This window comes from Pristiophorus japonicus, chromosome 6 (assembly GCF_044704955.1).
Source record: "Pristiophorus japonicus isolate sPriJap1 chromosome 6, sPriJap1.hap1, whole genome shotgun sequence".
In the NCBI taxonomy this organism is placed as follows: Eukaryota; Metazoa; Chordata; class Chondrichthyes; family Pristiophoridae; genus Pristiophorus; species Pristiophorus japonicus.
Window position 1 is genome coordinate 97,082,194 of NC_091982.1, and position 72,089 is coordinate 97,154,282.

Below are 72,089 nucleotides of genomic sequence, written 5' to 3' on the forward strand. Positions count from 1 at the left end.
GTTTACTATAATACCTCATATTAGCCAGTTTGACAATTATATAATCACTCCAGCACTGGATTTATTCCAGCTTGCCGTACGTTATTTTTCCACCATATACTCATAGCATTTGTAATTTGTATAACAAGTGCATTATGCTGCTGTGCTGGAGCCAATATCATAATCTTTGAATTGGCTGATTTTGATGCCATTCAGGAAACATAACGAATTGAAGAGGTTTTGTTGAAGCTATTTTCAGTAATTCTCATTGTCTGGGGTGCCGCTGCATCATGAGCGCTGATGCTAATGTGCCACAAAGTGCGCCAAAAAAAACTTCCAGATTCTCCGACTCCCTGTTGGTCCTCTGGCCCTCGGCGCGGTGCAGCACGAGCTGTAGGGGGCGGAGCCAGGTCCCGACGCTCAAAACCGTGCCGGGATCTCTGCATATGCGGGCGACAGTGGGCGCGCATGTGCAGTATCTCCAGGCGCCCAAAACTGTGTGGGAGGGGCCCGAAGCACGCAGCCCCGAGCACTGGCTGCGTGCAGAAGGCTGCCTCCCACGCCCAGCTCCTGCTTCCTCCCGACCCGACTCGACTCCCGCTTCCCCCCGCGCCCGGACGGGACCGGACCCGACCCGCGCTCTTTTTACCCCCCCCAACCCAAACCGAACCGACCTCCCTCCCACCACCCCGCCCCGACCAGCGCTCCCGACACCTGCCCCCGCCCCACCCCCCCCTCCAAACCCGGACCCGACCCAACCTGACCTCCCGCCCGACACGAACCGACCTCCCTCCCTCCGCCCCCTGACCCGACCCGTGCTGCCGACCGCCCCGCCCCCCCGGACCCGACCCGACCCGACCTGACCCAACGCCACCTACCTGTAAATCTGGTGCTGGGGACGGGCCCTGCCCGAAGTCTTGGGCCCGGCCCGTTCAACTTCTCCACCCCCGCCCCTTTCAACCTCCTCCCCCCCCAGCCCCCCTGTTCAGCCCCCCCTGTTCAGCCTCCCCCTCCCCCGCCGCCACCCGTTCAGCCTCCCCCCTTATCCTTTCCCCCCCCTTATCCTTTCCCCCCCCCTTATCCTTTCTCCCCCCCACCCCCCCTTCTTCTTTTCCGGTGGAGGAGGATTTCCTGGAGTGCATAAGGGATGGTTTTCTCGACCAATATGTCGAGAACCAACTAGGGGGGAGGCCATCTTAGACTGGGTGTTGTGTAATGAGAGGGGATTAATTTGCAATCTCGTTGTGCGAGGCCCCTTGGGGAAGAGTGACCATAATATGGTGGAATTCTGCATTAGGATGGAGAATGAAACAGTTAATTCAGAGACCATGGTCCAGAACTTAAAGAAGGGTAACTTTGAAGGTATGAGGTGTGAATTGGCTAGGATAGATTGGCAAATGATACTTAAGGGGTTGACTGTGGATGGGCAATGGCAGACATTTAGAGACCGCATGGATGAACTACAACAATTGTACATTCCTGTCTGGCGTAAAAATAAAAAAGGGAAGGTGGCTCAACCGTGGCTATCAAGGGAAATCAGGGATAGTATTAAAGCCAAGGAAGTGGCATACAAATTGGCCAGAAATAGCAGCGAACCCGGGGACTGGGAAAAATTTAGAACTCAGCAGAGGAGGACAAAGGGTTTGATTAGGGCAGGGAAAATGGAGTACGAGAAGAAGCTTGCAGGGAACATTAAGACGGGTTGCAAAAGTTTCTATAGGTATGTAAAGAGGAAAAGGTTAGTAAAGACAAACGTAGGTCCCCTGCAGTCAGAATCCGGGGAAGTCATAACGGGGAACAAAGAAATGGCAGACCAATTGAACAAGTACTTTGGTTCGGTATTCACGAAGGAGGACACAAACAACCTTCCGTATATAAAAGGGGTCAGAGGGTCTAGTAAGGAGGAGGAACTGAGAGAAATCCTTATTAGTCGGGAAATTGATGGGATTGAAGGCCGATAAATTCCCAGGGCCTGATGGACTGCATCCCAGAGTACTTAAGGAGGTGGCCTTGGAAATAGCGGATGCATTGACAGTCATTTTCCAACATTCCAGTGACTCTGGATCAGTTCCTATCGAGTGGAGAGTAGCCAATGTAACCCCACTTTTTTAAAAAAGGAGGGAGGGAGAAAACAGGGAATTATAGACCGGTCAGCCTGACATCGGTAGTGGGTAACATGATGGAATCAATTGTTAAAGATGTCATAGCAGTGCATTTGGAAAGAGGTGACATGATAGGTCCAAGTCAGCATGGATTTGTGAAAGGGAAATCATGCTTTACAAATCTTCTGGAATTTTTTGAGGATGTTTCCAGTGGAGTGGACAAGGGAGAACCAGTTGATGTGGTATATTTGGACTTTCAGAAGGCTTTTGACAAGGTCCCACACAAGAGATTAATGTGCAAAGTTAAAGCACATGGGATTGGGGGCAGTGTGCTGACATGGATTGAGAACTGGTTGTCAGACAGGAAGCAAAGAGTAGGAGTAAATGGGTACTTTTCAGAATGGCAGGCAGTGACTAGTGGGGCCCCAGCTGTTTACACTGTACATTCATGATTTAGACGAGGGGATTAAATGTAGTATCTCCAAATTTGCGGATGACACTAAGTTGGGTGGCAGTGTGAGCTGCGAGGAGGATGCTATGAGGCTGCAGAGCGACTTGGATAGGTTAGGTGAGTGGGCAAATGCATGGCAGATGAAGTATAATGTGGATAAATGTGAAGTTATCCACTTTGGTGGTAAAAACAGAGAGACAGACTATTATCTGAATGGTGACAGATTAGGAAAAGGGGAGGTGCAACGAGACCTGGGTGTCATGGTACATCAGTCATTGAAGGTCGGCATGCAGGTACAGCAGGCGGTTAAGAAGGCAAATGGCATGTTGGCCTTCATAGCGAGGGGATTTGAGTACAGGGGCAGGGAGGTGTTGCTACAGTTGTACAGGGCCTTGGTGAGGCCACACCTGGAGTATTGTGTACAGTTTTGGTCTCCTAACCTGAGGAAGGACATTCTTGCTATTGAGGGAGTGCAGCGAAGGTTCACCAGACTGATTCCCGGGATGGCGGGACTGACATATCAAGAAAGACTGGATCAACTGGGCTTGTATTCACTGGAGTTCAGAAGAATGAGAGGGGATCTCATAGAAACGTTTAAAATTCTGATGGGTTTAGACAGGTTAGATGCAGGAAGAATGTTCCCAATGTTGGGGAAGTCCAGAACCAGGGGTCACAGTCTAAGGATAAGGGGTAAGCCATTTAGGACCGAGATGAGGAGAAACTTCTTCACCCAGAGAGTGGTGAACCTATGGAATTCTCTACCACAGAAAGTAGTTGAGGCCAATTCACTAAATATATTTAAAAAGGAGTTAGATGAAGTCCTTACTGCTAGCGGAATCAAGGGGTATGGTGAGAAAGCAGGAATGGGGTACTGAAGTTGCATGTTCAGCCATGAACTCATTGAATGGCGGTGCAGGCTAGAAGGGCCGAATATCCTACTCCTACACCTATTTTCTATGTTCCCCCCCCCCTTCTCCTTCCCTTTCTCCTCTTCTCCCCCTTCTCCTTCCCTTTCTCCTCCTCTCCCCCTTCTCCTTCCCTTGTCCTCCTCCCCCCCCTTCCCTTTCTCCTCCTCCCCCCCCTTCCCTTTCTCCTCCTCTCCCCCCTTCCCTTTCTCCTCCTCCCCCCCTTCCCTTTCTCCTCCTCCCCCCCCTTCCCTTTCTCCTCCTCCCCCCCTTCCCTTTCTCCTCCTCCCCCCTTCCCTTTCTCCTCCTCCCCCCCCTTCCCTTTCTCCTCCTCCCCCCCCTTCCCTTTCTCCTCCTCCCCCCCTTCCCTTTCTCCTCCTCCCCCCCCTTCCCTTTCTCCTCCTCCCCCCCCTTCCCTTTCTCCTCCTCCCCCCCCTTCCCTTTCTCCTCCTCCCCCCCCTTCCCTTTCTCCTCCTCCCCCCCCTTCCCTTTCTCCTCCTCCCCCCCTTCCCCTTCCCCTCCTCCCCCCCTTCCCCTCCTCCCCTTCTCCTCCTCCCCTCCTCCTCCTCCTTCCCCCCTCCCCCTTCTCTCCCCCCTCCCCCTTCTCTCCCCCCTCCCCCTTCTCTCCCCCCCTCCCCCTCTCTTCTCCCCCCCCTCCCCCTCTCTTCCCCATCCCTCCCCCTCTCTGCCCCATCCCTCCCCCTCTCTGCCCCATCCCTCCCCCTCTCTTCCCCATCCCTCCCCCTCTCTTCCCCATCCCTCCCCCTCTCTTCCCCATCCCTCCCCCTCTCTTCCCCATCCCTCCCCCTCTCTGCCCCATCCCTCCCCCTCTCTTCCCCATCCCTCCCCCTCTTCCCCATCCCTCCCCCTCTCTTCCCCATCCCTCCCCCTCTCTTCCCCATCCCTCCCCCTCTCTTCCCCATCCCTCCCCCTCTCTTCCCCATCCCTCCCCCTCTCTTCCCCATCCCTCCCCCTCTCTTCCCCATCCCTCCCCCTCTCTTCCCCATCCCTCCCCCTCTCTTCCCCATCCCTCCCCCTCTCTTCCCCATCCCTCCCCCTCTCTTCCCCATCCCTCCCCCTCTCTTCCCCATCCCTCCCCCTCTCTTCCCCATCCCTCCCCCTCTCTTCCCCATCCCTCCCCCTCTCTTCCCCATCCCTCCCCCTCTCTTCCCCATCCCTCCCCCTCTCTTCCCCATCCCTCCCCCTCTCTTCCCCATCCCTCCCCCTCTCTTCCCCATCCCTCCCCCTCTCTTCCCCATCCCTCCCCCTCTCTTCCCCATCCCTCCCCCTCTCTTCCCCATCCCTCCCCCTCTCTTCCCCATCCCTCCCCCTCTCTTCCCCATCCCTCCCCCTCTCTTCCCCATCCCTCCCCCTCTCTTCCCCATCCCTCCCCCTCTCTTCCCCATCCCTCCCCCTCTCTTCCCCATCCCTCCCCCTCTCTTCCCCATCCCTCCCCCTCTCTTCCCCATCCCTCCCCCTCTCTTCCCCATCCCTCCCCCTCTCTTCCCCATCCCTCCCCCTCTCTTCCCCATCCCTCTGCCTCCCTCCTCCCCCTCCCCTCACTGTCAGAAACACAGACACTGACAGACAGAGAGATAGAGACACACTGTGGGGGTGGGGGGGCAGGGGGGTGGGGGGGTGCGCATCCCAGCATGCTGTTGGAGGGCTTCCGGTGCTGCAGTCGGTAAGTAGAAAATGTTTTTTTTTTTTTGATTGATTTATTGATGTTTTTATCATTTATTATTGATGATGGCTCTTTATTTGTAAAACTGAAGTGTTTAATGTTTGTAAACTTCTCTTTAAACCCCCCCCCCCCCATTCCCTACGCCTGATTTGTAACCTACGCCTGATTTTCTAAAGTGTAGACAAGGTTTTTTCGAGCGCACAAAAATCTTCACTTACTCCATTCTAAGTTAGTTTGGAGTAAGTTTTCACTGCTGAAACTTTGAACACAGGCGTAAGTGGCCGGACAAGCCCCCTTTTTAAAAAAAAATTCTGTTCCAAAGTGAAACTGTTCTAACTGACTAGAACTGGAGCAAACTAAATGCCGAGAATTTGAATTTCTAAGATACTCCGTTCTACACCAGTTGCTCCAAAAAATCAGGAGCAACTGAAGCCGAAACTTGGACCCTTTGTTTCTACTCATTACAGTTCATCCATGTTTTGATTTCTGTCCATGCATTCATTTTAAGGATAAAATTATTTTATTACATTACTAGTCAATTTTCAATCAACCAATCCCCTTTTTGGATCTTTTCTTGATATGAAATGTCATTATGACTTAACTGACCAACTAATTTTTCTCTCACAGCAGTTAGAGGCATGTGTTTGTAGCCCCTTTCAAATGACGCAGTGAAATGAAGCTCACCTTTCAATTGAGGTATAAGAACATAAGAATCAGGAACAGGAGTAGGCCATCTAGCCCCTCGAGCCTGCTCCGCCATTCAACAAGATCATGGCTGATCTGCCCGTGGACTCAGCTCCACTTACCTGCCTGCTCCACATAACCCTTAATTCCCTTATTGGTTAAAAATCTATCTCTCTGTGATTTGAATACATTCAATGAGCTAGTCTCAACTGCTTCCTTGGGCAGAGAATTCCACAGATTCGCAACCCTCCTGGGAGAAGAAATTCCTTCTCAACTCGGTTTTAAATTGGCTCCCCCGTATTTTGAGGCTGTGCCCCCTAATTCTCGGCTCCCCAACCAGTGGAAACAACCTCTCTGCCTCTATCTTGTCTATCCCTTTCATTATTTTAAATGTTTCTATAAGATCACCCCTCATCCTTCTGAACTGCAACGAGTAAAGACCCAGTCTACTCAATCTATCATCATCAGGTAACCCCCTCATCTCAGAATCAGCCTAGTTAATTGTCTCTGTACCACCTCCAAAGCTGGTATATCTTTCCTTAAGTAAGGTGACCAAAACTGCACACAGTACTCCAGGTGCGGCCTCACCAATACCCTGTACAGTTGCAGCAGGACCTCCCTGCTTTTGTACTCCATCCCTCTCGCAATGAAGGCCAACATTCCATTCGCCTTCCTGATTACCAGCTGCACCTGCAAACTAACTTTTTGGGATTCATGCAGAAGGACCCCCAGGTCCCTCTGCACCGCAGCATGTTATAATTTCTCCCCATTCAAATAATATTCCCTTTTACTGTTTTTATTTCCAAGGTGGATGACCTCACATTTTCCGACATTGTATTCCATCTGCCAAACCTTAGCCCATTCGCTTAACCTATCTAACTCTCTTTGCAGCCTCTCCGTGTCCTCTACACAACCCGCTTTCCCACTAATCTTTGTGTCATCTGCACTCTGTCCCCTCTTCCAGGTCATCTGTGTATAGTGTTAACAGTTGTGGTCCCAGCACCGATCCCTAACCACCGATTGCCAACCTGAAAGGACCCATTTATCCGGACACTCTGCTATCTGTTCGCCAGCCAATTCTCTATCCATGCTATTACATTTCCTCTGACTCCGCGTACCTTTATCTTCTGCAGTAACCTTTTGTGTGGTGCCTTATCGAATGCCTTTTGGAAATCTAAATATACCACATCCATCGGTACACCTCTATCCACCATGCTCGTTATATCCTCAAAGAATTCCAGTAAATTAGTTAAGCATGATTTCCCCTTCATGAATCCATGTTGCGTCTGCTTGATCGCACTATTCCTATCTAGATGTCCCGCTATTTCTTCCTTATTGATAGCTTCAAGCATTTTCCCCACTACAGATTTTAAACTAACTGGCTTATAGTTACCTGCCTTTTGTCTGCCCCCTTTTTTAAACAGAGGCCTTACATTAGCTTCTTTCCAATCGGATGGTACCTCCCCAGAGTCCAGAGAATTTTGGTAGATTATAACGAATGCATCTGCTATAACTTGCGCCATCATTTTTAATACCCTGGGATGCATTTCATCAGGACCAGGGGACTTGTCTACCTTGAGTCCCATTAGCCTGTCCAGCACTACCTCTCTATAGTGACAGTGATTGTCTCAAGGTCCTCCCTTCCCACATTCCCGTGACCAGCAATTGTTGGCATGGTTTTTGCGTCTTCCACTGTGAAGATCGAAGCAAAATAATTGTTTAAGGTCTCAGCCATTTCCACATTTCCCATTATTAAATCCCCCTTCTCATCTTCTAAGGGACCAACATTTACTTTAGTCACTCTTTTCCATTTTATATATCGGTAGCGGCAATTACAAAATGTGTTAACTGTTTGGAATGAAATACATGAAAAGTGGTTAAGCCAAACCATTTACATCATGCATGATACCATCATTATGGGTGACAAGCTGCAAGTGATAATGGGAATCTGCTTTATTATTGATAGAGTCCGTTCTTGCACTTGTCATAGTATTTGGAGATAACAGCGTACTCTTGTGCAGGTTTCCTTTCATCATAGAAGTTTACAGTACGGAAGGAGGTAATTTCAACCCTTCGTGTCTGTGCCGGCCAACAAGAGGCTATCCAGCCAAATCCCACTTTCCAGCTCTAGCTCTGTAACCCTGCAGGTTACAGCACTTCAAGTGCACATCCAAGTACTTTTGAAATGTGCTGAGGGTTTTTGCCTCTAACACCCTTTTAGGCAGTGAGTTCCAGACTCTCTGCGTGAAGAAATTTCCCCTCACATCCCTTCTCAACCTTCTACCAATAACTTTAAATTTATGCCTCCTGATTGTTGACCCCTCTGCTAAGGGAAATAAGCCCTTTCTATCCACTATATCTAAGCCCCTCATAATTTTATACACCTCAATGAGGCCACCCCTCAGCCTCCTCTGTTTCAAGGAAAACAAACCCAGCCTATCCAAGCTGACCACATAGCTAAGATTCTCCACTGCCGGTAACATCCTCGTAAATCTCTCCAATGCAATCGTGTCGTTCCTGTAATGTAGTGACCAGAACTGCACGCAGTACTCCAGCTGTGGCCTAACCAGTGTTTTGTACAATTCAAGCATAAATCCCCTGCTCTTATATTCTATGCCTCGGCTAATAAAGGCAAGCATTCCGTATGCCACCTTAACCATCTTATCTACCTGGCCCGTTACCTTCAGCGATCTGTGGACATGCACTCCCAGGTCCCTTTGTTCCTCTACACTTCTCAGTGTCCTACCATTTAATGTGTTCCCTTTTCTTGTTAGCCCTCCCCAAATGCATTACCTCACACTTCTCTGGATTAAATTTCATTTGCCACCATTCTGCCCACCTGACCAGTTGATTGACAGCTTCCTGCAGTCCGCAGCTTTCTTCTTCTTCAACCACACAGCCTATTTTTGTAACATCTGCAAACTTCTTAATCATACCCCCATATTCAAATCTAGATCATTGATCTATACCACAAAAAGCAACGGACCGAGTACTGAGCCCTGCAGAACCCCACTGGAAGCATCCTTCCAGTCACAAAAACACCCATGAACCATTACCCTTCGCTTCCTGCCTCTGAGCTAATTTTGGATCCAACTTGCCACTTTACCCTGGATCCCATGGGCTTTTACTTTCGTGACCAGTCTGCCATGTGGGACCTTATCAAAAGCCTTGCTAAAATCCATATACACTACATCATGTGCACTGCCCTCATCGACCCTCCTCGTTACCTTCTCTCAAAATTCAATCGAGTTAGTCAGACACGACTTTCCCTTAACAAATCTGTGCTAACTGTCCCTTATTAATCCGTGTCTTTCTAAATGTAGATATATCGGGCCCAAGTTTCCACACGTGCCTAGAACGGCGCAGTCCCGACCTGGACGCCCGTTTTTCGCGCCACAAAGTGCGCCTAAAAAAATCCTCCGTATTCTCAACCTCCCTGCAGGTCCTCTGGCCCTCGGCGCGGCGCAGCACGAGCTGTAGGGGGGTGGAGCCAGGTCCCTGCGCTGAAAACAGTGCCGGGACCTCTGCACATGCGCGCTACAGTGGGCACGCAAGTGCAGTAGCTCCAGGCGCCGAACTGTGTGGGAGGGGCCCGAAGCACGCAGCCCCTAGCCCTGGCCGAATGGCCTCACTGGGGCTGCGTGAATAAGGCTCCTCCCACGGCCAGCTCCTGCTCCCCTTCCCCCCCCCCCCCCCCCCCACCCCCGATCAGATCCAACACCTGCTCCCCGCCCCCCCTGCCTCTAGACCAGATCCAACACCCGCTCCCCGCCCCCCCCTGCCTCCGGACCAGACCCAACACCCGCTCCCCCCTGCCTCCGGACTGGACCCGACCCGACCTGACCCGCGCTCCTGTTCCCGCTCCCCGACTGGACCCGACCCGACCCGCGCTCCTGTTCCCGCCCCCCGACTGGACCCGACCCGACCCGCGCTCCTGTTCCCGCTCCCCGACTGGACCCGACCCGACCCGCGCTCCTGTTCCCGCTCCCCGACTGGACCTGACCGACCCGCACTCCTGTTCCCGCTCCCCGCCCCCCGACTGGACCCGACCCGACCCGCGCTCCTGTTCCCGCTCCGCACCCCCCCTCCCCCCCGACTGGACCCAACCCGACCCGACCCGCGCTCCTGTTCCCGCTCCGCCCCCCACCCCCGACTGTACCCGACCCGACCCGCGCTCCTGTTCCCGCTCTGCCCCCCACCCTCGATTGTACCCGACCCGACCCGCGCTCCTGTTCCCGCTCCCCGCACCCCCGACTGGACCCGACCCGACCCGCGCTCCTGCTCCTGTTCCCGCTCCGCCCCCCACCCCCGACTGGACCCGACCCGACCAGCGCTCCTGTTCCCGCTCCCTGCCCCCCCCGACTGGACCCGACCCGACCAGCGCTCCTGTTCCCGCTCCCCGCACCCCCGACTGGACCCGACCCGACCCGCGCTCCTGTTCCCGCTCCCTGCCCCCCCCGACTGCACCCGACCCGACCCGCGCTCCTGTTCCCGCTCCCTGCCCCCCCCGACTGCACCCGACCCGACCCGCGCTCCTGTTCCCGCTCCCCGCCGACCCGACCCGACCCGCGCTCCTGTTCCCGCTCCCCGCTCCCCCCCCCCCGACTGGACCCGACCCGACCCGCGTTCCCGCCCCCCGACCCGACTCCCGCTCCCGGACTGGATCCGACCTGACCTCCCCACCCCCCCCCCCCCTCCCTCTCTCCCTCCCCCCCCCCTCCGAAAGGCCTGCATGAAGCACTTTCACACAGGTAGGAAGATGGTTTATTTAATCTTTTCCTTGCTTATAAATGTTTATTCAGGTTGGATTTATTTGTATAAGTATAAATAAGGATTTATTATAGAATTTAATGACTTCCCTTCCCCCCCCCCTCCCCCAACCTCGTTCTGGACGCCTAATTTGTAACCTGCGCCTGATTTTTTAATGTGTCGAACAGGTTTTTTCAGTTCTACAAAAATCTTCTTGCTCCATTCTACTTTAGTTTGGAGTATGTTTTCACTGTGGAAACTTTGAAATCAGGCGTCAGTGGCCGGACACGCCCCCTTTTGAAGAAAAAAATTCTGTTCCAAAGTAGAACTGTTCTACCTGACTAGAACTGCAGAAACAAAAATGTGGAGAATTGCGATTTCTAAGACAGTCCGTTCTCCACCAGTTGCTCCTAAAAATCAGGCGCAAATCATGTGGAAACTTGGGTCCATCCTGTCCTTCATGCTCACCATATGTTTTAATCTTTCAGTTCATGTGGAATGCAGAATGCAGAGTGCAATTGTAGAAATGAAAACAGTTTATTTTGAAGTTAAGATAAGATCATCTGGGTTGCAGAAAAAAATACTGTTTTTACCAAACATTTATGGCCCTCTACATTGGTATCATATTTGTGTGTCAGCATTATGTTGCCCTGTAAAGACAAAAAATTAACACTTGGGCCTGGAATTTCCTGCTTGATTGTGCTTTTTTGCGGCGTAATTCACAGATATTGGCGTAACTGGTGCAAAAGATTGTGACATTTTAACCGCAAATTGCGTTCAGCTCAACTCAAGTTTCCGTGATCTTTTGCGCGAGTTTTAAAAACATCGTGCCAGAAGCAAGCCCCGCCCACAACATTGGCCACAGTCCCAGGATGAATTAATCACCATTGGGAGTTTCCATTAATTGCACTCATTTGAAGGCGTTTGAGGAGGCTCCAAAAATTAAGCTGGATCTTTTGGATGCAAGAGCACTAATAGGTACATTTGGAAAGGTTCAGACTTTTTTGGTAAATTTATTGGGGAACTGACTTCTGTATGCACCTTAATCTAACTATAAAATAGTTTTGTATATTTTTAAAAAATCATAGTCAGTAATTTAAAATTGGGTTACTCAATGTGATGGATTGACACAGATTTTAAATGCTTTTTTTGCGATTAAACCCATTTTCAGCTGTATTAATCAAACTTTACCAAGTTATCATTCTTAAATATATCCAGGAATATTTTTGAAGCAAAATTTTTTTAATTGCATTTTAAAGCGCTGGCTGATTCGGCTCATTAATGGCTTTTTTGTGTTTGACGATATGCAAATCATAGAATAGAATTAATGGGCTCAATTTTGCCCAACCCCTTTTTTCAGTGCATTTATCTTAAGTGCGCCGACTTTGGCTGCTCTTCCGAGTCCCCCGGAGTCCCAGCATGGGCGTGCATTGTGAAGTGGGGGGCGGAGCAACAGGCCAGCGCCGAAAACAGTGCCAGCAGCTGCGCGCATGCGCACTGAAGTCTGCATGCATGCTCCTGCACTACCAGCATGTCCTGCGGACTGTGAGCAGGACCCGATGCTCGCAGCCCCTATCCCCGGCTGAAGAGACGCCCCGATTGCGCGCACCCTATCCCCAGCCGAGTGTTCTCCCGCGCCAGCCGGCCCGCTGAGTTCCCAGGCCGAGGTCGGACTTCAGTTTTATTTTTTATTCGTTGATGGTTGTGCTTGAGAGATTTGATTGAGGCGGGGTGGGGGGGTGGGGGGTGTGGGCAGGAGGAGGATTGCCGGGGGGGGAGAGAAAAAGAGTGTTTTGATTGCGGGGGGTGACTTTTTTAAAAAAAACTTGATTCTGGCATAAAGGTAGGACTTAGATTTTTTATTTGTTATTAATTGATTGATTGCTTATTACTTTTTGTGCTTTGTTTAGTGCTTTGTAAGTCTTGGTGTAGGTCCTCAGCTTCCTTCTATTTTTTATTATTGAATGCTTATTTTTGTGCTTTGTTTATTGCTTTGCAAGTCTTGATGCTTTAAATGTACGAACCTGCGCTGATTTCTTAACTGCCCGCAAAGTTTTTCAGAGCTGGCCACATACGCTGACCTCAGTCGATTTGGAGTAAGATTTGGCTGGCTAAAGTGGCATAAATGGCCAAAACTGGCTTAAGTGTCTGGGAACGCCCCCTTTTGGGGAAAAAAAACTGAACTAAAAAAAATCGTACCTAACTGACTTCGGAGCAAATTTTGTGGGGAAAATGGCACCTTTTAACTTAGGCCAGAAGAAACAACTTACTCCAAAAAAAATTGATGCAAAATTGGACCCATAGAATGGTTACAGCACAGGAGGAGGCCATTTGGCCCGTCGAGCCTGTGCCTGCTCTCCAAGAGTACTTCAACTAAACGCACTCCCCTGCCCTTCCCCCATAGCCCTGCAAATTTGTTTCCTTCAGGGACTTATCCAATTCCCTTTTGAAAGCCATGCTTCCACCACCCATTCAGGCAGCACATTCCAGATCCTAACCACTCGCTGCGTAAAAAAAAGTTTTCCACATGTTCCCTTTGGTTCTTTTCCAATCTGTGTCCTCTGGTTCTCGACCTACTGCCAATGGGAACAGTTTCTATCTATTCTATATAGACTCATGATTTTGAACACCTCCATCAAATCTCCTCTCAACCTTCTATACTCCAAGGAGAACAACCCCAGCTTCTTTAGTTTGTCCACGTAACTGAAGTTCCTCATCCCTGGAACCATTCTTGTAAATCTTTTCTGCACCCTCTCAAAGGCCTTCACATCCTTCCAAAAGTGCGGTGCTCAGATTTGGACACACTACTCCAGTCGTGATCGAAACAATGTTTTATAAAGTTTCATTATAACTTCCTTGCTTTTCTACTCAATGCCTCTGTTTATAAAGCCCGTTATCCCGTATGCTTTTATAACTACTTTCTCAACCTGCCCTGCCGCCTTCAGCGATTTGTGCACCTCCGTTTCTCTGTTCATGCACACCTTTAGGATTGTACCCTTGAGTTTATATTGCCTCGCCGCCTTGTTCCCACCAACGTGCATCGCTTTGCAATTTTCTGCATTAAATTTCATCTGCCACGTGTCCGCCTATTCCACCAGCCAGTTTATGTCTTCTTGAAGTCTATCGCTATCCTCCTCACTGTTCAATATACTTCCAAGCTTTGTGTCAACTGCAAATTTTGAAATTGTCCCCTGTACACCCAAGTCCAAGTCATTCATATATTTCAAAATGGGCGCAAGTTGTGCCAGAATCACTGATTGCACCCAAAGTAGAAACTCTACCACTTTTCACGCATTCCATTAAAATACAGCTTGAATATTTTGCAATAGGTGCTTGTCTTAATCTATACCCTGATGAGAAAGAAGCAATCTGTAGTTTGGTACAACCCTTCAAATATTAACAGTACTCTTTATAGTTTGAATTATATGATTGGCAATTATTTTGAATTTAAAACAAAGATAATGAAGGAAACACTACAGCATTTGAAAGGCTCATGTGCGTTACTAGGAGAGTGATACAGCTCAATTCTAACAAATGTATGAGTGTGCTTTTTATGGTGCATCTCACTGAATTGGGTGCAGCATAATATTTTGCTAATGTAGTAAGTGATACATTTTCTGGTCCATTCTAGTTGACAAGCTGCTGGTATAGGTGCAAAAATGTTGGGTCATCTATGTCTTGATTGGAATATGGCAGAGTAAAAACATTATGAGCAAGAAGCTATACTTATAGGTCAGACAATTCAATAACAAGTGTAATAAAGTTGTCAAATTTGACTCTTGTGTTTTGAGATTTCTGACCAAGACTCCATGGGAGGATCTTTGTGAAAATTACGTTAAAAGCGCTCCCAGAACGTAAAATGTAACTCTCAAGTGGGTAAATTCACTTAACAGCAGAGTTGGGAAATCTAGGTTAAAACTTGGATCAAGCATCAGAGCTATACCACTGTAGAGAATGAAAGTTCGTTTAGAGGTTTCAATGAACATCCACACCTTTTATAGCTTACATGACTCATGTCTCATTTTGTGTCCAGCAATGACTGTACCGAATATCCACTTTTGACTGATTTTCCAGCAGAGGCAATCAGGCTTTGTCTCCTTTTAGTTCTTCGGTTTGCTTACTGCAAGCAAGATGCTCTAACTACTGCATCTGAGACAATATTTAAGACACCTCTGATATTTGTACATCATTATCATCATCGGCTGTCCCTCGAAATCGTGGAAGACTTGCTTCCAATCTTAAAGTGAGTTCTTTGGTAGCTGAACAGTCCAACAAGAGAGCCACAGACCCTGTCACAGGTGGGACAGATATTTGTCGGGGGAAGGAGGAGTGGCACTGATTTACCACACACTCCTTCCGCTGCCTGCGTCTGACCGCTTCACGCTCGCAGCGTTGAGATTCGAAGAGCTCAGCGCCCTCCTGGATGCACTTTCTCCACCTAGGGCATTCTTCAGCCAGGGTCTCCCAGGCATCAATGGTGATGTCGCACTTCAGGGAGGTTTTGAGGGTGTCCTTGTAACGTTTCTGTTGCCCGCCTTTGGCTCGTTTGCCATGAAGGAGCTCCGCATATAGCAGTTGCTTAGGGAGTTTCGTGTCTAGCCTGCCCAGCGAAGCTGATCGAGTGTGGTTAGTGCTTCATTGCTGGGGATGTAAGCTTGGGTGAGGACACTGATGTTGGCGCGTCTGTCCTCCCAAGGGATTTGCAGGATCTTGCGGAGACACCATTGGTGATATATCTCCAGTGATTTGCCTCTGATCCATATAGGAGGCGGGAATTACCACAGCCTGTAGACCATGAGCTTGGTGGTAGGTTTGAGGGCCTGGTCTTCGAACACTCTTTTCCTCAGGCGGCCGAAGGCTGCACTGGCGCACTGGAGGCGATGTTGAATCTTCGCATCAATGTCTGCCTTTGTTGACAAGAGGCTCCCAAGGTATGGGAAGTGGTCCACATTGTCGAGAGCCGCGCCATGAATCTTGATGACTGGGGGGCAGGACTGTGCGGCGAGGACAGGCTAGTGCAGGACTTTTGTCTTCCGGATGTTAAGCGTAAGGCCCGTGTTTTCACATGCCTCAGTGACGACATCGACTATATCTTGGAATTCAGTCTCTGAATGTGCGCAGATGCAGAAGTCATCCGTGTACTGCAGTTCAACGACTGAGGTTGGGGTGGTCTTGGACCCGGTCTGGAGGCGGCGTAGGTTAAAAAGCTTCCAACTGGTTCTGGAGTTTAGTTCCATTCCAGCGGGGAGCTTGTTGACAGTGAGGTGGAGCATGGCAGCAAGGAAGATTGAGAAGAGGATTGGAGTGATGGCGCAGCCCTGTTTGACCCCAGTTCAGACGTGGAATGGGTCTGTAATGGATCTGCTGGTAAGGATCACAGCCTGCATTTTGTTGTGGAGCAGACGAAGGATGTTGACAAACTTTTTGGGGCACCCAAAACAGAGGAGGATGCTCCACTAGCCCTCACAGTCGACAGTGTCAAAGGCCTTTGTAAGATCGAAAAAGGCCATGTACAAGGGCTGGCGCTGCTCGCTGTCTTTTTCTTGCAGTTGTCGTGCTGTAAAGATCATGTCTGTTGTTCCCCTTCGGGGACGAAATCCGCACTGTGACTTTGGGAAGAGCTCCTCGGCCACAGGGAGAAGACAGTTGAGGAGGAATCAAGCGATAACCTTCCCAGTGGTTGTTAGCAGGGAGATGCCCCTGTCGTTGCCACAGTCTGATTTAGAAACACAGAAACATAGAAAATAGGTGCAGGAGCAGTCCATTCAGCCCTTCTAGCCTGCACCGCCATTCAATGAGTTCATGGCTGAACATGAAACTTCAGTACCCACTTCCTGCTTTCTCGCCATACCCCTTGATCCCCCGAGTAGTAAGGACTTCATCTAACTCCCTTTTGAATATATTTAGTGAATTGGCCTCAACTACTTTCTGTGGTAGAGAATTCCACAGGTTCACCACTCTCTGGGTGAAGAAGTTTCTCCTCATCTCGGTCCTAAATGGCTTACCCCTTATCCTTAGACTGTGACCCCTGGTTCTGGACTTCCCCAACATTGGGAACATTCTTCCTGCATCCAACCTGTCCAAACCCGTCAGAATTTTAAACGTTTCTATGAGGTCCCCTCTCACTCTTCTGAATTCCAGTGAATACAAGCCCAGTTGATCCAGCCTTTCTTGATAAGTCAGTCCCACCATCCCGGGAATCAGTCTGGTGAATCTTCGCTGCACTCCCTCAATAACAAGAATGTCCTTCCTCAAGTTAGGAGACCAAAACTGTACACAATACTCCAGGTGTGGCCTCACCAAGGCCCTGTACAACTGTAGCAACACCTCCCTGCCCCTGTACTCAAATCCCCTCGCTATGAAGGCCAACATGCCATTTGCTTCCTTAACCGCCTGCTGTACCTGCATGCCAACCTTCAGTGACTGATGTACCATGACACCCAGGTCTCGTTGCACCTCCCCTTTTCCTAATCTGTCACCATTCAGATAATAGTCTGTCTCTCTGTATTTACCACCAAAGTGGATAACCTCACATTTATCCACATTATACTTCATCTGCCACGCATTTGCCCACTCACCTAACCTATCCAAGTCACTGCAACCTCATAGCATCCTCCGCGCAGCTCACACTGCCACCCAACTTAGTGTCATCCGCAAATTTGGAGATACTACATTTAATCCCCTCGTCTAAATCATTAATGTACAATGTAAACAGCTGGGGCCCCAGCACAGCACCCTGCGGCACCCCACTAGTCACTGCCTGCCATTCTGAAAAGTACCCATTTACTCCTACTCTTTGCTTCCTGTCTGACAACCAGTTCTCAATCCACGTCAGCACACTACCCCAATCCCATGTGCTCTAACTTTGCACATTAATCTCTTGTGTGGGACCTTGTCGAAAGCCTTCTGAAAGTCCAAATATACCACATCAACTGGTTCTCCTTTGTCCACTTTACTGGAAACATCCTCAAAAAATTCCAGAAGATTTGTCAAGCATGATTTTCCTTTCACAAATCCATGCTGACTTGGACCTATCATGTCACCATTTTCCAAATGCGCTGCTATGACATCCTTAATAATTGATTCCATCATTTTACCCACTACTGAGGTCAGGCTGACCGGTCTATAATTACCTGCTTTCTCTCTCCCTCCTTTTTTAAAAAGTGGGGTTACATTGGCTACCCTCCACTCGATAGGAACTGATCCAGAGTCAATGGAATGTTGGAAAATGACTGTCAATGCATCCGCTATTTCCAAGGCCACCTCCTTAAGTACTCTGGGATGCAGTCCATCAGGCCCTGGGGATTTATCTGCCTTCAATCACATCAATTTCCCCAACACAATTTCCCGACTAATAAAGATTTCCCTCCGTTCCTCCTCCTTACTAGACCCTCTGACCCCTTTTATATCCGGAAGGTTGTTTGTGTCCTCCTCAATGAATACTGAACCAAAGTACTTGTTCAATTGGTCTGCCATTTCTTTGTTCCCCGTTATGACGTCCCCTGATTCTGACTGCAGGGGACCAACGTTTGTCTTTACTAATCTTTTTCTCTTTACATACCTATAGAAACTTTTGCAATCCGCCTTAATGTTCCCTGCAAGCTTCTTCTCGTACTCCATTTTCCCTGCCCTAATCAAACCCTTTGTCCTGCTCTGCTGAGTTCTAAATTTCTCCCAGTCCCCAGGTTCGCTGCTATTTCTGGCCAATTTGTATGCCACTTCCTTGGCTTTAATACTATCCCTGATTTCCCTAGATAACCACGGTTGAGCCACCTTCCTTTTTTTATTTTTACGCCAGACAGGAATGTACAATTGTTGTAATTCATCCATGCGGTCTCTAAATGTCTGCCATTGCCCATTCACAGTCAACCCCTTAAGTATCATTCGCCAATCTATCTTAGCCAATTCACGCCTTATACCTTCAAAGTTAGCCTTCTTTAAGTTCTGGACCATGGTCTCTGAATTAACTGTTTCATTCTCCATCCTAATGCAGAATTCCACCATATTATGGTCACTCTTCCCCAAGGTGCCTCGCACAATGAGATTGCTAATTAATCCTCTCTCATTACACAACACCCAGTCTAAGATGGCCTCCCCCCAGTTGGTTCCTCGACATATTGGTCTAGAAAACCATCCCTTATGCACTCCAGGAAATCCTCCTCCACCGTATTGCTTCCAGTTTGGCTAGCCCAATCTATGTGCATATTAAAGTCACCCATTATAACTGCTGCACCTTTATTGCATGCACTCCTAATTTCCTGTTTGATGCCCTCCCCAACATCACTACTACTGTTTGGAGGTCTGTACACAACGCCCACTCACGTTTTTTGCCCTTTGGTGTTCTGCAGCTCTACCCAGATAGATTCCACATCATCCAAGCTAATGTCTTTCCTAACTATTGCATTAATCTCCTCTTTAACCAGCAATGCTACCCCACCTCCTTTTCCTTTTATTCTATCCTTCCTGAATGTTGAATACCCCTGGATGTTGAGTTCCCAGCCCTGATCATCCTGGAGCCACGTCTCCGTAATCCCAACCACATCATATTTGTTAACATCTATTTGCACAGTTAATTCATCCACCTTATTACGGATACTCCTTGCATTAAGACACAAAGCCTTCAGGCTTGTTTTTTTAACACCTTGTCCTTTTAGAATTTTGCTGTACAGTGGCCCTTTTGTTCCCCTTTTTAAAAATGGACATGATCACTGCATCTCTGAGATCTCCCAGCATGCTCTCCTCCCTCCAAATGAGAGAGATGAGGTCATTTTTCGGCGCCAACAGCGCCTCTCCGCCATATTTTAGCGCCTCAGCAGGAATTCCATCCACATCCGTAGCCTTGTTATTCTTGAGCTGTTTTATGGCTTTGTCTACCTCTTGCAGAGTTGGAGTTTCATTGATGTGGTGGCGGATTGCATGCTGCGGGATGGAGTTGAGAACACTCGAGTCAAAGGCAGAGTCTCGATTGAGGAGATCTTTGAAGTGCTCCTTCCAGCGTGCCCTGACAGCCTCGGTGTCCTTGATGAGTGTTTCCCCGTTCTTTGCCAGGAGTGGGGTGGGGCTTGGACAACAGCATCTGACTATGGCAATTCCAAAAGTATTAATCCAGTTGGAAAAAGAGATTTTTTTTCTTTTAAATCTGTTTGCTCATTCCTTCGAACCCAAAAGTATCATGTAATTGCAGCAGCTCCAGCCCTCCTTTACCTGAAAAAATGAAGTGTTAACTAAATTTAATTGCTTTTCATTTTACAAAAAGATTAGATTGAGTCTTTGATCAAAAAATCTAATTAGTTTGTTCAGTTGGCTTAATTAGCAGCATTAGAAGCCGAAAATGCTGGAAATACTCAACAGGTCAGGCAGCATCTGTAGAGAGAGAAACAGAGTTAACGTCGGTGATCTTTCATCAGAATTAGAAAGTGTTAGAGATGTTTTTAAGCAAGTACAGAGGCAGGGAAAGAGGGGAGGAAAGAACAAAAGGGACAGTCCGTAATGGGGTGGATGGCAAAAGTGTTTAAATGACAAGAGGGATGATGGTGCAAGGCAAGAGGGAGTGTAAATGCCACCAGTAAAGAAGCAAAAGATGGGTTGAGAGGATCTGTAAATGGCAACAGTGGATTCATTGCCAGCACCTGCTATCCGAAAAAATGGGAGCAGTGTTTATGATCTGAAATTGTTGAACACAATGTTGAGTCCAGAAGATTGTATAGCGCTAAAGCAAAAGATGAGGTGCTGTTCCTTGAGCTTCCGTTGACCTTAATTGGAACAGTGTCGGATGCCAAGGACAGAGAGGTCAGAGTTGGGAGTGGGGCAGAGAATTAAAATGGCAAGCAACCAGAAGCTATGGGGTCACACTTGCGGACTGAACTAAACAGAGCTGTTCAGCAAAGCGATCAACCGATCTGCATTTGATCTCCCCAATGTAGAGGAAACCGCAATGTGAGCAGCAGACAGTATATTAAATTGAAAGAAGTACATGTAAATCGTTTCATAAGAACATAAGAAATAGGAGCAGGAGTAGGCCATTTGGCCCTTCGAACCTGCTCCGGCATTCAATAAGATCATGGTTGATCTGATCATGGATTCAGTTCCACTTCCCTGCCCGCTCCCCTTAACCCTTTACTCCCATATCGCTCAAAAATCTGTCTAACTCCACCTTAAATATATTCAACGACCCAGCCTCCATAGCTCTCTGGGGCAGAAAATTCCACAGATTTCCAACCCTCCGAGAGAAGAAATTCCTCCTCATCTGTTTTAAATGGGCAATCCCTTATTACATAGAAACATAGAAAATAGGTGCAGGAGTAGGCCATTCGGCCCTTCGAGCCTGCACCACCATTCAATATGATCATGGCTAAACATGCAACTTCAGTACCCCATTCCTGCTTTCTCTCCATACCCCTTGATCCCTTTAGCCGTAAAGGGCCTCGTCTAACTCCCTTTTGAATATATCTAACAAACTGGCCTCAACAACTTTCTGAGGTAGATAATTCCACAGTTCACAATTCTCTGTGAAGAAGTTTCTCCTCATTTCGGTCCTAAATGGCTTACCCCTTATCCTTAGACTGATCCCTGGTTCTGGACTTCCCCAACATCCGGGAACATTCTTCCTGCATCTAACCTGTCCAATCCCATCAGAATTTTATGTTTCTGTGCGATCCCCTCTCATTCATCTAAATTCCAGTGAACATAAGCCTAGTCTTTCTTCATATGTCAGTTCTGCCATTCCGGGAATCAGTCTGGTGAACCTTCGCTGCACTCCCTCAATAGCAAGAATAACCTTCCTCAGTTTAGGAGACCAAAACTGTACATTATATTCAAGGTGTCGCCTCACCAAGGACCTGTACAACTGCAGTAAGACCTCCCTGCTCCTATAAGAACATAAGAATTAGGAACAGGAGTAGGCTATCTAGCCCCTCGAGCCTGCTCCGCCATTCAACAAGATCATGGCTGATCTGGCCGTGGATTCAGCTCCACTTACCCGCCCGCTCCCCATAACCCTTATTTCCCTTATTGGTTAAAAATCTATCTATCTGTGACTTGAATACATTCAATGAGCTAGCCTCAACTGCTTCCTTGGGCAGAGAATTCCACAGATTCACAACCCTCTGGGAGAAGAAATTCCTTCTCAACTCGGTTTTAAATTGGCTCCCCCGTATTTTGAGGCTGTGCCCCCTAGTTCTAGTCTCCCTGACCAGTGGAAACAACCTCTCTGCCTCGATCTTGTCTATCCCTTTCATTATTTTAAATGTTTCTATAAGATCCCCCCTCATCCTTCTGAACTCCAACGAGTAAAGACCCAGCCTACTCAATCTATCATCATAAGGTAACCCCCTCATCTCCGGAATCAGCCTAGTGAATCGTCTCTGTACCCCCTCCAAAGCTAGTATATCCTTCCTTAAGTAAGGTGACCAAAACTGCACGCAGTATACTCTCATCCTCTCGCTATGAAGGCCAACATGCCATTTGCCGCCTTCACCGCCTGCTGTACCTGCATGCCAACTTTCAATGACTGATGTACCATGACACCCAGGTCTCATTACACCTCCTCTTTTCCTAATCTTGTCACCATTCAGATAATCTGCCATCCTATTTTTGCCACCGAAATGGATAACCTCACATTTATCTACATTATACTGCATCTGCCATGCATTTACCCACTTACCTAACCTGTCCAAGTCACCCTGCATCCTCTTGGCATCCTCCTCACAGCTCACACCGCCACCGAGCTTAGTGTCATCTGCAAACTTGGAGATATTGCATTCAATTCCTTCATCTAAATCATTAATCTATATTGTACATAGCTGGGGTCCCAGCACTGAACCTTGAAGTACCCCACGATTCACTGCCTGCCATTCTGAAAAGGACCCGTTTATTCCGACTCTTTGCTTCCTGTCTGCCAACCGGTTCTCTATCCAATTCAATATATTGCCCCCATACTATGTGCTTTAATTTTGCACACTAATCTCTTGTGTAGGACCTTCTCAAAAGCCTTTTGAAAGTCCAAATACACCATATCCACTGGTTCTCCCTTGTCCACTCTACTAGTTACATCCTCAAAAAAAATTCTAGAAGATTTGTCAAGCATGATTTCCCTTTCATAAATCTATGCTGACTTGGATCGATCCTGTCACTGCTTTCCAAATGCGCTGCTATTACATCTTTAGTAATTGATTCCAATATTTTCCACACTACCGATGTTAGACTAACCGGTCTATAATTCCCTGTTTTCTCTCTCCCTCCTATTTTAAAAAGTGGGGTTATATTAGCTACCCTCCAATCCATAGGAACTGATCCAGAATCTATAGAATGTTGGAAAATGATCACCAATGCATCCACTATTTCTCAGGCCACTTCCTTAAGTACTCTGGAATGCAGACTATCAGGCACTGGGGATTTATCGGCTTTCAATCTCATCAATTTCCCTAACACAATCTCCTGACTAATAAGGATTTCCTTCAGTTCCTCCTTCTCGCTGGACCCTTGGTCCCCTAGTATTTCCGGAAGGTTATTTGTGTCTTCCTTAGTGAAGACAGAACCAAAGTATTTGTTCAATTGGTCTGCAATTTCTTTGTTTCCCATTATAAATTCACCTGATTCTGACTGGAAGGGACCTACATTTGTCGTCACATCTTTTTCTCTTCACATGTCTATAGAAGCTTTTGCAGTCAATTTTTATGTTCCCTGCTAGCTTACTCTCATATTCTATTTTTCCCCCACCTAATTAAATCCTTTGTCGTCGTCCTGCTGAATTCTAAATTTCTCCCAGTCCTCAGGTTTGCTGCTTTTTCTGGCCAATTTATATGCCTCTTCCTTGGATTTAACACTATCCCTAATTTCCCTTGTTAGCCACGGTTGAGCCACCTTCCCCGTTTTATTTTTACTCCAGACAGGGATGTACAATTGTTGAAGTTCATTCATGTGATCTATAAATGTCTGCCATTGCCTATCCACCGTCAACCCTTTAAGTATCATTCGCCCATTCTATCCTAGCCAATTCACGTCTCATACCATCGAAGTTACCTTTCCTTAAGTTCAAGACCCTGGTCTCTGAATTAACTGTGTCACTCTCCATCTTAATAAAGAATTCTACCATATTATGGTCACTCTTCCCCAAGGGGCCTCGCACAACAAGATTGCTAATTAGTCCTTTCTCATTACACATCACCCAATCTAGGCTGGCCAGCTCTCATATTTGGTTCCTCGACATATTGGTCTAGAAAACCATCCCTTATACACTCCAGGAAATCATCCTCCACTGTATTGCTGCCAGTTTGGTTAACCCAATCTATATGTAGATTAAAGTCACCCATGATAACTGCTGTATCTTTATTGCACGCATCCCTAATTTCCTGTTTGATGCCATCCCCAACCTCACTCCTACTGTTTGGTAGTCTGTACACAACTCCCACTTGCGTTTTCTACCCTTTGGTGTTCCACAGCTCTACCCATACAGATTCCACATCATCCAAGCTGATGTCCTTCCTTACTACTGCGTTAATCTCCTCTTTAACTAGCAACGCTACCCCACCTCCTTTTCCTTTCTGTCTATCCTTCCTAAATGTTGAATACCCCTGGATGTTGAGTTCCCAGCCTTGGTCACCCTGGAGCCATGCCTCCATAATCCCAATTACATCATTCTGTTAACAGTTATCTGCACAGTTAATTCATCCACCTTTTTACGAATGCTCTTCACATTGAGACACAGAGTCTACAGGCTTGTTTTTTTAACGCTCTTTGTCCTTTTAGAATTATGTTGTAATGTGGCCCTTTTTGATTTTTGCCTTTGATTTCTCTGCCCTCCACTTTTCCTTATCTCCTTTCTACCTTTTGCTTCTGCCCCCATTTTACTTCGCTCTGTCTCCCTGCATAGATTCCCATCCCGCTGCCATGTTAGTTTAAACCCTCCCCAACAGCACTAGCAAACACTCCTCCCGAGGACATCGGTTCTAGTCCTGCCCAGGTGCAGACCATCCAGTTTGTACTGGTCCCACCTCCCCAAGAACCAGTTCCATTGTCTCCGGAATTTGAATCCCTCCCTCTTGCACCATTCCTCAAGCCACGTATTCATCTTAACTATCCTATTTCTACTCTGACTAGCACGTGGCACTGGTAGCAATCCTGAGATTACTACCTTTTGAGGTCCTACTTTTTAATTTAACTCCAAGCTCCCTAAATTCAGCTTGTAGGACCTAATCCCGTTTTTTTACCTATATCCCTATATGCACCATGACAACTGGCTGTTCACCCTCCCCCTCCAGAATGCCCTGCAGCCACACCGAGACATCCTTGACCCTTGCACCAGGGAGGCAACATACCATCCTGGACTCTCGATTGTGGCTGCAGAAACACGTATTTATTCCCCTTACAATAGAATCCCCTACTACTATAGCTCTCCCACTCTTTTTTTTCCTGACCACCTGTGCAGCAGAGCCACCCATGTGCCATGAACTTGGCTGCTGCTGCCTTCCCCTGATGAGCCATGTCCCCCAACAGTATCCAAAGTGGTATTTATGTTTTCGAGGGAGATGGCTACAGGGGACCCCTGCACTACCTTCATAATCTGCCTGATGGTGACCCATTCCCTAGCTGCCTTTGTAACCTTTACTTGCGGTGTGACCAACTCACTAAACGTGCTATTCACGACATCCTCAGCATCGCGGGTGCTCCAGAGTGAATCCATGTGCAGCTCCAGTGCCACAATGCCGTCTGACGAGAGCTGCAGCTGGATACACTTCCCGCACACATAGTTGTCAGGGACACGGGAAGTGTCCCTGATTTCCTGCATAGCACAGGAGGAGCATGACACGGGTCTGGGTTCTCTTGCCATGATTTAACCCTTACATTAACTTAATTTGGCAATAATGCCAAAGGTTTCCTACTGATAAGAAAATAAAAAGATAAAATACTCATCAATCCACCAGCCAATCACTTACCCGCTTGGCTGTGACTTCACACTTCAATTTCTTTTTACTTCTTTGTTTTACTTTCGGCCTCGATTTCCCGCTCCCGCTGCTGTGGCTCCTCCCGAACTCCGCGCCCTTTTTATGGGCGCCTCGATCTCCTGCTCCTGGCCCCTAGTTCTAGATTCCCCTCATGAGTGGGAACATCATCTCTGCATCTACCTTGTCGAGCTCCGTCATTATCTTATGTCTCAATAAGATCACCTCTCATTCTTCTGAACTCCAATGAGTACAGGCACAACCTGCTCAACCTTTCCGTACGTCAACCCCTTCATCTCAGGAATCAAACGAGTGAAATTTCTCTGAACTACCTCCAATGTAAGTATATCACTCCTTAAATAAAGAGATCAAAACTGTACGCAGTACTTTAGGTGTGGCCTCACCAATACCCTGTACAGTTGTAGCAGGACTTCTCTGCTTTTATACTCCACCCCCCTTGCAGTGAAGGCCAATATTCCATTTGCCTTTCTGATTACTTGCTATACCTGCATACTAACTCTTTGTGTGTCATGCACAAGGACCTCCAGGTCCCTCTGTACTGCAGCATTTTGTAATTTTTCTCCATTTAAATAATTTGCTTTTTTATTTTTTCTGTCAGTGGATTACCTCACACTTTCCTACATTATACTCCTTGTGCCAAATTTTTGCCCACTCACTTCGCCTATCTCTATCCCGTTGCAGAATTTTTGTGACCTCCTCACAATTTGCTTTCCCACCCATCTTTGTATCATCAGCAAACTTGGCAACATTACACTCAGTCCCTTCATCCAAATCATTAATATAGATTGTAAATAGTGGAGGACCCAGCACCGATCCCTGCGGCATCCCACTAGTCACTGCCAAATGGAAAATGACCCATTTATCCCGACTCTCTCTCTTCTGTTCGTTAGCCAATCCTCTATCCCGTGAACTTTCATCTTGTGCGGTAACCTTTTATGTGGCACCTTATCGAATGCCTTCTGGAAATCCAATACACTACATCCACTGGTTTCCCCTTATCCACCCTACTTGTTGCTTCAAAGAACTCCACTAAATTTGTCAAACGTAATTTCCCTTCCATAAAACCATGCTGACTGCATGACTGTATTATGCTTTGCCAAATGTCCTGCTTACTTGCTTCCTTAATAATGGACTCCAGCATTTTCCCAACAACAGATGTTAGGCTAACTGGTTTATGGTTTCCTGCTTTCTGTCTGCCTCCTTTTTTTAAATATGGATGTTACATTTGGGGTTTTGCAATCCACTAGAACCTCCCCAGAATCCAGGGAGTTTTGGTAGATTACAATCAATGCCTCTACTGGAAGGAGTGTTTGGGGTCCTGGATGGTGGGAGGGGTGGAGGTGAAAGGGCAGATATTGCATCTCCTACGCTTGCATAGGAAGGGAAACAGGTATTGAGAGCCAATGACAGGGGGGCCACTGACGAGTGGACCAAGGTGTCCTGGAAAGGAATGGTTCCTAGGGGTTGGCCATTTAAAACCGAGATGAGCAGGAATTTCTTCACTCAGAGGGTTATGCATCTTTGGAATTCACTGCCTCGGAGGGCTGTGGATGCTGAGTCTCTGAGTATATTCAAGGCTGAGCTGGATAGATTTTTGGACTCGAATGGAATCAAGGGATTATGGAGATCGGGCGGGAAAGTGGAGTTGAGGCCGATGATCAGCCATGATCTTATTGAATGGCGGAGTAGGCTCGAGGGGCCGTATAGCCTACCCCTGCTCCTATTTCTTATGTTCTTATGAATGATGCATTGGGGAGGGGAAGATGTGTTTGGAGATGGCAGAGGATGATCTAGTGAGATGGAAGGTGAGGACAAGGGGAAACCTATTGTGGTTCTAGGAGGGAGAGGAAGGGGTGAGGGCAGAATTGCAGTAAATGTGATGGACCCAGTGGAGGGCCATGTCAACCACATTAGAGGGGAATCCACGATTGAGGAAAAAGGAAGCATTGCTGCTTTTGATTTAAAATAAAACAACTGGTCTGCTCTATGATCAAGATTTGTGTGCGTATGATTCAGGCATGCAAATTGTTCATGTTTTGGTAATTAATTATAGTTGTGATATCCATTTCCGATTTTTAATTAGATATTTCTGTTCAGTATTACTGAGTTTATTTGGAATCTTAAAGAGTTAACTGAAGTGTTGGATTTGATATTTAAGTGTTCAAAACAGGGAGTTTGAAATGGCCATAGAGTCTTTCATCTAAGGAGGTTTGATCTGGCAGAAGTTTGAGAGAACAATGCATGTGTGAGGATGAACAAAGATTTAAATAAGGCAACAAAAACGTTGTTATTTAACTGAACAACTCAATTAGAAACCAGACTTACATAGGATAATCGTCCTATTACAGCCTAATACTTTAAATATTAGTCTGCTGTTGTGCTTCATAGTAGTGTTTATTTTACTGATAAGGCCATTAGTTACCATCGTCTAAAACTCGGGAGCCAGTGTAGGCCAGCGAGCACAGGGATGATGGATGAACTGGGCTTGATGCGAGTTAGGACACGGGCAGCAGAGTTTTGGATGAGCTTAAGTTTATGGAGGGTGGAAGATGGGAGACCGGGCAGGAGAGCATTGGAATAGTCAAGTCAGGAGCTGATAAAGGCATGGATGAGTGTTTCAGCAGCAGATGAGCTGAGGCAAGGGAGGAGTTGGGCAAAGTTATGGAGGTGGAAATAGACGGTCTTAGTAATGGCAGGGATCTGTGGTTGGAAATTCATTTCTGGGTCAAATATGGCATCAAGGTTGCTAACAGTGTGTTTCAGCCTCAGACAATTGCCAGGGAGAGGGATGGAGTCAGTGTCGAGAACAGAACTAGAAAGGAACACTGAAAGTGACAATGATGTGTGATGAAAATTACTACTGACTAAAGATTTGCCCAAGTTGATGAAGCCAACTTGATTCGATGTTCTGCAGCCTGGATCTTTGACAGAAGACTGGCCATTTATATTTATTGACCATGTTCCTTTTAACTATAGACACAATTTAATGCAATAACTTTACCTAGTTCAGTGCTTCATCAGAGCTTTGAATGTTTAAATCATAGTTTTAATATGTATTCTTAAGTGTAGCTAAAACAACTACTAAATTTTATACAGCAGTTTCATCTATAGTGGTGATAGGTAAGCAATACTACTACTTTAACTTTTTACTGTAAGTACAGCAGGTTGCCGGTTTGTTTTGGGGGAACGATACATTGTCAGTTCATTCAGAGAACAAGAGGAGGAGGAACGGAGCTGATGATTCTGGATGCTGTGTTGCCAGCTTCATGATATGGCAAGGTTACTGCAGATCATAAACTGTTATGGCTCATTCAATGGCCCCAAGTTTCCACACGCAGTGAAAAAGGCGCACCTCAGAGCTGGGCACCTGTTTTTGGCGCCGGAAAAAAAGTGCGGTATTTTGAGCTCGATGTCTGCTTGGCGCACGGGGCGGAGCCTAGCACTCGCGCCGATTTTGTAAGTAGGAGGGGGCGGGTACAATTGAAATGAGGCTTATTGGTGCCGGCAACCCTGCGCGTGCGCGTTGGAGCGTTCGCGCCCGCGCAGTCTGAAGTAAACATTGGCACTCGGCCATTTTTAAAAGTGCTGCAGAAAAAGTGAAGATTTGTTTCTTGGACCCCTGCAAAGGCTTGTATTTTAATTTTCTTGATATTTCTGTGTGTGAGGGAGTGCTCTTAGCAGCACTGCTGAATAAATCACCTGCTGAAATCAGTGAGTTCAGCTTTTCACTGCTGAACTTGCAGAACCAGTGCCTGCAAATTAAGGACTGTGTGTTTGGAGAAATAAAAGTGCCAATTCAACTTTGCAATGGATCAACTTCCACCAAGAACAAAGAATTTCTTGCATGAGGAAGCAAACCATTGCATAATATGTGGTGCACCCATTCTGCAAATTTAAATATAAAGATGTCGATGTGGCTGCCTCTCCCTGTCCAAATGGCCTCAGTCAGTCCCCCTCACAGCTCGAAGGCTGCTGCTGTTCTTTCTTCGGCTCCCGACCAGCCACTGACGCCGCTGCAATCCCATGGCCGAATGGCCTCACGTCCGCTCCTGATTCTTCAGCTCCCGGCCAGCCACTGATGCCGCTGCAATCCCATGGCCGAATGGCCTCAAATCTGTCCGGGTGCTGCATCTTCGCGGGGAATGAAGGCCTGCCTCAAGCACCGCAGCTCAGCTCGAAGACTGCTTGCTGCCTGCTGCTGCCGTCGAGATGAGACACTGCCGCCACACCCCTGCCTCAAGCACTGCAGCTCAGCTCGAAGGCTGCTTGCTGCCGCTGCCGTCGACACACTGACGCCACACCGCTGCCTGAAAGGCCTGCCTGAAGCACTTTCACACAGGCAGGAACATGGTTTATTTAATCTTTGCTTGTAAATTCTTATTCAGGTTGGATTTATTTGTATAATATTTGCATAAGTATAACTAAGGATTGATTGTAGAATTTAATGACTTCCCTTCCCCCCCTCCCCCCCCCCCCCCCCCCACCCACCTCGTTCCCTACGCCTAATTTGTAACCTGCGCCTGATTTTTTTAAAGTGTAGACAAAGTTTTTTCAAGCGTACAAAAATCTTCACTTACTCCATTCTAAGTTAGTTTGGAGTACGTTTTCACTGTGGAAACTTTGAAATCAGGCATCAGTGGCCGGACAACGCCCCCTTTTGAAAAAAAAATTCTGTTCAAAAGTGAAACTGTTCTACCTGACTAGAACTGCAGAAAACTAAATGTGGAGAATTCTGATTTCTAAGATACTCTGTTCTACACCAGTTGCTCCTAAAAATCAGGAGCAAATCATGTAGAAACTTGGGGCCATAAAGTGTACTGTTCAGGATACAATTGAACCATGCAGACCAAAGGATTGATTTCCAGTCTACGTTGAGTTAGCTGATCTCAGCCAGGGTGGCAGAAGCAGCATTACAAATGTGCACTGTGCCTGAAGTAGGGAAGAAAATTAGGTGGGGTTCCCACTACTAATAGCTATAATGTGGCTTTTTGTGGAAAGTGTGTGTGTGTATGTCAGGGAAGAACACAGTCGGGCTCAAATGTGATGCTGCCCTCCGTTCCCCGTTGTTGAGTAGCTTCCTGACTTAATATGGGTTCTCACATAAAAAATGGGCACTTCAGTGAATTGTTGAAGAGCTGTTGGTGTTGTTGGAACCATACTACAATATGAATCAGTGCCTTCAGGAGAGAAAATAAATGTAACAAAAATCTGGATAATTGGAAGAAAAGCTCAGCAGTGCTTCGAGCTAATCATTAAATTCAACAGAAAGGAACAAGTTTCGAGCCGCACCGAGAACGGCGCAGTCCCGACCTGGACGCCCGTTTTTCGCGCCACAAAGTGCGCCTAAAAAAAACCCTCCGTATTCTCCACCTCCCTGCAGGTCCTCTGGCCCTCGGCGCAGCGCAGCAGGAGCTGTAGGGGGCGGAGCCAGGTCCCTGCTCTGAAAACAGTGCCAGGACCTCTGCACATGCGTGCTACAGTGGGCACGCAAGTGCAGTAGCTCCAGGCGCCCGAAACTGTGTGGGAGGGGCCCGAAGCACGCAGCCCCTAGCCCTGGCCGAATGACCTCACTGCGGCTGCATGAATAAGGCTCCTCCCACAGCCAGCCCCTGCTTTCTCCCGACCCGACTCGACTCCCGCTTCCCGCCCCCGGACCGGACCTGACACCCGCTCCCCGCCCATCCCCTGCTCCTGGACCGGACCCGACACCCGCTTCCCCCCACCCCCCCGCCTCCGGACTGGATCCGACCTGACCTCCCTCTCCCTCCCTCCCACCACCCGACCCGAACCGAACCGACCTCCCTCCCACCACCCCCCCCCCCGACCCGACCCAACGCCACCTACCTGTAAATCTGGTGCTGCGGACGGGCCCTGCCCGAAGTCACAGGCCCGGCCCGTTCAGCCTCCCCCCCCCCCCCCCCCCAATCTCCTTCCCCCCCCCCCCCAATCTCCTCCCCCCCCCCCCAATCTCCTTCCCCGCCCCCCAATCTCCTTCCTTCCCCCCCCAATCTCCTTCCTTCCCCCCCCAATCTCCTTCCTTCCCCCCCAATCTCCTTCCTTCCCCCCCAATCTCCTTCCTTCCCCCCCCAATCTCCTTCCTTCCCCCCCCAATCTCCTTCCTTCCCCCCCAATCTCCTTCCTTCCCCCCCCAATCTCCTTCCCCCCCCCCAATCTCCTTCCCCCCCCCCAATCTCCTCCCCCCCCACAATCTCCTCCCCCCCCCCCCCCACAATCTCCTTCCCTCCCCCCCCCAATCTCCTTCCCTCCCCCCCCCATCTCCTTTCTCTCCCCCCCATCTCCTTTCTCCCCCCCCCATCTCCTTTCTCCCCCCCCATCTCCTTTCTCCCCCCCCCATCTCCTTTCTCCCCCCCCATCTCCTTTCTCCCCCCCCATCTCCTTTCTCCCCCCCCATCTCCTTTCTCCCCCCCCATCTCCTTTCTCCCCCCCCATCTCCTTTCTCCCCCCCCATCTCCTTTCTCCCCCCCCATCTCCTTTCTCCCCCCCCCCATCTCCTTTCTCCCCCCCCCATCTCCTTTCTCCCCCCCCCATCTCCTTTCTCCCCCCCCCATCTCCTTTCTCCCCCCCCATCTCCTTTCTCCCCCCCCATCTCCTTTCTCCCCCCCATCTCCTTTCTCCCCCCCCCATCTCCTTTCTCCCCCCCATCTCCTTTCTCCCCCTCCCCCCCTTCTCTCCCCTTCTCCCCCATCCCTCCCCCTCCCCTCGCTGTCAGAAACACAGATACTGACAGAGAGAAAATGAGACACACACAGACAGACAGAGAGATAGAGACACTGACAGAGACACAATAGGGGGGCATCCCAACACACTGATGGAGGGCTCCCGGTGCTGCAGTCGGTAAGTAGAAAATGTTTTTTTTATTGATTTTTTTTAAAAAAATTATTAATTTTTTTTGATTGATTTATTGGTTGATTTATTGATGTATTTATCATTTATTATTGATGGCGCTTTATTTGTAAAACTGAAGTGTTTAATGATTGTAAACTTCCCTTTAAATATCCCCCCCCCCCCCCCACCACATTCCCTACGCCTGATTTGTAACCTACGCCTGATTTTCTAAAGTGTAGACAAGGTTTTTTCGAGTGTACAAAAATCTTCACTTACTCCATTCTAAGTTAGTTTGGAGTAAGTTTTCGCTCACTAAACTTTGAAATCAGGCGTAAGTGGCCGGACATGCCCCCTTTTGAAAAAAAAATTCTGTTCCAAAGTGAAACTGTTCTAACTGACTGGAACTGGAGCAAACTAAATGACGAGAATTCCGATTTCTAAGATACTCCGTTCTACACTAGTTGCTCCTAAAAAATCAGGAGCAAATCATGTGGAAACTTGGGGCCAAGGAAACTTAATTGTTTTGGGTTACAGAAGAGAAATTATTGAGTGCTGCTGATTTGCAAGTTAAGAAGAAGTCCCAAACTTCAGTTGTGTTATGTATGTAAACTTTATCAATGTGTAAGACTTGCCACCATGGGGCGCACCTGTGGGAGACCCAAGGGTCACCACATCCTGGGCAAGCAGGTATAAAAGGCAGTCTACCATGCTGCTTCCTCGCTCTGGAGTGACATTAAAGACACCAAGGTCACAACAGTTTGAGCTTACAATACACAGTCTTGTGGAATTATTCCCAACATAACAAGTTGCACAAATGGATTCCATTAAACAGTGGCAAAAATCCTGTAAATGGTACAGTTCACTTGCCAATTGAAGCTAGTTTTCTAATTTACCACTGTGAAAGTTATGTTTATAAAAGGAAGAATTAGTGGAGCAGGGAAGATTTGGATTTGATAAAGAACTTTTCAGCCTTGTTGAATGATGTAGAACTACAGCTTGCATGGTCAGACTAATGATTGTAATGATCCTCATGTCAATGTTTATTTATTTGAAAATGTATAAACATTGCCGTTTTTCAAATTTTAGGGGCAATTTGAATAAAATTGATCTTTATTATCACATTTTCTAAGCTTTAAAATAAGGTTAGCACTTTTAATGAGGAAATAATTTTCACTGAAATGAATGCTCCTTTCATTTATTTATATATATTAATATAATATATATAAAATGGGCAAATGATGTGTCTCATTATTTCAGTAATTAATTGTTACAATCATGCACATATTTAATTCTGGGTCCCGATATTTGGTAATGGTCCAGTATGCACATCATGATGAGTGCTCCTCTTTCTTGCACTGAGGCATTGTCGAGTGCCACAAAGCTTTCCAGCAAAGTCATGTCACAGACATACATGTGGGACTGACCTCTTATTGATTGAAAACAGCTTGTCCAATATGATTTATTTATTTTTAAAGTCAATATATTTACTGCTAAATACCAATGTACATCTACTAGTAACAGCCCCATACAGCCAGACAGATTTTATATTTCTAAAGCTTCGACATGTCCATTTGGAAAAACAGTGGAAGGGAGAGTTACTAGATTGTGCTGCCATTTATCTTTAACAGGGAACTGAAGTATTTTCCTAAAAAAAAATTGCAAGGCTAAGATAAATTAGTATCAGAATATTAAGCTATTCATGTTTTTCCTTTTGAATGTGGTATGTTTACTTTTGCAGAGAAATAAAGCAAGCCAGTGACTGATCTCATGAATAGAACTTGCCATGCAACTAATAGGGAGTCTTTGGGGCCGTTCTATTTATTCGGTTAAATTGGTCATCAAGGAATAGGTCATACTGTTGGTGCAGTCTTCCAAGCATAACAAGCACACATTTTAATGCAGTTGTAATAACTATCATTGCTTGTTGAAGTTATGGAAAATGCATGGCCAGTTCAACATTCCTGTTACAAGAATGATGTTAATATGTGTAAGTAGGTGAATCATTTTGCTCTGTTAAATGGCAGAGAAAACCAACCTTGCAATCACGAATGCTGAGTTTACTTGTACAAAGAGAAATCAAAACACAGTACATTATTGGTTAATTTATAAAATTAAATACTGCTGTCCCTATCCAACTGTGATTAAACTGCATTAGTTTTAAAATATCTTGCTATCCTTTTGGCTTAGCTAGTGATGGTGATGTGCAACAGAGTTATTCAGATGAAAGGGTTACAGGTTAAATTACTACTTGGTCAGTTAGCTGATTTGTCAGGGTGACAATTGGGACATTACGATTGGCTTCATTATTAGGCTTGGGAAGGTAAAATCAGCCACACACATCCTGATCACTATCCATTCACCTTTACTGAATAGACTTGCACGAGGGTAATGGCTATGGGTGAGATTCTCTAGGGTGATTTGTGATTGTGTTGTCGCACCTCAGAATGAGTCAGTGCCTTCATGTGAAAGGGAGTAGAGGGGAGAGATCTTTTTTTAAATTGTCACTAAAATTCTTAATGGAGTTTATAAAAACTTGAATTAAAAAATTGCATTTAATCCACATATAGTTACTTCTGCTTTCAAGTCTGACCTTTCCTTTGCAAGCCTGTTGTAAAATCCAACTGACCCCGTTAGAACTGGATCTCAAAAATAGAACTGACCCACAGGCATATTTCCACCTTTGCTCAATACTGTCTTGTTCAGTGCCAAATGACACAAAACTTAAATTACTCCTGGAAGCATGATCTTTCCCTTCCATTCTCGGGGAAGAAGGCTTTGAGACTGACTCCCTCTATCACTATCTGCTGCAGAATTTGAACGGCCAGCTCAGAGTTCTTCACCATTTATACTTCACCTGCACAAACACAAAATTCCACACAACCCTGACAAATGAGCGCTAATGGAACTGTGACCACAAATGCGTTTTTGAATGGAGATTTTGAAGGCCAGCAGAAGTATAAGTGACCTTATCATACCATTGGATTTACCATCATGCATATTTGGCCTGCTGTTTGCATAGCAAGTAACCTCACAAGTTGAAGATGTGCACAGATGTTACTTTTGGTAACAAGATGATGCATTTACCTGCTGTGGCTCAACCAAATACTGTCCAAAACAAATATATGAACAATGCACAATGGGACATTTGGCAATCTCTAAGTACTGCACAGGATGTGTGTGCAATTTGGATAACACCAGAAAATGAGAGCCCTATTCTTGGAGACCCCAAATTTGCCCACAGCTGGCGCGACCTTAGGGCTGACCACTGATTGGGTAGATCCCAACATCCCATTCAACTCCTGCAGATGCCTGACATTAACTCTTCAAAGTGCTAATAATGACTTTCCTGTCCCCCAACCCAGGTGCCCCAAGAGTCCTTATTAGGACTAAGAATGACCACAACATTGTGCTGCATTGTGCAGAATGTATAAGATGCTCAATGTATGCATCTGCAAATGCTATGTCATTTGTATTATACCATGCAGTCCTTATCATACCATGATGATATTCCATTCCTCTTACCCTGCTTACCCCGTGCCGGCCTACAACTACTTCCCCTCGGGCCCGCCCCCTCTTCTGCCCAGGCCTGGGTACAGACAGCCCCAGCCTGGTTAGCATATGCCCAAGCCTTACTAGCCCTCCGAGGGCAGAAGGGAGTCTGCTGCTACTGTCTTTGGATGTCAGTGTGTGTGTGTGCACATGTACATATTATGCAAATTGTAATATTTATTTTGACCGCAGTATCCCCGGATTGCACGTTGAAATATTTTGGCTGGGTGTTTACTCCTGTTGGCATCCGACGCAGCGCCCCTTCCCTCTGACAGGGCGGCATGGGCGTTCTTTGTGGAGTTTTTCCCGGCGAAGCGGTCCCTGCCCCGTTTGAGGGCTTCTCCTCGGGTATCAGTCATCGCTCAGTGGGCAGCACTCTCGTCCTCTGAGTCAGAAAGTTGTGTGTCTGAGTCTCCACTCCAGAGCCTCGAGCACCATAGTCCCGGTGCCGGTCGACACTGGGCAGTGCCAGTACTGAGGGAGCACTGCACTATCTGAGGGGCAGTACTGAGGGAGCACCGCACTGTCTGAGGGGCAGTACTGAGGCAATGTTGCACTGTCGGAGGGGCAGTACTGAGGGAGCACTGCACTGTCGGAGGAGCAGTACTGAGGGCTGCCACCAAATTTATAAATGATAATTGTTGTTGCAGAAAAAAGATTTTTCAACAGAAGATCCCCAAAACCTAGTCTAAGCCGCTTTAGAAAAAAGAACATCACTCCCAGTTACATTCTAAATGTACCAGCTATGTAGTAGTATGACTTTAAGCTTTCCTCTGCATTTGTGGAATCCTGTATCGGTGAAGTTAAATGTGCCCATATTCTGCTGTGTTTATGGAAAATTCTTCTACAAAAGAGCCATTTGTATAACTCTGCAAACATCGTCATTGTAGTATCGGCTTAATTTTTATACCCACTGGGAGAAACATTCAGATTCTGTGATAACTGATGAGGAATTAGGTCACTGAACTGTAAATGTTTACAGCACAGAATGAGGCCATTCGACTGATGATGTCTGTTCTGGCGCTTTACGAGAAGAATCTTAACTAATCCCACTGCTCTGTTTTCAGTTGCACCTTTAGCCCACACTTGGATAATCAAGATAAACATAAGCTGTTAATGTCAGTGTTGGGATTTAATTTTTTCCCCCACAGACAACAGATTTCTAGAGGTGGTTATTTTAACTATCACAAGTTCTCACATGGAGCTCAAATTTAGTCAAGGACTAGAATTGTAAAATTAACACTGGATGGTGACATTTAAAGATGTTGCTTGGGAATGGAATGCTGTGTCGTGAAACTGAATATCACCTTAGTTAATAGTAAATGTTTCTATCTTTCTAACCAGGATGAATGAGTTCATGTATGCACAATTGAAATATATGTTTAAAATGCTAATGTCTAGGTCATATATTTAAAAATAACTCTTGTATTTTTTATATTCTTGAGGTGCTGAGGCATTTTTTTTAGTTTTTAATAATGTCTGTATTATAGTCTTCAGGCCAATAGAAATTCTTGTTAAAGGGAATTAGATAGTGTGAAAAAGAATGTTGTGGAATATTGGAAGCCAGCAGGAGAGCTGGATTAAACTCAGTAGCTTGTGTGAGGGAAATTTGAAGGAGAACAATTCTCTTCCAAGTTTCAGATATCTGCTGTTTGTATTTGATGTGAAATTGTGTTTCTGCTAATAAGAAAAAGTGCTAACATATATAATACAAATAAGCTATAGCTGCTGAAGATTTTACAAGGTATAGAATAAATGTGTGCTGGGACATGTTGGATATACAAGGACAAAAAAAATACACTTTTGTTTGAAATCATATTCCTTATTTCATCAGATTCTCTTTTTGTCATTGTACACTTTATGTGAAGAAATATGCAATTCTTGGATTCAAAATATATTGTAAACTGCAGATGTTTGATTGCAGAGAGATTTGAGATTAAAAGTCATTTAATACATCAGTTAATTTCATTTATAATTTGAGAGCTATCAGGTTTGTTTTTGAAATGTAAATAAATGTGTTCTATTTAACTGATTCATTACAAGCTGTGATATCTTCATGTTGCTTACAAATTATGTAATGCATTCAGATAATATCAGTAGCCATTATTTTTTTTTAATTCAAAAGCTGTTTCAAAGTGATGGCTGCTGCTGCTATAAAATTGCATGGAAATTATAACCCCATTCATGAATTAGTGCAGTTATATACCATCCATAATGCAGCTCTTACTGTTGTGTTCAGCTAACTTAATGCAGTCCAGGGGTCAAATTTCAGACCTTCATCACTTGTCTCTGTTAATACCAAACCAAGTGGTGTACTGATCAACTGAGTACTGCAAACTGCTATTCCAGTAATATCAAGGCTACAGAACATGCAGAAAATATTTAACGATTCAATTAATAAATCAGATATTTGAAATGCACCAAACTGTTCTAACCTTTGCATGTACCAAAGAAACTGGACCAGGAAAACCGTTCAAGTGAATGATTTTGATTTTAAAATCCTGAATTGGGATTCTATATTTCTGTATTATTTCTCCCTTGCAGAAATTCATTCGGAATTGGAGGGAGAGGTCACAGTGCATTAATTGACATGAAATAAACAGAAAGCAAATTTATCACATGCTTTGTGTGTGTGTGTGTGTGTGTGTGTGTGTGTGTGTGTGTGTATACCAGTGCATAATAACTCAACAAGTATACATGTATAACATATTTGATAGAACTGCAGCAGTATGACTAACATACAAAGGAATGGAGAGTGAAATGGATGGATGCATAACCGTTCATGTGCCACAAAACAGCTGAGTGAGGAATACGGAGTTATGGTTGGTTGAGAGTGAGTAATTTGCCCTTGGGGTTCAGATGACAGCATGAGAGCAAAGATTGAGAGGTTCAAACGGCAATCATAAACCACAAGATTAACTTATAGTCTTACATTCACTTTTTATTAATATCGTAATGGATCAGCTTGGTGTTGCTTGTAGTGAGTTGGAGAATATCCTGTTATGTCATGACAAAAGCGTTCTGCAGTGTCATGCACAATGTCCTATACGTAATACTGGCAGTTCTGCCATGGTCCTGCTAACAGTAAATCAAAAGTTAAGCTGCTGAAAAAGATGGTGGGGGAGATGAGGTGGAGTGCAGAAGGGATTCACATTTCTGCTGGAAGGATCTGGAAAGAAGTTAGAGAAATTTGTTTGATGATAATGAAGAGCATTTCTTAATTGGTACCTGAAAAATAAATTCATTTAAATAGTGTTTTCCTTATTCACTGAAAGATGATTACATAAACAAATAAATCTGTGCACGTGACATGGAAGAGAAGGATTGCATAGAGTTCTTGGATATCTGATGTAAAGCTTTTGTCGAAATGTTGTCTTTTCTATTTACTGACCCATTTGTTCCCTTATTTGCTTTTCACTGCCACAAAATACCACGCACAATGTTGAAAAACATTCTTAAATTAAAAAAATCTTACTTCATATAAATTGCATATTTTGTTAATGAAGGATGCGAGACACCAGTTGCGTTAAAGATGCAAGTAATTAGTATTGGTTGGGGAGATAGCCGAACACTTTTTTTCTTTTCTCTGGTACACAAACAGTTAAAGAAGCATAGTTGTTGCTTATTTGCAATATTTTTATGATGGGACTTCATCTTTGCTTGTAGTTACAATTTCTAATAAATTGTATTGTATGAAGTGCTTAAAACCTAAGCAGATTTAAATCAAAATATCTGGGTCAGAGCAAGTGTATATTTTACTGATTGAAAACAGTTGAGACTATTTTCTGTGATATTTAACATTAATCACTTAAAAAATATCCCTCTCTAATAAATTGTTGCTGCTTTTTGTTTTTGATTATGCGTGCCAAATATATTTGTGTGGGAACTAATTATACCAGAGTACCTGTCAACAAATACAGTTGTGTGCATCAAGGATGAATTTATGCCTGAACAGACATTGCATTTAAAGCTGCATGACCTCAATCGGCTCAAGAAAATATGAGAGAGTCAGACTTGGTTTCAAAGACACAAAATGCAATTGCATTTTATTTGTAACTTAACTGATCCCAGTCATGACCAAATTGACCCTTGGACTCGCAAGTGCTTTATAGCCTTGTGCTACACAAGGGGATAATGCATTTTCATAGAAACAGACCACCAAGTCTCTGCTGGTGCTTTCCTCCACACAAGCTACTTGGTTTAGTCCAGTTCTCCTGCTGGCTTCCAATATTCCATAACATTCTTTTTCACGCCATCTAATTCCCTTTAACAAGCATTCATAGACTGCTTCAGTAATAGTTTATAGCAGAGAATTCCACATGCTAACCACACTCTGTGTAAAGAAGTGTTTTTTAACATCCCCTTTAATTCTTTTTGTGATTATCTTAAATTTGCACCCTGTCATGTTTCACCATCCAGCAGAAAAAAACCTTTGACTATTCGATCATAATTATAACAATCTTAAGGGCTGAAATTACTCCCTCCGATAAAGCCTCTGGCCATCTGAAAACGGCGGCCATGGGGCGGCGCGAAATAGCCGCCAACTCCCCACGGATGGACTGCTATTTTGGAAATTGCCCTCCTTTACTTTTGGAACCGTCCAGGTCAGCTCCGCCCACTTTCCCGCTGTGGCGTGCACACGCTGACCCCTTATCGACCAGCAGGGACCCCCTCGGGAAATTGCCCCTTTTCTGGTATTGCCACGTGGGATCGGCCCCACCGCCAATTGGTGCCCTCAGTACACCCTTGGTGGCATGGCAGCCTGGCCCGGCCGCCCTTAAAGGGGAGGGTGCACTGCCATGGCCGCAATGCAATTTTTTTTTTGTCGGCCGATTGCCAGATCGGTCCGACAGTTATGGCCACAGATTCGACCGGGCCGCCAACAGGCAGCCTGGCACCCCTCTTGGGTGAAACCTTCCCTTGTGGCTGAGTGTTTGCTACCAAGTGGCTGCAGGGTTCACAGCGGCCCTCCCCTTTAACTGAAGGGGAGAGACTCTGACGCACAAGTGCGATGACATCATCAACGCAGAGCTGATGACTGACAGCCTCAAAAACTCCGCCTGCCCCCACTTCTGCCCTGCGAGTGACGGCCACTCTGCCCCGCCCCCCCCCATTTCCGCCACCATGATGAGGCCACTTCCGTCTCGTTTGACAAAAAACCCCGAACCGCTGAATTTTGACAGGCCGCCCCAATGCATGTGGCGGTCAGAACACATCAAAACAAATGGGTGCTCTTTGTTTTGGGCGGTGGGCAATCTCGGCCCCTTAATGTTTTGCCAAATTATGAATTCATGTACTTGATATGTGATCGATGTCTGATCTCAACCATGCCATTGTGAGGAGGAATCAAGTCGAAGGCAGGCACTTCCCCACACCAAGAGACGAAGATTTGGAAAGACAGTCACCCTGCAGCTTCCATTGTAGCTGGCAACAGTAGTACACCAGCAGAGGCCTCAGAGCTCACTCTTTCAGCTGATATGGTGCTGGGAAAATTGTGTCAAGAAAATGGGCATATTTAATATTTCTTCTGTTGGGTCTTTTTCCTGAAGTTAACTGAAGCTAGGATCTCAGTGGGGCAACGCAATATATGATGTCATGAGCTGTAAAGTCGAGAGTTCCAAGTTCAGTCCGTGCCCTGCACAGATCTCGGCAATAGGTGTGCTCAAATTGGCCTCAGTGCCCTGTGTTGGGAAGGGATATAATCAGTGAGGGCACCTGCTTGTGCTGACTCTTGCTAGAATGTTACAGTAGTCATTTCTAATTTTTTCTGACAGTAAAATTAGTAAAAGACATAAAAAAGGGTGAAAGTTTTAATTACATTTCAGTTAATAATGCATATAGATATTACTCAAAATTGGCTGTGCAGCATGTAGTAATGTTTTAATAGGTGAATTTTATACTATATCCTCCTGTTTCCACCCACCTCCAGGTTTCTGGTGCTATAATGTGTAATAGCAAGCAGACAACTGCAGTCATATTGCCCACTTGCATCGCTGTCAACTGAGAAAAGGCAGAGTGCTGTTTGATTTTTTGAGCGCACATCTGGAGCTCTGCTCACCAGCTTCTGAGTGCTGATGAAATGTTAAATGTCATGAGCGAACTAAACCATCATTAGGAGGAAAAATGTAATGCACTGCAATTACTGTGAATTAAAGAAGGCAATTAGTGAACCAGTTGTGTTTTTATAACAATGTGGCAGCTTTCATGGTCATTTTGTGATGCCAGCCAGCAAATTATATTGAGTTCAGTTTCACAACTTGGCGTGGTGGTATTTGAATTCTCAATCTCTGGGTTGCTAGTCCAGTATCATAACTACCATACAACTTGTTGCTGTCATGTTAGATTGATGTTCCAACATTGGCCTGGATTTTGCGGTCAGCGGCGAAGGATTGGCGCTTGCCGTTCCTCACACTGACAGCTGCCCACAGACTTTATGTGGGCTTTTGAGTGGCAACTTATGGTATTTCGAGATCCTTTTCAGCACGGCTTCCCTCTACAGGGGATCTGCAGCGTGTGTGAACATAGAAATCAACAGCGTGTCTCTTCAACCAATCAGATTCAAGAATCCTCATTGAGACATGCAGAGTTTAAACCAGGAAGTAAGCATTAGAATATTTAATTCAATGTAAAATCATGTACAGAAAGCAAAATAAAGTGAGCAAAATAAAGATGGGATTGAGAGAGAGGTGTAGCTAAGAGACCACATTTTTTTATATATTTTTTTTTTCAAATCTCCAACAGTAATTAAAATCTGAAGGAATTAACCTCCACATTTGTAAAATGACATTTTCAGTGCCAGAGAGGTTATTTGCCAATAATTAAGACTTATGCCGTTAACAATTCACTCACACGTGAATGCACCAGCTCTAACATTTTCTGGCATGTTTAGTGGGTAACTATTGGGTAAGTACAGCCAAATGCCGAATCCCTTGGCAACGTACCGGTCTTGCAAAGCTTGTGAAGGAGCGAGGTAAATTGAACTGCAACTTCCAACGTTCAACTGCGCATGTGCAGACTGTGGAAGTTTTTGTCGAATAACGGTGAGCGCGGATAGCCTCACCGTTATTCCTATCGCAAGCGATTTGTACCTACAGTATAACTGGTGCAGTAACATAATTCCATATTTCCATGTCATTTTATTAAAACTAGGACTATAAATCGAATGGATAAAACTACAGTGTGAAATTAAGGATATTTTCTCCATCATCCCATTTCTCTTGTCCAAATGAATACGGTTTACAAGAATGCTCCTGAATTTGGTTAAAATGGCATGAAAAACATTCCTCTTCTATTGAAGTCTGGATGCTTTTTGCCTGATCTATATAGATGGCAGTGCAGAGCCACATTAGTGCTATCTCGAGGTAGTAGATCAGTGCTGTCAGGCAGAGTTGTGTAGCAATGAAAACATTAAGGGTGCTGTTCGAAATAGCCAGCTTACAGCTATCTCTGATCCATTTTTAAATAATCAGGATCGAGTGCAAACCAATATGGTGGATATATTATGTTTCATCAGAGTTTAAGTCGGAATATAACACATTAATTATACAGCAAAAACATCATCATAGGCAGTCCCTTGGAATCGAGGAAGGCTTGCTTCCACTCCTGAAGTGAGTTCTTTGGTGGCTGAACAGTCCAATACGAGAGCCACAGACTGTCACAGGTGGGACAGATAGTTGTTGAAGGAAGGGATGGGTGGGACTGGTTTGCCGCACACTCTTTCTGCTGCCTGCACTTGATTTCTGCACGCTCTCGGTGTTGAGGCTCAAGGTGCTCAGCGCCCTCTCGGATGCACTTCCTCCACTTAGGGCGTTCTTTGGCCAGGGACTCCCAGGTGTTAGTGGGGTTGTTGCACTTTATCAGGGAGGCTTTGAGGGTGTCCTTGTTGTGTTTCCGTTGCCCACCTTTGGCTCGTTTGCCGTGAAGGAGCTCCGAGTAGAGCACTTGCTTTGGGAGTCTCGTGTCTGGTATGCAGACTATGTGGCCTGCCCAGCGGAGCTGATAGAGTGTGGTCAGTGCTTCAATGCTGGGGATGTTAGCCTGAATGAGGACGCTGATGTTGGTGCGCCTGTCCTCCCAGGGGATTTGTAGGATCTTGTGGAGACATCATTGGTGATATTTCTCCAGCAACTTGAGGTGTCTACTGTACGTAGTCCATGTCTCTGAGCCATACAGGAGAGCAGGTATTACTACAGCTCTGTAGACCATGAGCTTGGTAGCAGTTTTGAGGGCCTGGTCTTCAAATACTCTTTTCCTCAGGCGGCCGAAGGCTGCACTGACGCACTGGAGGCAGTGTTGGATGCTCTTGTTGACAGACTCCCGAGATATGGGAAGTGATCCACGTTGTCCAGGGCCGCGCCGTGGATCTTGATGACTGGGGCGCAGTGCTGTGCGGTGAGGACAAGGTGGTGGAGGACCTTTGTCTTACGGAGCAAAAGCATACGACCGCAACAAGTATCTGATACCGATCCAATCTGACAGATGGTTGGCACACGTAAGCAGTTCTGAGTGGCCTACCTACCATGAGATCACTCTCAAAGCATGTTCGACCAGCCCAACTTCTGTATAGTTCTCACTTCCACCATCTGTGAGGACAAGCCCTCAGGAGGTTACTTTAATTATCTTTTTAGGATGGGCCTGAAATGGGATATTGACGACCTTTTAAGCTATAGAGGTTCCCCTAAAAACTCAGAACCCAATGGGGTTTCGAGTTCTTTGTCTCGATTCTTGAAACAAAGCACTCCCTAAAGATGTCTCATAATCTTGTTCACATGTATCTTTTGTTTATACTTTCCCAAGGTTTTTCCATTGGAATTTGTGTCTTATATCCCTGGTGCCTATCCTCTCGGGTTACAACTAATACAAGACCTGGCCCTGTACCCTCTCAACCATGAGGACCAAAGCCAGAGCTGTCTCACTTCAGTCAGTCGTTTCCTTCTTTATGACCTAGCAAATTGCTCCATTCTGAGATTGTGTTCATCTTAACTTTCCCAAATTCTTTCCATTTTAAGTCTTTCTATGCTAATTAACTTTAACAATCCCTACCTTAGCAGTATACATAAAATACATGAACAAGATTCAAGTCTTAATCTAAAACAACAGATAATCGCTCAGCAACAGGGAGATTGTATATAGTACAGAATGTTATACCATCCACAGGAAACCAAAACATATTGGCATGAAGAGACTCCTTGTCTCCAGCTCTAACACAATCATATAAACATAGCATTATTCGCATCACAACTTCATGCGCATAAGTATGTTTTTTTGGACACCTCTAATTTCTAACAGTCCCCAACTTGAGAGGGAGAAAACTCTATTTCAACCTCTCATTTTCGACACTCTACCAAGTGTGCCAAATCTAGAGTATTGGTACGACGGTTCAATCAGCGTGTAAAGCATCTCAAATAACATGACATAATTAGAACTATTAAGACCAGGCACTGAGCAATTACTCGGGCTGCTGATACAATTCGTGCCCAAGGATGCTGACTAGCATTATAGGCTACTTCCCACCACTTGTGGTCCCCTAACTTGCTCATTGCTTTCTCAATTTGGGCATTGTCTTGCTGCATTTTAACCAAATGTTTCTGAGAGGTACTACCTCTTTCAATAATAGACTATAAACTGAGAGATGATGGTGGAATTGGATGTCTGAATTTTACCATTGCCTCGAGGGCCTTCTGCTGCATAGTAATATTTACTTGTATTTGGATTATATTGTGAGTTCTTAGGGGAATCAAATGAGCGTGTCCTACTCTAATCATTTCAGTAAGTCTTAAGCAGAAGGTTGGCCATCTACCGGACAGGTGTCTAGCCCATGGGTATATTGGGTAGCAGAGGTGGTCAAACAATAGCGTCCCTGGCTTAGATAGCTAACCCGAGTGTGATTATTGTCCCACGCTTGTACTTGGATGGTGCAAGTAGGTGACTCTTCTTCTACAGTGAACCCGCAAGCTGGTATCCCTAGATCGAGGCTGTCACATCTACACATCCATAATGCTTTATTTTAGTACAACAATCCAAATTAGGGGCCCTCCAGGTCATGCCTTGCTTCATCAAGTAGTGTGGATATTCTGCATATTGTTTGTATGCCTTCCCTTCCATAGATCCTATTGATTCTCCCTTGAACACTTCCCACCTATTTGTCTTGGTTTAATTGGGGCAACCATAGGACTATAGTATGAGCATGCTTTTGGAGTCTGGTTAATCATTATTCTCCCCACCTGGGCATGATAATTTGGTATAGTAAGCTAACCCATTTTTCCTAACAGTGCACCATGATTCAATTTTGTGAAACCATTTCTCGAAATGTTTGTCATTCACAAAGTTAGGTATCTGATTATTTTCGATGTCCATCAGACCCTTCCATACCTGATCCAATGGGAAACTCCCATACATCATCATCATCATAGGCAGTCCCTCGGAGTCGAGGATGACTTGCTTCCACCCTAAAAGTGAGTTCTCTAGTAACTGAACAGTCCAATGCAAGACCTACAGTTTCTGTCACAGGTGGGGCAGATAGTGGTTGAAGGAAGGGCTGGGTTGACGCACTCTCCTTCCGCTGTCTACGCTTGGTTTCTGCTTGCTCTCAGCGATAGGACTCAAGGTGCTCAGCGCCCTCCCGGATGCTCTTCCTTCACTTTGGGCGGTTGTGGGCCAGGGAATCCTAAGTGTCCGTGGGGATGTTGCACTTTATGAAGGAGGCCTTGAGGGTATCCTTGAAGCATTTCCTCTGCCCACCTGGGGCTCACTTGCTGTGTCGAAGCTCCGCGTAGAGTGCTTGCTTTCGGAGTCTCATGTTGGGCATGTGGACAATGTGACCCGCCCAACGGAGCTGATCGAGCATGGTCAATGCTTCGATGCTGGGGATGTTGGCCTGAGCAAGAATACTGACGTCGGTGCGCCTATCCTGCCATTGGATTTGCAAGATCTTGCAGAGGCAGTCCTGGTGGTACTTCTCCAGCGTTTTGAGGTACCTGCTGTATATAGTCCACGTCTCTGAGCCACATAGGAGGACGGGTATCACTACTGCCCTGTAGACCATAAGCTTGGTAACAAATTTGAGATCTTGGTCTTCAAACACTCTTCCACAGCACAAGTGATACCCTTACTTCCTTCATTATCTCATTAACCTTATCTTGAACCTCTCTCAAATTGTGTATCGTGTCTAAGGTTGTTTTTAGTGTTTCTTGCAATTCTTTAATTCTGAACCTTCCTTATTTATTTTGGTTAAAGTTCCCTTCAATTGTCCCCTCCTAGCCTCATCATAGATTCCATGTCTATTCTATTCCATGCTGCAGTGCCTGCTGTAGCTCCTATTCCTATCCATTCTCCCAACTTTCACTTATTTTTCGACTTACTCGTACCATTTCCTCCCCCTACCACTGGTTTGTACCATTGTCCATCAATCAGGGGCCAAGATTCATCACCATATTTTCCCGCATTCCTGATAACTGTAAATAAGCTCATGTGCGTGGTTCCACAGGCCCTTTGGCATTTGGAGTGCTGAAAGATTAAATATCACTTTATTTTGCAAAGGAAATATTGCAGCCTGGATTTTAAACCTGCCCGCCCAGCGGGAATCGGACAGGTGTATAATTAAAATAGAGGCAGGGACTTGGTCCCACTGAACTTGCTTTACAAAATAAATAAATAAATAAATACTTGTTCCGATTCTAGTTTGACAATAATAACCATGGTCTGAATAATTCCCTTTTATCTTTATGCATGATATTTTGAACTGAGGGAATGAACTTAACATCAACTTGCATTTTGTGTAGCACTTTAATGTAGAAAAAATGTCCCAGGGCAATTTGCATTTCCACTATTGAACAGTTTGCTTTTTTTTAAACAGCAGTGGGCATTCATGATATGCATAGTAAGAAGATAATTAATGGTACATAGAGCTATATTCTTGAAGCAATGTTAAGGAATACAACATCTGTTTTGACTTTCAAATGTTAGCACTTTTGCCAGCTGCACAGTAGAATATCTCCCATCCTTCTGTGTTGACAATACCATAATTTTTTTTGTTCTGGTTTATATGCTTTGAGCAGCTCTTTAGTACCCTTCTGGTAGATTTAACCCAATGCAGTATGTGTACCTAGTTGTTAGGTTGGCATTAAATACTTCCAGCTGTGAAGGTACTTTTTGATATGACATGAAAATTTGACTGTACATTACTCAGTGACTTTTAAAATGTGAATAGACTGTTAGCTTTGTTGCCTACAGAACCGAGCAGCGATATCCTGTTTTGTAGATGTTTCTTTCATGCAGCTAGTATTATTATTTCTGTCTCAAATTCAAAATTCAGATGTTTCTGTATGGGGCGCACAAGTAGAACTCTGAATATGCATCAAATGAAAAGGTTAATTAATTGACATTTTCTCACCAAATGACACCCCACCCCTAAGTTTAACAAAATGCTATACTTCCTTGATGAGGAAAATAATTTAATCTGAATTTTAAAAATCCACACCTATCTCTCAAAATAATTAAACATCTCGCACTAATTGAGTTTAAAAAATGCTCAGAATCCTAAGAGCGAATGTTAATTTTTAAGATTGCCTTTAGCACCTCAAGGGAATCGAGGGATAAGGGGAAAGTGCAGAAAAGTGGAATTGAGGCTGATCTTAATGAATGGCGGAACAGGCTCAAGGGGCCGAATGGCCTACTCCTACTCCTAATTCTTATGGTCTTCCATTGCCATGGACTCTACAAATTTTTATTTATTACCACTTCAGGAAAAGAAGGCCAGCCTTCCTGAAGATGCAGAGTCACTCAATCTGACCCTAACAAGCACCATCTTGAAGACTGGCACCACATGTACTTTTGAGACTAGGTTAGAGGAGGGGGTCTTCAAGTGGTGAATCACTAGGTACATGTGTAGGAGCTAGGGCAGGGGGATAAGAGTGCATAGGTGTCAGCTTGCCTGAAAGCGAGATCACATACTAGCTCTGTTACAGAAAACCTGATGCTGACTATGAGGGCCCAGTCTATTGAAGAAGGCAGATGGACATACATGAGGAAATACGAGGTGTTCTGGGCAACCTACTGGAGAGTTTGTGCGCAATTGATAGAAATAACCAAGTTTAGGGTTATCTCTGGTCACTTTAATAATCAGGATCGACTGGAAACCAATCTGGTGGGTATATAGTGTTTAATCAGTGTTTAAGATGGAATATAACACATTAGTTATACAGCAAAAACATACAACTGTAACAAGTAGTTGATACCCATCCGATCGGATAAATGGCTGGCACACGTGAGCAGTTCTCTGGCTTATTGCCCCTTTCTCTTTGTCTAGAGCTTTCTTCGATAAAACATGGGATTGCGCAAAGACCGTTTGACCAGTCCAACTTCTGTTTCGCTCTCCCCTCTCACAGTTTGTGAGGACAGCCTTAAAGAAGCTTACTTTTATTCTCTTTAGGGGTGGGCCTGACATAAAATATTGACGAGACATTTTGACGTATAGAGGCTTCCCTAAAAACTTGCTATCAAATGCTGTATCATGCTCTTTGTCTCGATTCTTGTGTCAAATCCTGCCCTAAAGATGTTTTATGATTTTGGCCACATGTCTTTCTCTCTCTATATTGCCAGGGTTCGTTCTGTGGAAATTGTTTCATCTCTCTTGTCCAGATTCTTTGGCTTTGATCCCATGAGTGTTACCTCCTTTATGACATAGCAAATGTTCAACACATTGTCTTAAAGATGCATAAACAAAGTTTAAGTCTTAACTTGAAAACAACAGATAATGGTTGTTATAGTGCAGAATGCTATAATATTTCTGCAGGGTACCAAAACATGAGCATTTCTAAGCATACCAGTCTGAGGAGACATTTTGTCTCTAGTTCAAAACAACGATTTAAACACAGCATTCTTCATCAGTTTTATACATTTTGAACCCCTGATTTCTAACACAATGGCGCAGCGCTTGGAGGAATCCAGATAATACTTGTCTCAGAGTATGGAGACCATTCTGTCCAAGGTGGAGCGAATGATCAGCTCCATGAATACGACAGTAGCGTCCACCATGATAGATTTTCTGCTGACAGCATATGACTTATAATCAGAGCTGTGTTCATTATAATGTTGTCAGGGTAGTTTAGTAAACGATTGAAAAAGCAGAGAAAATGACAAAAACAATAAAACTCAATTAGTCTGATGATCTTGATTTAAAAAAACATTCGAACTGGTAAAATAGTACAAGTTTGTAGCTGAAAGGTAAACTTGTAAAAGGGATAAATTAATTAAACATTAAACAAAACTAAGCTGAATTTATTTTCTACAAATATGATTTCAGTTACATGTCTATAGCATATCTTTTTATTTAAAAAAAAAAATCCCAAGACATCTCAAGTTAAGGAGGGATAATGCATCATGGTCACAGAATGCCATTTGTAACTGGTTAGGGCAGTTTCGGTGTTGTAATAGAGGTAGAAACCAGAAAACAAAGAGCTGTGGAAGGATTGGCATGAACTTGGGACTTTGGGAAGGAAAGGAAAATTGGAGATCGTTTGCAAGGACAGATGGGCTGTGGGTAGGTTTTTCCAGAAGCGGGGTGATGACAGTAGTTTTCAAAGTCACGGGTCAGTACATTGAGTAAAGGGATCTATTTATAATGTAGCCAGGAAGGAAAGTTTGGCAGGAATGGGGGTCAAGGGTGCAAGAGCTGGGTCTCATGGATGAGATGAGCTCAGAGAGCTTAAGGAGAGATGGGAGAGAAACGAGAGTGATGCAGATTCAGGGATAGGGCAACTTTGCCAGTCTGGTAGGAACCTTCCTTTTGTTAAGACATTTGTATCGGCCAACAGTGGTGAAATGTATTTCTGGCTTGTCCAGATAGGCTGTACTTGAGACTATACCCCAAATTGTGGATCCATAGCCAAATGATGCCTGCAGAAGCTGTTTCATGTGGTTGCTGGTATCATTTTTCAGTCAGACGCACCAGTTAATCACCCACTTATGGATGGCTTTTGTGTGTCCAGTAGCAACGGGTTGTATCCAATAGTGGTTATCCTGTCATACAAAGGGACATAAAATGTGTGCGTCACAGTGGAGGTTGTTGGTATATAAAAGCACATTTATTTACTGCTTTTCTAACAAATAATACTTCTGTGTAATGTCGAATTTTGTCTTTTTATATTGTTTTACAATCCGTTTCAGATCTGTAATCTAGAAACAAATATTTGGATTAATGTAAGGACGATCGATGAGGAATGACTGCATTTTGAGGTTAATGACCAGCTTCTTGGTTATGCTAATGTTCTTGTGTGATACTTCCTCCAATGTACACATGAAACATTTAGCTGAATTTTTTTTGTAGGAATTATCTGCTTCAATATTAAATGGTTATAGTGTCATAAGAGTATTGATTTTTTGCCATGAACTGTCAAGTCTGTTCAGTTATCCAGTTTCATTGCAGCCTTGATGTTAGCATTTGGAAGCAGTAAAAACAGATCAACTTTACTCCAGGCAAATTCACACTTGCCTACCTATTTCTTTGCATTTATGTCTTGCTTCTTGTGGCTATTGTGGACTGAGTTAATCACAGCTGGAAGGATTTTGTATCTTTTAAATCATATGAATCAGCAGTTCTTCTACGTGGTTTCTGGTGTTATACAATGCTAATAACATCAGTAGAAAATGTTCTTGGATGTAGGCCTATGCTGACAAAGGAACAAGGAGGTTGAGCTTGTAACATCTTTACTTGCAAGGTTGGGTCACAATACATAAGTAATTGGAGCTTTGAATTTTTTGGGGACATTTAATTCTCCATCATCTTATCCAAAAAAGGCAAGTTGTTTGCAAGCTTACGAATTGTGGATATTGGCCAACTTTCATCTGTACATTGTATAAAATACAAGAATACAAAGGGAAATTAGTCACAATGTGACAGTGGGCATAACCATCGAATTTCACCAAAATTATTTGGAAACAGGGATTGCATCAAAGGGCTGGAGAGTGGCGAATATTATGCTACTATTCAAAAAAAGGGTAAAGGATAATCTAGTTAATTATGGAGCAGTTAACTTGACATCAGTAGGAAAACTGCTGGAGACTATAATAAGGGATAATCGTAAATACTTAAGCTACTTTATATTACTCTTTGGCAATCTGCTCCTGGATCTCGAGCAGCCAGTGGCAACAGCAAAATAAATTAATCCATTTCTTTCACTGGGCCTTCCTGGGTTCCCGAAACACACTGCCCCAGTGGCAGCAACGTTCTTTCGTGGTGATGTCATGGCATCCTCATGCAAGCATGCATTTATTCATGGAGTGATATCATGGCATAGCTGTATTATGTCCAACGAGGTCCAACAAAAAACCCACGACCTAAAGAATAGTTGGTGGGTGGAGAAAGCATAGGGGGTCCAGCAGTTGGCCGACAACCATGACGTGCGAGATTTCTTCAGCGCAGTCAAATCCACCAGACAAAGTTCCTCCACCAACCTGACCCCGCAACACAGTGCCCCCCCACCCCCAAGCCGGTCATCACAGCACGGCTTTGGACAACATGGACCACTTTCCATACCTTGGGAGCCTACTATCAGCAAGGGCAGACATCGATGACGAGGTCCAACACTGCCTCCAGTGCGTCAGCGCAGCCTTCAGTCACCTGAGGAAAAGAGTGTTTGAAGACCAGGACCTCCGATCTGGCACCAAGCTTATGGTCTACAAGGCAGTAGTGATACCCGCCCTCCTATATGGCTCAGAGACATGAACCATATACAGCAGACATCTCAAAGCGCTGGAGAAGTACCATCAACGAGGCTCCGTAAGATTCTGCAAATCTACTGGGAGGATAGATGCACCAACGTCAGTGTTCTTGCTCAGGCCAACATCCTCAGCATCGAAGCACTGACCACACTCGGCCACATCATCCACATGCCGGACATGAGAGTCCCTAAGCAAGCGCTCTACTCGGAACTCCTACACGGCAAGCGATCCCCAGGTGAGCAGAGGAAACGTTTCAAGGGCACCCTCAAAGCCTCCTTGATAAAGTGCAACATCCCCACTGGCACCTGGGAATCCCTGGCCCAAGACCACCCAAAATGGAGGAAGAGCATCCGGGAGGGCACTCAGCACCTCCAGTCTCGTCGCCGAGAGCATGCAGAAATCAAGTGCAGACAGCGGGAGAAGCGTGCGGCAAACCAGGCTCCCCACCCACCCACACTTGCCTTCAACCACTGTCTGTCTCATCTGTGACAGAGGCTGTAATTCCCGCATTGGACTGTATAGCCACCTGAGAACTCACTTTTCGAGTGGAAGCAAGTTTTCCGAAATTTTGAGGGACTGTCTATGATGATGATGACTATCACGTGCACAATGGTTAATCTACCCCTGAATGAAATAGTGGGCCTCCACAGTGCAGCCAGTTTACAGGATGACCAAGTGAACCTTACAAACATAACTAAATCGCAGCTGTTCTGTTTGCAACACTATAGGATACAGTAGTGTGTTTGTTACTGGATTAGTAATCCAGAAACCTTGATTAATAATCCAGTGAACGTGAATTCAAATCTCAACATGACAGTTTGTGGATTTAAATTTCATTTTTAAAAACATAAATAAATAAATCTGGAATAAAAAGTTGGTAAAAGTGACTATGAAGCTGTTTGATTGTTGTGAAAAAAACAACTGGTTCACTTCTGTCTCTTAGCAGCTACAGAGGTGTCATGGAGGGCCTAAGGCTGGGTATTTGAGAGTTAGAGAGCACAGTGTGACTTTTGTTGCTTGTGGATCTTTTAGCAGGTTTGCTGACGGAAAAAGTTATAAAAAGAGCAAATATGATTCTAGGTTCTATACACGGGGCAAATAAACACAAGGAGGTGAGGTTGGAGCACTGTGCAATTTTGACATCCCATTGTAGAAGAAATATTGAAATGAGAAAGTTGCGATGTAGATGTACTAGGATAGTACTGAGAATGAGAAGATCTAGTTGTAATGTTGATTTGGAAAAACTAGGGCTGTACTCACTGGAGCAGAAATACTGAAGTTGAATAGACTCGATGGTAATTGGGTTTAAAGTGATAAATAGTACAAGATTATTTACATAGGTCAGTGATTTCGTTATAAAAGGGCATAACTTTTGATGTAGTATTAGAAGCTTAAAAGGAAAGGTTAGAAGTATTTTCCCTCTGCAAAATATTTAGACTATGCATTACTTTAATTGGCTACTGAAGTTAGCCAATCATGACATTCAAGGGAGAAATAAGATAAATATTTGAAGGAGCAAAGAAAGGATGTGTTGGAAGAGTTTGGAGTGTATAGATCTGATGTGAAGTTGATGTGGTACCTGTACAAAGAAGGGCCTCCTTTTCTGATGAATATTCCTTGCTTCCAAGGTGTGCCTGATTCACTTCTATTATTGTTTTGCATTGAGTTTGATAGTGATGGATAACAGAATTTTTTTGTTTTGTGAATAAAATAAAACACTCTAAGGCAGACCATCATTCTGGACTTTACCTCGATAATTTAGCCACACTTTCTGAAGAACTTCTTGGGTACTTTACCTCAGTAATTTGTGCAAATCTTACTTTTACACATTTTGCTTATGGTGCCCCCTCTGACCTTTTTCAAAGCTTTTGATGCCTTGTATGGAGATTCAAACTGTTGAATTGTTATATTTACTCAAGTATTTCTAGATTTTTTTTTTAGTTTCCGTGGACAAGTCTGGCTGTTTTGGAAATTATAGGGATAAGTGATGAAGAGCAAACTTCAGCTTGGACCTGTAATGGGGACTTCCTGATGGAGAACTTTCTGAAATCACTTTGCTTGTGGCTGAAAATGACGACTGCATTTACTTGGGACTAAAGAGGTAAAGGGGCACTGCTCCATAACCCAAGTTAATTGCTGTTATACTTGTGCTGATTTCTGTTGCCAAGTATTACACCAATAGTTAAATGTTAACTTTTAGGTTCAGAACGAATTTTCGATCATGTCTCCATGTCCGATCCCCATATCCCTTGATTCCCCATGACTCCAAAAATCCATCTATCTCAGCCTTGAATATATTCAGAGACTCAGCATCCACAGCCTTCTGGGCAACAAGCTCCAAAGATTCACAACCCTCTGAGTGAAGAAATTCCTTTTCATCTCTGTCTTAAATGGCCTTACACTAAACATCCGTAAGACAAAGATCCAGCCTGACCCAACCACACAGCACTACCCCCCAGTCATCAAGATCCACAGCATGGCCCTGGACAACGTGGACCACTTTCCATACCTCAGGAGCCTATTATCAACAAGGACAGACATCAACGCCAAGATTCAATACCGCCTCCAGTGCGCCAGCACAGCCTTCGGCCGCCTGAGGAAGAGTGTTCAAAGATCAGGCCCTCAAATCTGCCACCAAGCTCATGATCTACAGAGCTATTGTGTGGCTGAGACGTGGACCATATACAGTAGACACCTCAAATCGCTGGAGAAATACCACCAATGATGTCTCTGCAAAATCCTGCAAATCCCCTGGGAGGACAGACGCACTAATGTTGGTATCCTTGACCAGGCCAACATCCCCAGCATCGAGGCACTGACCACACTCGACCAGCTCTGTTGGGCGGGCCACTTTGTTTGCATGCCAGACATAAGACTCCCAAAGCAAGCGCTCTACTTGGAACTCCTACATGGCAAGCGAGCCCAAGGTGGGCAGAGGAAATGTTTCAAGGACACCCTCAAAGCCTCCTGGATAAAATGTAACATCCCCACCGACACCAAGGAGTCCCTGGCCAAAGACCGCCCTAAGTGAAGGAAGTGTATCCGGGAGGGCGCTGAGCACCTCGAGTCTCATCGCCGACAACATGCAGAAACCAAGCGTAGGCAGCGGAAGGAACGTGCGGCAAACCAGTCCCACCCACCCTTCCCTTCAGCGACTGTCCCACCTGTGACATGGACTGTAATTCCCATATTGGACTGTATAGTCACCTAAGAACTCATTTTTAGAGTGGAGGCAGGTCTTCCTCGATTTCGATCCCTAATCCTGAAGACTGTGCCCCCATTTCTGGACACTCCAGCCAGGGGAAACAACTTCTCAGCATCTACCCTGTCAATCCCATTCAGAATCTTCTATGTTTCAATGAGATCACCCCTCATTCTTCTAAATTCAAAAGAATATAGGCTCATTCGACACAATCTCTCATCATTACATAGCCCTCTCTTCCCTGAAATGAATCTAGTGACCGTTGTTGCTTTGTCTCCAAGGCAAGTATATCCTTCACTGGATAAGGAGACCAAAACTGTGCATAGTACTCTAGGTGTGGTCTCACCAAGGCCCTGTACAATTGTAGCAAGACTTCGTTACTCTTATAAGGAGGGAGAGAGAAAACAGGGAATTATAGACCGGTCAGCCTGATATCAGTAGTGGGTAAAATGATGGAATCAATTATTAAGGATGTCATAGCAGCGCATTTGGAAAGAGGTGACATGATAGGTCCAAGTCAGCATGGATTTGTGAAAGGGAAATCATGCTTGGCAAATCTTCTAGAATTTTTTGAGGATGTTTCCAGTAGAGTGGACAAGGGAGAACCAGTTGATGTGGTATATTTGGACTTTCAGAAGGCTTTCGACAAGGTCCCACACAAGAGATTAATGTGCAAAGTTAAAGCACATGGCATTGGGGGTAGTGTGCTGACATGGATTGAGAACTGGTTGCCAGGCAGGAAGCAAAGAGTAGGAGTAAATGGGTACTTTTCAGAATGGCAAGCAGTGACTAGTGGGATACCGCAAGGTTCTGTGCTGGGGCCCAGCTGTTTACATAGTACATTAATGATTTAGACGAGGGGATTAAATGTAGTATCTCCAAATTTGCGGATGACACTAAGTTGGGTGGCAGTGTGAGCTGCGAGGAGGATGCTATGAGGCTGCAGAGTGACTTGGTTAGGTGAGTGGGCAAATGCATGGCAGATGAAGTATAATGTGGATAAATGTGAGGTTATCCACTTTGATGGTAAAAACAGAGAGACAGACTATTATCTGAGTGGTGACAGATTAGGAAAAGGGGAGGTGCAACGAGACCTGGGTGTCATGGTACATCAGTCATTGAAGGTTGGCATGCAGGTACAGCAGGCGGTTAAGAAAGCAAATGGCATGTTGGCCTTCATAGCGAGGGGATTTGAGTACAGGGGCAGGGAGGTGTTACTACAGTTGTACAGGGCCTTGGTGAGGCCACACCTGGAGTATTGTGTACAGCTTTGGTCTCCTAACTTGAGGAAGGACATTCTTGCTATTGAGGGAGTGCAGCGAAGGTTCACCAGACTGATTCCCGGGATGTCAGGACTGACATATCAAGAAAAACTAGATCAACTGGGCTTGTATCCACTGGAGTTCAGAAAAATGAGAGGGGATCTCATTAGAAACGTTTAAAATTCTGACGGGTTTAGACAGGTTAGATGCAGGAAGAATGTTCCCAATGTTGGGGAACCAGTGGTCACAGACTAAGGATAAGGGGTAAGCCATTTAGGACCGAGATGAGGAGAAACCTCTTCACCCAGAGAGTGGTGAACCTGGGGAATTCTCTACCACAGAAAGTTGTTGAGGCTAATTCACTAAATATATTCAAAAGGGAGTTAGATGTCGTCCTTACTACTAGGGGGATCAAGGGGTATGGCGAGAAAGCAGGAATGGGGTACTGAAGTTGCATGTTCAGCCATGAATTCATTGAATGGCGGTGTAGGCTCGAAGGGCCGAATGGCCTACTCCACCTATTTTCTATATATTTCACCGATCGAGCCTGCTCCGCCATTCAATAAGATCATGGCTGATCTGATCATGGACAGCTTCCACTTCCCTGCCCGCTCTCCATAACCCTTTACTCCCTTATCACTCAGAAATCTGTCTGTCTCCACCTTAATATTCAATGAACCAGCCTCCATAGCTCTCTCTGACAGATAATTCCATAGCTTTACAACCTTCTGAGAAGAAGTTACTCTTCATTTCAGTTTTAAATTGGCAGCCCCTTATTCTGAGACTGTGTCCCCTAGTTTTAGTTTTCCTGGGCCCAATTCTGGCCATGACTTGCTCCAATTTTTTTGGAATAAGTTGGTTTTTCTGGCGTAAGTTTAAAAAACACCATTTTCCCCAATAAACTTGCTCCAGAGTAACTCAGTTAGGTACGATTTTTTTTTAGTTGAGTTTTTTTTTTCAAAGATGGGGATGTTCCCAGCCACTTTAGCCAGTTTTGGCCATTTATGCCACTTTGGCCAGCTAAAACGTACTCCAAAATCAACTTAGGTCAGCGTATGAAAAACATTGCGGGCAGTTAAGAATTCGACGCAGGTTAGTACATTTAAAGCACCACAGTTCCGAGCTTCACACAATTTATTCTGATCTATATTTCTTGGGTCCAAAGTGGATAATCTCAGCTATTTAATTAACTTAGCGTATAGTTTTTTAACTCATTACTTGATCTAGTTTAAGTTATAGGTAGATTATATGAAATATTTAAAAATGTAACATGAACCACTACAAGTATTGAAGCCAAAAAACAGAACCTCTTTCCCCTCTGCACCGAATTCCCAACTTTTACCCAAATTCCCAACTTTTATACATTGTTTATGATGCATTCAGTTTCTGACAACTCTGAGCGACCCTGAATAAATACTGCAGGATATTCCCCACTCACCAGGCGAACATCGGGGCGTCCCTTCGGCCATGGATAGGGTGAAGCGAACATAGGGGCGTCCCTTTAGCCAGGGATAGGGGCTGTGAGCATCGGGTCCTGTTCACAGCCCGCAGAGCATGCAGGGAGGACAAGGAGCATGCGCGCAGCTGCCAGCAGTGTTTTCTGCGCTGGGCTGTTGCTTCGCCCCCCACTGCACTTATGTACAGCACGCTGGGACACCGGAGACTCGGCAGAGCGGGCAGGATGGGGCCTCTTTTTCTTGGCACCGTTTCCAGCGTGCAAAGTCGGCGCATTTAGGGTAAGTGCCCAAAAAAAGGGGTTGGGGAAAATTGGGCCCGTTATGAGTGGAAATATCCTTTCTGCATCCATCTTGTCAAGCCCCCTCGTTATCTTATATGTTTCGATAAGATCACCTCTCATTCTTAACTCCAATGTGTATAGATCCAACCTACTCAACCTATCCTCAAAAGTCAACCCCCTCATCTCCAGAATCAACCAAGTGAACCTTCTTTGAACAGCTTCCAATGCAAGTATATCCTTCCTTAAATACAGAGATCAAAACTGTATGCAGTACTCCAGGTGTGGCCTCACCAATACCCTCTACAGTTGTGGCAGGACTTTTCTGCTTTTATACTCTATCCCCCTTGCAATAAAGGCCAACATTCCATTTGCCTTCCTGATTACTTGCTGTGCCTGCATACTAACTTATTGTGTTTCATGCACAAGGACCCCCAGGTCTCTCCGTACTGCAAGACTTTGCAATTTTTCTCCATTTAAATTGTAATTTGCTTTTCGATTTTTTTTTTCTGCCCTTAGTTTCCTGTTTTCTCTCTCCCTCCTTTCTTAAATAGCGGTGTTACATTTGCTACCTTTTAATCCGTTGGGTCCGTTCTAGAATCTATGGAATTTTCAAAGATCAAAACAAAATGCATCCACCATCTGTGTAGCCACCTCTTTTAGAACCCTAGGATGCAGGCCATCCGGTCCAGGGGATTTGTCGGCGTTTAGTCCCATTAATTTCTCTAGCACTTTTTCTCTACTTATATTAATTACATTAAGTTCCTCACCCTCATTAGACCCTTGGTTCCCCACCATTTTAGATATGCTTTTTGCATCTTCTCCTGTGGAGACAGATGCAAAATATTTGTTTAATGTTTTTGCCTTATTCCCCATAATAATTTCTCCTGCCTCAATCTCCAAGGGACCAATGTTTACTTTTGCAACTCTCCCTTTTTACATACTTGTAGAAGCTCTTACAATCTGTTTTTATATTTCTTGCTAATTTTCCCTTCTAAATTTTTTGGTCATCCTTTGCTGGTTTCCGAAACTCTCCCAATCCTCAGGCTTACTACTACCCTACTCCTGCACATCCTTACTCACATCAACTTATGTTGCTCCTCCACCCATCCCTCTCTATCTACAATATTACATCCCCATCTCACTAGCCATCCCTTGCCCTCATCCTAATGAAATCATACCAACTCACAACACGCAATGGTCGGCACTTGGATGTTTTGTGCAATGTTCATGAAAAGTTCCTGTTAATGTGGTCTCAAACATTGAAACCTTTATTTTCAACACTTTGCATTTTTGGACAGATTTGTGTGCACATTTGGAAGTGGCTCAGTGAATGGTGAGACATAACGGTACCCATGCAATGGTGATGAGTATGAAAAGAATGGCTTGGGCATTGTAGGGATGCTTTGTGGAGTGATGCCAACCTGTTGCATCATGTGGCAGCTAGGGTGTACAGTGCCAAGTGAAGTAAATCTGGCCATGTGAGGACATCCCTGGCTGATGCTGATGCTCAGTGTCCTATTCAGCATCAATTGATTGAGGAGAAGGTTGATGTTGATGCTGCTGGTGTGCCTGGTGCTGCTGGTATTGGGTTGATCATGGTGGGATTCTGAGGACCAAGGTGAGAGTGTTTCAAGGGAACCCATACTGATGGAATAGATGGCAGGTGAAGTAGAAATGACAGAAGTGGTCTCTCAATGGTTGGAGAGGTAATGAGGTCAGACTGGATGGAGACTTGTGTAAAAGACTTGCAGCATTCTGAATCTGTCGTGAAAATGCAGTTTGGAGAAGCTAGTAGTTAAGGGAACATTTCTGAATACGTTGGAAGCTTTGACTTGATATTTAAAGCTGTCAACTCATCAGCTGATTCAATCCCCACTAACCTCCCGCCTCAGCTTCACAGATTTTGGCACAGCAGGAAACCGGTGGACGACCTGTCAAATTCAAAAAGTGCAGAAAAAATGATTAAGTGGCTGTAAACAAACCACTAATGATTTTACTTGCCTTCCCTGCCGCTGCGTGTCGGGTTTGCTCAGCGCTGACTGGCCTAAAATTTGGTAAAGGCACGTGGCAGCAGGGTCCCGACCCACTGGGGAAAAAAAAACACTTTCCCACCTGACCCACCACCGATTGTGTCCGCTGACCCCCTGCAAAATCTAGTCCCAAGTCTTAAGTGATTCAATTGGATCGCTTTACTTTCTACTGTCTTGACACACGCCCCTTTTTGTAAGTGAAATTTTCAGTTCTCAAACATTTACAGCAGAAGCTGGTTCCAATGATTATCAGTGCAGAGACTTATAATGATGGTTGCTGTCGGAAAAATGGTTTGAAATTTATAATTGTGTCTCGGAATTAATTCCCGATAGCATACCTAGCTTTTGAACCAGTCAACATAAATGAATTCAAAATTAAAAATATCCAGCCATTTTTTGGGATATCAGAAGCAAGACAATACATTTGTTGAAGTACGATTTAATGCGACTCACCTCAAGAATGCGGCAGACTAAATAGGACACACTTTGGTGTATTATTAAGAATAATTTTATTTCACTGCTCCTATCCAGACATGGATAATATCATTCACAACATAATCATCACAAGTAGCACAAAAAGTTAGTTTTGGATTTGCAACAACACATCATTAGCTGGACTAGCTCGATCCTCCCTATCTTTGTAATCTCTTCCAGCCCTACAACCCTCCAAGATATCTCTGCTCCTCCAATTCAGGCCTCTTGAGCATCTCTGATTTTAATTGGTCCACCATTGGCTGCCATTCCTTCAGGTGCTAAGGGTCTTACCTCTCTTTTCTCATTGAAGACACTGCTTACAACCTACCTCTTCATCTGTCCTAATATCTCATGTGGCTCGGTGTCAAATTTTGTTTGATAACACTCCTGTGAAGCTCCTGAGGACGTTTTAGTATGTTGAAGGTGCTATATAAATACAAGTTGTTTTTGGCCTATCCCCCTACTCCTTCAGCACTTTTTCTTCCTTTTGAGCATCTCACATATTCAACCGCTCTCACCTCTCATTTAAAATTCTCATTCTCCACCACCCACCATAAAAGTGTTATTACCAATCTTTTTTTACTACTTTCCTTCCTCAGCTTCTGCACCAAACGACTTCTCATCCTCGATGATTTCAACCTTCATTTCAATTCATCATGCTATCTCTCTCCTAAGTTCACTAGCCTCTATTCCTCCCTTAATATCTCCCTCCATGTAAACTACCCAACCTACATTCATGGCCACCCCCTCGACCTTGCCATCTCTCATGGCCTCACTACTCTCATCGTGTCAGTCGCAGATAAGGCCATCTCTAACCACTTCCTCGTATCGCTCTCCACCCTCTTTCTCCCCTCCCCCCCCCCAACTCTTCTGTGTCTGCCCCTGGAAAAGAAACTCTCCTGACTCTTACAACTGCACTTAGGAACTCCTAACTGTCCAGTCCCTAGCCCTCCATTCAACATGACATTTCTGCAGCAACCGATTTGCTTAATCACACTCTCGCCGGCCCCTTTGATGCCATTGTCCTGGTTAAAACAATTACTCTCTCTCACCCTGGCTGTTCCCCCTGGTACAGCCCTGATCTTCACTCCCTTAAGTCCAAGGGACCCAGAATGGAATGGACATGATGGACAACTAGTTTAGCCATTCACTGCCAGATCTGGCTGGACCACATAAAGCATTATCGGGTCCTGTTCCGGTCTGCCAAAATTGCTCACTACTGCAGAATCATTCTGGAAAGTAAAGGTCTATCCTTGACGCCCTCCTATTTCTCATCTACATGTTGCCCCTTGATGACATCATCTGAAAACACAGCTTCATTTCCCACATGTACACTGATGACATCCAGCTCTACCTCACTATCCACTTCACTTCACCCTGCCACGGTCTTTAAATTGTCAGACTGCTTGACTGACATCCAGCTCTGGATGAGTTGAAATTTTCTCCAATTGAATATTGGGAAGACCGAAGCCATTGTTTTCAGTTCGTGCCACAAACTCCGTTCCCTAGACACTGACTCCCCAACTTCTGTCTGAGGCTGAACCAGACTGTTCGCAACCTTGGTGTCATATTTGACCCTGAAATTTAGCTTTCGACCACATCCGCAACAACACTAAGACCACCTATTTTCGCCTCCGTAATATCACCCCTTGCCGCAGCTCATCCACTGCCAAAACCCTAATCCATACCTTTGTTGCCTCTAGATTTGAATATTCCAACGCCCTCCTGTTTGGCGTCCCACATTCTACCACAAACTAGAAGTGATCCAAAACTCAGCTGCCCATGTCCTACCTCGCACCAAGTCCCGCTCACCCATCACCCCTGTGATCGCTGGCCTACACTGGCTCCTGGTTAAGCAATGCCTCAATTTCAAAATTCTCAACCTTGTTTTCAAATCCCTCCGGCTTCGCCCCTTCCTGTCTCTGTAATTTCCTTCAGCCCCACAACCCCCCAAGATGTCTGCACTCCTCTAATTCTGCCCTCTTGAGCATCCCTGATTATAATCGCTCAACCATTGGTGGCCGTGCCTTCAGCTGCCTCGGCCCTTAGATCTGTAATTCCCTGCCTAAACCTCTCCGCCTCTCTACCTCTCACTCCTCCTTCAAGACGCTCCTTAAAACCTACCTCTTTGACCAAGCTTTTGGTCATTTGCCCTAATTTCTTGTGTCAAATTATTTGTCTCATAATACTCCGGTGAAGCACCTTGGGACATTTCACTACGTTACAGGCATTATATAAATGTACGATTTTGTTGAACTTAGCATTGGAAAGTTCAATTCAAAATTACAGCACCAAACCATGTGGCCTATTCACTCACTGAGCCACTGCAGAAGCCAAAACTTCTAGCTATCCTTAAAGATTTTTTAAAAAAGACAAACTTCCTTCATGGCAATAAGTGCTCAGTGTGGAAGTGATCCACATTGACCAGGACGTTTTATTCCTGGTCTGAACTGAGTTAGTCATTCTTAGCTGGGGCAATTGTGATGCCACCCCTGTGATTGGGAACAAGAATTCAGTTAGGGTTCCCATTGCTGATTGGGCTCCAGCAATTCCTGGTAGAAGGTGCGTATCTGGGTATCCGTTGCGGCTATGATCCAGCCTAGCTGTGACTACCCCTCCACCCTTCCCTCAACCATACAGTCAAATGACCTACCAATGCTCACTGCTTTGGCTGACCATAGGAAATGGCAACATTGCAACATAAGCTAGTGCTTTCAAGAAAGATGGGGAGAAATTGGAGGGATAACATTTTTAAAAGCTGAAATCCTTCAGCACTCAAACAGTTAATGTATTGACCGAAGTTCAGCCAAAAAATATTTTTCCTGCCATCAAGTGTACTCACTTTGTAGTTAATTTTATGAACATATGATAATTGAAAGTCAGAGGTACGGAGAAGAAGATGGCAATGAGCAGTTATTAATATTTAATTAGCTCCATTTAAATTGACTGGTCTGAAGATCTACCAATTGGTAAAAATGGTCTGTAGAAATTGAAAAGCACAAGACATGTAATGAAACCTAAGCATGTGCATATTTGAATGGGAATTGGTTTATGTTTAGGGAAGACAACTGGTAGCAGTGGAAATAACACTAACAATGGTAGAAGTAAACTGAGGAAATTGATCTTGTCCCTGGGGCAGATAGCTTGTGAAATGCATGATCTCACTTGTTTTGAGAGTGGCTCTGGAAACAAAATCACAGGGGGGCAAATAAAAAAATCAGTGTGACATCTAGGGTGCTTATTCAAGTTTCAACATACACTGCTTTAGGCAAAATTCCACACAGTTTGAAAATTACCCAGTTTCAAACAACTTCCAACTAAATTTGTAAATAACACATTATTGCATGCTGTGTAGCATCAGAGTATTTAATGAAAAATATAATGTCACTTAAAAAGCAAGCAGGTTTAAAAATCACATCAAAAATTCTAAATGCATCTTACACCCATGCAGTTCACTTTTTTACCACCTTCTAATCCCGAAAGGTCAAGTCTGCAATTAGAGTTTTTATACAAAATCATGGAGTGTCCATCTAAATAACTTGCTTTTGTTTAAATAGAAATTTATGGTCAACAAGGTGAAGGCTGTCGTGCAGTGTCCTCATGAGCTTAACCAGCTGCAGAGTAATCCCTTTACTCTGGCTCAACTGGAGGGTGAGCCCCAGCAACGACTGACTCTTCCCCCCCCCCCCCCCCACCCCCCACCCCCCCACCCCTGCATTTCTGACATCAGCTATTCTTAAGGTCTTCTCTGAATGAGATTGCCGGTTAGTGCTTAATTTGAACCAATTTTGTGCTGTGGGCTTATTCACACCGAGAATGAGGTTGAGACTGCTCAAACTTAGTTCACATAAGACCTGACAGCAGATGGAAGATGTCTTCCCATCAGTTTAAGCTGGAATTGAACGCATTGTTTAGAACTGAAAGGGCACTCTGCAGACCACTTCACCAGACAGTTTAATTTGTCTGCCACTGTTCTTGCAAAGAGGGATTTCAATACAAGTTGAATCATCTGAACAGCATCAAGGTTGAGGGGCGGGGGGGTGGGGGGGGAGCGTGGGTGGGGGTGGTGGTGAAGTGAAGCTTCACTTAGTTAGAAAGAGCTGAATCTGTGAAAACATTGTGCAGTTTCTTTCCAGTTTGTACCTTAAGCATTCCAAGTTTATACAGTTTGGCATAAGAAAGTGATTGAGGCAGTTTCACCAACAGAAATAAAGGGCGAGATTTTCCCCAACAAGTTTTGTCGGCGCACTGACCTCCAGCACGCTGACTCTGCGCTCTGGAAACGGCGCCGGCAAAAACCTGCCCCATCCTGGCCGCTGCGAGCAGTCACCGGAGTCCTGGTGCGGCGTCGATGATGAAGTGGGGGGCGGAGCCAAACGCCCGCGCCGAAAACACTGCCGGCACCTTCGCGCATGCGCTGTGGTGCCGGCCCCGACGTGCGCGCATGCGCAATAGACAGATAGAAAGAAAACTTGGCTCCAGCAGGTGCAACTTCCCTCCCCTATCCCAGGCTGAATGGCCTCACACACAGGCCGGCCCGCTGCCTTTCCGGGTAGACCTTCTCGGATGGCTCAGCGGGGCTCTCTTTCCCCCCCCACCCCACCCCCCACATTAAACGCAACTCCAACAGCTTCTCGGGTGGCTCGACAGGCTCTCCTTCCCCCCCCGCCCCCCATATTAAACGCAACTCTAGCAACTTCTCGGGTGGCTCGGCGGGCTCTCTTCCCCCTGCGATTAAACGCGCTCCAGCTCCAGCAACTGCAACTTCTCCGGTGCGTCTTCCCTCCTCTATCCCAGGCCGAATGGCCTCACACACGGGTTGGCCGGCTGCCTTTCCCGGGCAGACTTTAAAGATAAGGTAGGATTTACTTTTTTATTGTATTTGGTTTGAGCTTTTCCTTAATGTTTGCTGCTTGTATGTTGAGGTCCTCTCCAGTTCTCTTCCCTTCCCTTCCCTCCCCTATCCCTGCCCTAATGTCTGTTGAATGTGCGCTGTTTTTTCTTAACTGCCCGCTAGGTTTTTCAGAGTTGGCCACACATGCTGACCTAAGTGGATCTGGAGTACGCTTTTGCTAGCCAAAGTGACATAAATGGCCAAAACTGACGTAAGTGTCTGGGAACGCCCCCTTTGGGGAAAAAAAAACTGACCTAAAAAAAATCGTACATAACTGACTTACTCTGGAGCAAATTTTGGGGGGAAAATGGCATTTGCTAACTTATGCCAGAAAAACAACTTACTTCAAAAAAATTGATGCAAGTCATGGCCAAAATTGGGCCCAAAGCCTCTGAACGATGCACAGATTGGGATACTGGCATAACCAAGGCATGTGATGAGCACTTTTACATTGGTGGTTTCTGTAACTTGGATTGCAGGACATTTGTTTCTTGAGTTTATCATTGCTAAAACTGGCTCTGTCCCCAAAGTAGGTCCATATGTCGACTGTTGAAATAAAAAGCAAAAACCAGCGAATGCTGGAAATACACAGGGCATCTGTCGAGAGAAAAGACAGGTCAAGATTTTGGACTGAACCCTTTCATCAGATCTGATCTTGCCACAAAATCTTGACCTTTTTTTTCTCTCAATCGATACTTGACTGATTTGTATGTTTCCAGCATTTTATGTTTCTAGAGTTGAGTCTGACACAGCTCAATTTATTTTCCAAGTAAAAATTCCTCATTCACTTTCAGCAATTCAGGGTAAATGATACGGATTAAAATGATAAAAGGTGAGGTTACACATTTGAACAGCCAACTTGTTTTGACTTTGAGATAAATGCTGACTCGGCATTAATAACATGTTAAAAAATAATTTTTGTTTAACAATGTAATTTCAAGTTAAGAATTAATCCTATTTGATTTTTCAGTTGCTTGTATTAAGATGCCACAATAATAGGATAGGTTTAGACAAGTACATTTTTGACCTTCCAGTTTCAATTGAAGCAGTTGAACCAATCAAAATAGCCGAGATTATTATTTATGTCTAAGTGTTATCTGTGTCTGTGTACAATGGTCATTATAGGTTAGGGAAAAAAGGATTGTTGACAGGTAATGACATGCTAGCAGACTTCAAACTGTCCAGTGAAGGTCAAAGATATTGCTACGGCCTGTTTGTCAGTAAAATGTAGGATTTCAACTGACATTTAGTTTCAGCTTTGAACCACTAATCTGGCGCTAGCAGCCAAATGATCTTTGTGTCATTCATAAAGTTGATTGGTGAGTACAATTAAGACTGTTTTAGGTTTGCACAGAGAAAATTGTATTTATCTTCCAAATGCCTTTTTAAAATGCATCGAGGTGTTTGCAATTCCTTTAATGACTAAATATAGCCTATACCTATATTGGCAAACCATTTCTGTTCACTAATAAAAGTATGTTTTTTGCCATGGTGTTACTTTTGGGAATTTGGTCCAGAAAATATGTTCCTATTGGGATTATTTTTTTTTAAAGTTAAAAACTTTTAGGTATGCAGGAAAATGAAAGACTCATGGAATATTTTCCATTTTTGCACCATTTTTGTCTTGTTTTCTTTGCAATTTTCTCCCCTTGTCTCTCTCCTCATTAAGTGATAGGGCACTGGTAGTCTGCTGCTACCTCCCTCAAGTGGCCATTCTACATGAAAGATATTGCTGCATTTGCATTGGCCACGGAGCTGTTTGGGGCACCAGCTGTTTGTGGATAGGATGTAAATTTCCTGGAGTCACTAAAATGGAACAGGCTTTCTTGCTCTTACGGAATATGGCAAGTGCCTTTGCGGTTGGTGCTGGGTTTACACGATGTTAGGAATCAGTGAAGCAAACACTCCTCTGATGTCAATGTAATATCATTTAGTGAGTGTTGGGAAGTTATTCGACTGTGGGGCTCATCTCCGCTCGCACCCACTAACAGACCAAGTTGGGAGCAAAAACCCTTGATAGTTTTTTATTTTACCTTCCCAGTTTGGGGATGATGAGGTTAATTGCAACACCCCATTCATTCATCTTGAGCTGAAATAGCGAGCAGATTGCATCTTGCTAGTCAGTTTGGTTTAAGCCAGCATGCCATTGGTTACATCCTTTGTACCTATTAAAGACTCTAGATCTTTTAGCTTTTTTTCCAGATAATTCTATAAATGGAAAATGTTCATTAGGTCTATGCATTCCTCCAATTTTATTGGATATTCAATTTTCGAGATTCATATCCATTAGCAGATCCCCATGGCATTACTCAGAGTTGAAGGTTTTCAAAAACCAGGGATGTTATGCCAAGTAATGTGGCCAAGGATACTGACTCATCAGCATTGGAGGTGTCCCTGGGGTCTGGCAATACTAGAATGGGGGCCAGGGTTTGGAAGCACTGGAGAGCAATATTCTTTGAAAAAAAAATGGGCAGGATCTGGGATTATGGGGAATGGGAGGATTAAGCAGGAAGATCTCAAGGTTTTGGTGTATTGGAGCTACTTAAGAGATCATGAAGCACTGGGAATGCAGTCTATGGGATGGTGACTGCTGAGAGAGAATCCTGAGAAGTGGGAATGGGTGCAGAAGAGTGTGGGTCGTTCTGGGATCCGGCAGGACTGGCGGGGGGGGAAAGATTTGGAGTGGGCAAAATCTGATCATATTGGTGCTGGGATTTGACATTACTGTGCTGGAAGGATAAGAATCTGATCATATCGGTGGCTGCTGGGTTCTTACAGTACTGTGCTGGAAGGATAAGAGGGGCCGAGGAGAATCGGACTCAAATGGCCGTTGGGTTGTTCAGAACCCTTCGGTTGCAATCACCCCTCCCCTCCACATCATGTTCCTGTTAGTCATCCACCTCCTTTGTGTCCTCAGGTTCTGCATAAAGCTTTTGATTCCTAAAATGAGTGGACAGAAAATCACAGGCTGGGGATATATAATTGCTTGATATGCTCCACAAGTATGTGCAATTGTGACATGTTGACATACAGATTTCCTATTATAAAAGCATGACAGAGGAATTAGGTGCACAACATATAAATATAGTAAATGATCTACAATCTTTATAAACATTTTATGAGGTATAGTTGACTGTTAAAGCATATACAGTATATGTAATGTATCGATTGAAACATGCTTCAGTGACAACAAGAAGTATTAAAACTGTAGATAGTTAGATACCAAATTCCCTGGGAATATAGACACACCAACGTCCGTGTTCTCGCTCAAGCCAACATCCCCAGCATCAAAGCACTGACCACACACGACCAGCTACATTGGGCGGGTCACATTGTTCACATGCCCGAAACAAGACTCCCAAAGCAAGCGCTCTACTCTGAACTCCTACACGGCAAGCGAGCCCCAGTTGGACAGACGAAATGTTTCAAGGACACCCTCAAAGCCTCCTTAATAAAGTGCAACATTCCCACCAACACCTGGGAATCCCTGGCCCAAGATCGCCCTAAGTGGAGGAAGAGCATAGAAACATAGAAAATAGGTGCAGGAGTAGGCCATTCGGCCCTTTGAGCCTGCACCGCCATTCAGTGAGTTCATGGCTGAACATGCAACTTGAATACCCCATTCCTGCTTTCTCGCCATACCCCTTGATCCCACTAGTAGTAAGGACTACATCTAACTCCTTTTTGAATATATTTAGTGAATTAGCCTCAACAACTTTCTGTGACAGAGGATTCCACAGGTTCACCACTCTCTGGGTGAAGAAGTTTCTCCTCATCTCGGTCCTAAATGGTTTACCCCTTATCCTTAGACTGTGACCCCTGGTTCTGGACTTCCCCAACATTGGGAACATTCTTCCTGCATCTAACCCCGTCAGAATTTTAAACGTTTCTATGAGATCACCTCTCATTCTTCTGAACTCCAGTGAATACAAGCCCAGTTGATCCAGTCTTTCTTGATAGGTCAGTCCCGCCAACCCGGGAATCAGTCTGGTGAACCTTCGCTACACTCCCTCAATAGCAAGAATGTCCTTCCTCAAGTTAGGAGACCAAAACTGTACACAGTACTCCAGGTGTGGCCTCACCAAGGCTCTGTAAACTGTAGCAACACCTCCCTGCCCCTGTACTCAAATCTCCTCGCTATGAAGGCCAACATGTCATTTGCTTTTTTAACCGCCTGTTGTACCTGCATGCCAACCTTCAATGACTGATGTACCATGACACCCAGGTCTCTTTGCACCTCCCCTTTTCCTAATCTGTCACCATTCAGATAATAGTCTGCCTCTCTGTTTTTACCACCAAAGTGGATAACCTCACATTTATCCACATTATACTTCATCTGCCATGCATTTGCCCACTCACCTAACCTATCCAAGTCACTCTGCAGCCTCAAAGCATCCTCCTCGCAGCTCACACTGCCACCCAACTTAGTGTCATCCGCAAATTTGGAGATACTACATTTAATCCCCTCGTCTAAATCATTAATGTACAATGTAAACAGCTGGGGCCCCAGCACAGAACCTTGCGGTACCCCACTAGTCACTGCCTGCCATTCTGAAAAGTACCCATTTACTCCTACTCTTTATTTCGGGAGGACGCTGAGCACCTCGAGTTCCATCGTCGAGAGCATGCAGAAAACAAATGCAGACAGCGGAAGGAGCATTCGGCAAACCAGACTCCCCACCCACCTTTTCCTTCAACGACTGTCTATCCCACCTGTGACAGAGACTGTAATTCCCGTATTGGACTGTACAGTCACCTGAGAACTCACTTTTAGAGTGGAAGCAAGTCTTCCTCGATTTCGAGGGATTGCCTATGATGATGATTTACAAGATTTTCTTTTCTCCTCGGACAGCCATTCTCCTAGTGGGTAACTGCCTGGTCTTTACTTGGTACTTTCTCCTGGCAGCCTGGTCGTAACATTCACTCTAGGGAATCTACATATCAGGACTGAAATTGCCCCTTACTTTCTATCTCTTTAGTCATCCAGGGAGTTCTGACTTTGGTTGCCTTACTTTTGCCCCTCATGGGAATGTACCTCGACTCACCCGAAATTTGGGTTATTTCAAAATGTACATTAACGATTTGCCATCTCTAAATGTTTTCTTCGCACTTCAAGTGCACAAAGATCCCAAATCCGTGCCCGCGCATCCCACGCCGGCTTTTTTTTTAAAGCTAATTCAAATTATGCGCTGCAAACCCAGCGTGGGGCAAATTCGGCCCCTTCGACTCTTTTTTCAATTTTCTTCATGCCATCCTGTGAAGAAATGTCTTGTCTTGGTTCAGCACCTAAGGTGACTTGAGTTTAGCAATTGACCAATAATGTCATATTTATGTTTTCAGCATGCAAAAGTATGCAGAAAGCTCTCAGATATTGCTAAGGGGTGGCATTCCGTTCTTTGGTATTGCCGCACTTCAGTTATGGTGGTGATGCAGTAACTAGGGGTAATTTAGACTTTGGTGATCGTGTAAAACGACCGCTATCGGATCAGCTCCCCGTTATACATCTCGATTTTCATTTCCTTTCAAGTGATGCATGTGACTAAGCACTTTGCCTTAAGGATCAGCAGCAATACGAACATAATTTCTGAGTATTTTCTGAGTTTCTGCTGCTCCATTCTTTTCATCGGAGATAGGAAGATTGCATACAGCAACTTTTGCAGAACACTAAACATCCTTTAGGAAGAATAAAAAACATAAACTACAAATGTTGGCAATATGAAATAAATATCCCAAAATACTGGAAGTAATAGCCGTCAGTCAGCATCTCTGAAGAGAAAAGGACAGGTTATGATGATTTAGATTTGTACCTTACATCAGAACTGATGGCCAAATTATTGGGCTCACAGTTACCAATTTAGTTG